Consider the following 72,089-nt stretch of genomic DNA (forward strand, 5'->3'; position numbering starts at 1 on the left):
TCACCATCATCAATATGTCCACTAATTAGCCACTGTTCTCTGCTTTTTCTTTGATAAATAAAGTAACCATAAAGTATGTAACACAAATTATAAATGCCAAATAGTCCACCAAGGTGAAGGCTGGAGTAGCAAGAACCTGATCAGTGCCACTCTGATTCCTTGATAAAATCAAGGTCCAGGACTATATATGCCATTGGGGCAGCTGATCCCTCTCCTAGCTTATTCTACCAACAGCTTCCATAGACAATTATGTATTCTTATTTGATATGTAGAACAAAACTAATAAGGATATTTTAGCTGCCTATCTAAAAAGAACATTTAAAGATGCTGTTTTAACACAGTAGGAAATAAAGTCACACATTTTTTGTTAGCATAACTTCTCACCCATTTTTTACAATCATGACATAGCTGTTTCCAGTGTCCTTACTAAATAAACAATGTTACCCCTTCCACTGCAGATACTGGAAAACTAGTGAATATGCTTTTCGGAACTAGTTTATAAAAAGTAGTAATATGTGAGCTATGGTACATGAAATATTTTATTTTTATGATCTAATACAATTGGGTTGGGCCTACCACAGGCATGAAAATTTAGGCCATTAGCTAAGAAGCTTTCAAACTTCCAACATAAGTTAGATTTTATAATAGTTATCTTATTTTATAATTTTAGCTTAAAGAATATTTTCAATGTACAAGTTTAAAGTTTTGAAAATTGATGTTCCTAAAAGTATTGGAAAAAAACTCACAATATTGGACCTAAAATTCTGTGCTTCTCAGTAATAGTGATACAAATATTTGTTAAAAAAAGGAAATACATTGTTTGAGAATAATTCTCATATTTCAAAACTCTTTGATATAGGATACACAGACTAGATTTGAAAAGACTAAATATAAACACAAATCAAAACACAAGCCATGTGACATTGGACAAATCATTTTATGTCTTTGAATCTTCCTTCCCTCATCACTAAGTTGGGGATGAGAAGACCTATGTTCTTGTGAATATTGTTACAGAGATCAAATGAAATAATTCATGTAAAAACATTTTTTTAATATTCAATTTCAGAAAGATGGGGAGGTGCAGACAGAAAAAGAGAGGAGAGAGAGAGAGAGAGAGAAATCAAAATCACAAAACAATTGATTCTTGATCACTTAATTTCTATGCAGTTGATATCTTCTGAGATCTGGGGTACTGATAATCCTGTCCTGAAAGGAGCCTGTCAGTGAACTTTCCTTTAACACCAGGCCATGAAGGACCTGTGATTGTGGAGAGTGTAGGTGATGGAGTGAGTTCTGTGAAACCAGGTAGGAAACTTAGAAGCAAAAATCTTCCCACAACAGCATACCAAAGAGTTTCTCTTGCAGAAATAAATTAATATATTTACCAGACAAAATAAAATGGTTTTCTCTGTATGATTCTAATCATATGTCATGGATTTGCCTCTAGATTCTTCTAACTACATCATTGTATCAAAGAGATCCTGTGACTCCAAGAGTCATATCTCACCTCTGTCTGGTAATCCAGTGGGACAGTATCTGGGCCAAATCTATATATCCACAGCCAAATGAATTTTGAGATAGAACCAGTGTACCTCTAAATTGATCAGAAGCTCTTTAAGCATATGTTTCTTACATATATTATGTTTCTCAGAATGCTTAGCACAGTGTCTGTTGCAATGCATTGAATGTTTGACATATGAATCAATATTCCAATCAAATAGAATGTAGACCTTGATTTTTATTGACAGGATGACAGTGACATTTCAAAAAATCAATAGAAACCAATTATACTCTCTTCTCCAAGCTTATCAAAAAGGACCTTGACATTGCTATTCTTGGCATGCTTAAAATGATCACAGTGAATGAGAGCAATCACTGAGACTAAAGTAATATGGGAAACCCCACAGCTTGAGACAACTATATAAAAATATTTAAGAAACTGTGTACTCAAGACATTCAGCAAGCCGCCATCAGTGTATTCATTTGCAAGCAATTATGGTATGCCTGCCAGGCATCTGACACTAGGCAGAGTAGGAGGGACAATAATAGAAGGCATGGTCTACACCTCCAATAATGTAACATAAACAGGACAGAAACATACTCTAAGTCCTCTTTTCCTAGAAAAATTCTAGTGGAAGTTTTTTGGGACTTCTCCATGTGGAACAAGCATTTGAAGGGAAATGACACACAAGGAGAACTTCTACTTCTTCAGAATCTAAGATCCAGTATCTTTGGAAATTTTTACGGCCAATGCCTTATCAAAACTTAAGAGAGATCTTTAATGCCATCAAAACTCTCAAAAGGAATTGCTTCTATGTGATAAACGTGTTAGGACCAACAAAGAGAGTGTTGTAGACCTCTGACCAGGTTGTCGTAAGTCCATAATAATTGTGTTAACTTTCTACCTGGGCCAGGGGAGCTAGCTAACAGTGGGATCCAAATATAATCAATATGCTTTCTTGAGCTCTGTGACCTAAAAACCACCCCAATGTAAAGTGTTCCAGAAACAGGTGAGACAGAGACAGAGCGAAAAAGCTTTTATTCTTCAAAGTCAGCACTTCTTTTAACTTAGCCCCACTAAAGGAACATGCCAACATGCCATAGTAGGGACAGGAAACTCAATGGGAAGAGTTTTGTTATTATCTAGCTGGGCCACTTTTAGCAGGTGACAACCACTGTGGGACTGACTCCTTCAAAAGGAAAACAAAAGGGTTAAACTAGATGACTTATTTCCAAGGTTTATTCCTGGTAGTATTCTATTTTCAGAGTAGGGAGAAGCAGGCCTAGAAGTATCCAGCAGGGAACAGCCCCAAATTCTCACCATTTGTCCAAAAGAATAATGAGATTTCTAAAACCAGATAAAACGGGTTCTCCTCTGAAATAACTGAGTGTTATAGTGGCTGCCATCATCTGTCCACACCAAGTTTTCAAAAGATTCAATGAGATTTTTAGAAAAATACAATTGTACTTTTATTCCATTAATATTTTAGGCTATTGATTATATCACTTTTCACATTGTCCCCGCCCCAACCCCCACAACTTTACATACTTGATTTGCTCACTGATTTTTTTAAAATATATAGATCTATAGATTTTACTATTATTCCTTAACGGGTTTGACTTAGCACAACAGCCCATTTAAGTTAGGAATGAAATGTCAAAAAACCTGATCTGGAATTTCAGGAAGATTATTGGGCATAGGATAGGGTAGGGCATCCAATGAGCAGTGGACACTCAGTAAAAAGAAAACAAATATATTTTTCTCCCCCATGCAGCAGCTGGGAAAGATTTTGGAACTGAAAGAAGATGATCAGAAGCTGCATCAGAGGGTTGACTGTCCCTGTGGTCATGCAGCCAGAGGAATGGTACTCAAAGATGAGGCCTTCCTTTTATGGCTGAGGCTGGCTTCTAAACTGGACATGAGTTAGATGATAATAGTTCACCAGGTAAATGAGGGTGAAAGTGGAGCCAGGGATGGGGACTGGTAGGTGACACAGTTTCTCAGGAAACAGTGCATGTTTTTTAACTGAAGTCACTATTTCCCAGGCAATTCTATCATTTCATTAGCATAATTTTATATTTCATTATCCAGTGTGTTGCGCTGTTCTGAGATCTCAGTTGATAAGAAGTGCAAGGGCATCCTGAAAAGCTTCCTTCCTTTTCTGCTTCACCTCCCTCATTTTTCCAGCACAGTGGAAACAAAAGCACCAGAGATGAATGGAGTATAACTGTTCAAAATGAAATAAGTGCCTCTTAAATGTACAGATAATAAAATAAGCACTAAGAACTGATGCTATGTAACTCATTCTGTGATGATAAAAATAGAAATTGTGGAATTTAATTCATTATAACACTGATATGTCCATAAGATTGACCTCTGTCATCTATGAAAATTGCCACCACGTGATCCCTTGTGCCCATCTTCAGGGTACTTCGTATTTACCAGATTTCTCTGCATCTTTCATACAACTCTAGATTTGATGTGATGATTTTTCTGCTTTTCCAACATGTGAGAGTGTCATTGTTGTGGTGTAAATAATCAATAAAATCAGTAAGAGCATAAGTTATAGTTTATAGAGTAGTAAAAAATATAGATTGTAGATATAAGATCTGATAAGTGAGATAAGAATTATAAAGCAAGAGCTGTCATAGACTCCATTTTGCTGCCTTCTATAAAAAAAAAACTGTTGCACAACCCATTTCTGAGAGACAGAAACAAAAGCTGTCTTCTTATTAAAATTTTTTTTTCTGTACTCTGTACCCTACAGAATGTACCCAACTTAGGATGGTGGTGGTCCTGGTGAGCTACATCCTGAGTTTGAGTACATTTATGAGTCTACGTGACTTTCAAATAGATTCTCACCCCTACTCAGCTGAAACTCAGGATACAGTAGTCTAACACTTGTTGGGACCGAGATGTGGTTAAGCTAACTGCTTTTTTTTAGCTTCTGTAACTTGCTTGCTTGCATGATGCTGACAAAAACCCCTGAGTTCTAGTTTTCATCCTTAAATTCCCAAGACACAGGCCAGGAAATTGCTGTTCTCCCACAGAGCTTCAGTCTCTATAGATGGGTGACAGTTCCCTGGCCAGGTAAATAAAGCTCTCTTTGATTTGAATTCGGACTTAGAGTGTTTTCTGAAGCGGCTTCTCAAAACATCATAAATCTTCACAAGTCTATCTAAAGACACAGTAAGTTATTTTCTGTCCCAGGGGGTTCATCCATCCTTTGGTGAGGCATTATCCTTGTCTGTTTTCAAAGCCACAAGCCTATTGGGGAAATTTTGCCAACTCCACTCTGAGAAAAAGTATAGGGTCCTCTAAGAGGGACTCATCCATATCTACTCCCTCATCACTTCCTTTCAAGCCCATTTTCTTTACCATATCCAATATAGTCAATTCCTCACTTGGGTTTGGGTGATTAGTAGAAGAGAGAAAATTTATTTTCTCTTATTTTGCTGTTATCCCTCTTATTTTCTATCTCTGCATCAAGTCATTTCCATTCTCCAAATCCTTTGGGTTTTGAAATACAAAAGCCACGAGAAACATACACTGTTTCAATTGCAATATCCCAACCTGAGATTTGAGCCCGAGATGACTTAGTTAAAATTTAATGGGAGATATTACAAGTATTAAAGGGAAACCATAAAAAACAAAACAAAATACTAAAGAAGTAATCAAAACCCTCCTCCCACAAACACACAAAAGTCTAGGACCAGGTAGCTTTCTAACTGAATTCTACTAAGCATTCAAAGAAGAATTAACACCCATATTTCTTAAGCTCTTCCAAAAATAGAGCTAAAGTGAGTAATTCTAAATACATCTTATGAGGCCAGCATCATCTTAAACCCTAAGCCAAATAAAGATGTCACATGAAAAGAGAACTACATATCAATCTTTCCAGTTAACAATGATGAAAAATCCTTAATAAAGCACTAGCAATCTGAGTCCAATAACATGTCAAAAGATTATAGATCATGATCAAATGGAACTTATTCATGACATGCAAGACTGTTTTACATTTTCAAATCAATTCATGTGACACATCACGTTAACAAACATAATGGGGAAAATACGCATTCAAAAAAATTATTTATTAAAAACTCTTCATAATTATGATATAAAAAGAAAATTCCTCAACATAATAAAAGCAATTTAGAAAAAAACATAGCTGACATTATAATCAATGGGAAAACAAAAACTAAAAGCTTTCCCAGTGAGATCTGTACAAGGCCCACTCTTGGCACCTCTCTCCAACATAGTACTGGAAGTACTAGAAAGAGCAACAAACAAAAAGAAAATAGAAAAGAAAGAAAGAAAAAGCTTTAATATTCAAAAGAAAAAAGTAATATTATCCTAATTTGCAAGTGACATGATCCTATAGATTAAAGGAACCCAAAGATTCCACCAAAAGAAAACTGTTAAAACTAATAAGTTAATTTGGTAAAATTGCAGGACACAAAATCAGCATACAAAAATCAGCATCATTTTTATATAATGATACAACTGAAAAAATCAAGAAAATTATCCCTTTTATAATAGCATCAGAAAACAATGGGGTATTTAGGAACAAATATCACCATAGAAGGTAAAAGATCAGTATATTTAAAGTTATAAAACATTAATTAAGGAAATTAAACAAGGCAAAAATAAATTAAATATCCTGTGTTTGTGAATTAGAAGAATTAGCATTGTTAAAATGTCCATTCTACTCAAAATATTATGCAGATTCAGAGCAATCCCAATGGCATTTGCACAGTGACAGAAAAAAAACATTTCTAAAATTCATATACAACCACAAAAGATCCCAAATAGCCAAAACAATTCTGAGAAAGAAAAAATAAAGTTGGAGCCTGTGGGGACAAGTGCATGGAGGACTCCATACATGGCAAAGGTTAAGGGCATCTGATTGGCAGGCCACTCCCCGTGTCCTAGGCACGTGAGCAGTAGGCCACTTACCCCAGAGGCACAGTCCTGGGTGTGAGGCCATGTGTTGCAGTCCCTGTGCTTGCTCCACAGCCCACGCCTCGATTGGTCGCTGTAAGGACAGTTAGCAGAAATTGATTTGGTGGCTGCCTGTAATCTGTTTAGCTACTACTACCTGAGTATATACACATGGTAACTGCACAATAAAATCAAAACTGCTTCCTGCTTGGTCCCCTGAGGTCTTGATTAGCGACTCTGCAGCCACACTCTCCTCTACCCTGGACCTCTGCACTGGATGAGAGCCCACACAGGAGCCATCATATTTTCTGATTTAAAATTATGTTATAGCCAGGCACGGTAGCATATACTTGTAATACCAGCAGCTTGTGAGGCTGAGGCAAGGGGATCTCAAGTTCAAAGCCAGCCTCAGCAAAAGTGAGGCATTAAGCAACTCACTGAGACCCTGTCTCTAAATAAAATACAAAATAGAGCTAGGGATGTGGCTCAGGGGTTGAGTGCCCCTGAGTTAAATCCCTGGTACCTCCCCCCAAAAATAATAAAAAATTAAAAAATAAAATCATATTATCAAAAACAAAACAACATAAGAATTGGCATAAAAACAGACACCTAGACAAGTGTAATAGAATGGAGAGACCAGAAGCCAATCCAAACTTAAACAGATAATTTTTTTTTTTTAAAGAGAGAGTGAGAGAGGAGAGAGAGAGAGAGAATTTTTTTTTTTAATATTTATTTTTTAGTTCTCGGTGGACACAACATCTTTGTTTGTACGTGGTGCTGAGGATCGAACCCGGGCCGCACGCATGCCAGGCGAGCGCGCTACCGCTTGAGCCACATCCCCAGCCCTAAACAGATAATTTTTGACAAGAGTAGCAAGAAGACACAATGGGAGAAGGATAGTCTCTTCAATAAATGGTGCTAAGAAAATAGGATTGCCATATTTATCACTTCTTTGCACCATACATAAAATCAACTCAAGATATATAAAGCCACAGAAAGTAAAAAACTCCTGAAAGAGAATAAAGGGGGAAAGCTCATGGCTATAGGCATTGGCAATGATTTTTTGGATATCTCACCAAGAGCTCAGGCCACAAAAGCAAAAATAATTGAGACTAAACCAAACTAAAGAGCTTTTGCATAGCAAAGAAAATAATCAACAAAATGAAATAGCAGCCTAAAGATTGAGAAAAATATATTTGCAAGACATATATTGGATAAAATGTTAATATTCGAAGAGAATGTGTAATCCAATTTAGAAAAACAAACCAGTAAAAAAAAAATGGACAAAGGACCTGAATAAGTCACTCTCAAAATAAATAAGTAAATAAAAATCACTGACAGGTATATGAAAATGTGCATCATTAATCATCAGAGGAATGCAAATCAAGACCACATGAAGTACCACCTCATACCCAACCATAGAATGTCTATTATGGAAAAAGTCGCAAGATAACAAATATTGGTGAGCATATGGAGAAAAGGGAACTCTTTTACCCTACTGGTGGAAATGTACAATGGTAAAACTAGCAGGAAAAACAGGATGGAGGTTTCAAAAGAAATGGAAAAGAGAATTACCAGAATGAATTACCAGATGACCCAGAAATTTCTCTTCTGGTTATATATCCAAAGAAAGAAAATCACCACCTTGTAAAGATATCTACACTATGGTGGGGAGCTGCCCTGGATGAACACGCCTTTAAGTCTTGATGCCCCAGGGCACTGAACAATTATTGCTTTCCAAGTAACTTGGGCATTACCCAAACTCAGATTACAAGGTGTGGCTCCAGGTGTAGGTGTCACCCACTGGGGTTGAGTTACACTCACCAGCTCCTTTGTAATCCTACCCCTTCTGCCCTCATTGCATAGAATGTTCTAGTAAACAGCATCCTCCCAAATAAAAGCCCACTTCTGAATATGCGCTCTCTCTCTCTCTCTCTCTCTTTTTCTCTCTCTCTCTCTCTCTTGCTCTCTCACTCTCTCCTGAGCCTCTGTGACCTTCTCTTGCCCCCCTTTGGGGAGCCTGAGGCTGGAAGCTGTCCTAAAGCTCATATAAAAGGTATTTTGTGTGTGTGTCGTATTTTGTGTGTGTGTCGTATTTTGCGTCACCCCAAATTCACATGAGTGATTTTAATTCAGCCACCCGAGTTGGATGGGGGCTACATACTACCATCTTCAATGCAGCATTATTTGCTATAGCCAACATATGAAAACAACCTGTTTCTGTCAATGGACCAGTGGATAAAGAAATTCAGGTGCACATACACATTGCAATACCATTCAGCCCTCAAAAGGAACAAGTTCTTGTCATTTGCGATAGAATGGATGAGCCTGGAGGACATGATGCAGAAAGAAAAATATGGTCTGACATATGGTCTGACTTCACTTATATGTAGAATATTTTTAAAAATTCAAATATATATATATAGAGAGAAAACAAAACAGTGGTCACTAGGGTTTGGGGCTGGTGAAAGGAAATGTAGAAATATAGGCAAGAGGACACAAAGTAGCAGATACATAGAATGAATGAGTCTAGAGAGCTAAGACACACATGAGGATTATAGGTAGTGAAATTGTTGAGATTCATGCTAAATGAAATTTTAACAGCTCTTCCCCCTACAAAAAAAAGAGGGGGGGCAACTGTGAAATGATGAATAATTTGCTTTGCTATAGTAACCTTTTTAGTGTATATGTGCATCCTATATCATTGTGTTGTATAACTTAAATATACACAATAAAATTCAGTTTTTAAAAAGCTTCCACAGGGAAAAAAAAATCAACATTTAAAAACAGGCTGGCCTCACATTTCTTATCAGCTATATTAGCATTACTAAAAAATTACTTCAAAGTTCTGACAATATTTTGAACCATTTTCTATACCAAAATGTATCTAGACTGAAAGGAAGACAGGAGTCTGGGAGATATTCAAGATCCAGAAAGTGGATCCTATACCAAGGAGCATATTACCAACAGCTCTGACATGTGAATGTCCCTAGTATATATCTGATATTATTTATTCCCTTTTTCCCCTGAATATTCTTCATCATTATCAGTCAAATCTTACTTTATGTTCAGCCATACCTGCGTATTTTAACTAGAATCCAAGATGTAGATGTTTGCAGTTTGAGGCTGCCCAGAAAATATTCATCAATCATATGTGATAATGCATCAGCCCCAATATTTCTTTACAGTAACACACCCTTCAACACCCTCTTAAGTCATAGGGAGTTCTAGTTTCGGACCTGAGCTAAGCTCATGAAATGTAATCAAAGAAGCTCTGCTGGAGTCTGGGGAGAGGTGAGCTAATTCTCTGAGAGGTGCCAAGTTGGTAGAACATCACTGTGCAGATTCTGGCAATAAAAATGACTGACCCAAGAGCAAAACCAACACACAGGAAAAGCAATTCAAGATGGAGACCACCTGCATCCAAATAACATGATGCATGACGTACATACTGGACCTAGCATGCACCTGATACATCGAGTTACTGAGGGGAAGTGTGACTTGATTGCTGACAAAACCTAAACTTACTGTAATTAATGATACACTTGATTTTATTACTTCATTAATTTTTTTATTCTAATTTTTATTTTTTAGTTGTTGATAGACCTTTTCATTTATTTGTATGTGGTACTGAGAATTGAAACCAGTGCCTCACACATGCTAGGCAAGCACTCTACTGCTGAGCCACAGCCACAACCCCTTCTTCATTAATTTTATGTTGCCTTTTCCTTATTAATTTATTTCCTTACATCTTTTTGATAAAGTACTTCACGACATGTATTTCCTAACTCCTAGGATATAAGTTATGTCAAAAATTTTAGAATGCACACTTATAAACTATATTTATCATTCTCAGATTAATAGAGGTAACCCATAAGTATAAGTGACCCAGCTTTCCCATCTCTGATCTATATGATTAAAAGACCTTTTTGCTACCAAGAAATATAATAAACTACTAAGTCCCTAAGGCCATGCACCATGGTTAAAAGACCTTCATTCAATATTTATAGTGGCTTCCACTAACTGAATGCCTTGAGGTATTACACACAATGCTAAATGTTTTAGACATTTTCACTTATCCTGATAAGTTATATCCATTCTGTACAAGAACAAATAGAACCACTGGAAGTTAAGTATTTACTAAAGATCAATCAACTAGCTAATAAGAGACACAGGTTTCAAACCCAAGCTTTTCTTTTTGCTAAATCTATGCTTCTGACACTGAACTAGATTGCTAAGAGAAAGCATTATTACAGAGCATATTCATTTATTCAGAATATTTAGCACCTTTCACATGCTAAATAGGTACATGTAATACAATAATGGACAAAGCCTACATAGGGCCTACTCATATGCCACAAAGATTTTTCCACAAACATTGATATTACCCTTGGATATAGTTTTCCAGGAGCTTCAGGAAAGATAATTTGAGTAAATACCACCTTTTTTCATAATTAGAAATTTTATTTAAATCTATTTTTATTTAAATGTATTGGTCTAGATTAATTTTAAATTAGCAATGATGATTAAATTATCATGTTATTATAATCTTAAAAACTAATAGATAAGGTACACTATATAGAATTTATTTATAACTTTTCTAAATTCATGTAGTTAGATAAGTTATTAATTTCATGAATCCCTTCAAACCGATAGTAAACTTCCATTTATCTATTTTTGTTTATCTGATAATATTCTCATGTTCTTTTTTTAATGATACAGATTATACTTTCTCTTTCAACTCCAAGAGTGACTTTTGCTAAAAGTTGTTTCTTGTTTTGACAATTTCTCACCAATTTGCTTACTTCAGCACAATCCTTTCCCTAAAGCTAAGTTGTCTTATTTATCTCTTATCACTGTGTTTCTATGCCATTACAGACAAATAAACACCCCTTCTTCTGGAGAAACTGAATGGAAATGTCAGCTTTTATCGTCAGAAGAAGATTTTTCATACTTTTTATGGCACAAGAATGTTTGCAGAATATATAATCTAATGTGTGATGGCAAGGGTAAAAATTTGTGCTATAGACTCCTTTGAATAAGGAGTCTATTCACACCTATGATGAGGTGTGAATTGACGATATGCTACCAGGTGATTCTTAACTCAGTAAGGAGAAAACATGCCTGACCATTTCAGACACTACCTACAAGATCAAAAAAAGGGATTATCAGGTAAGGTGGTGGTGGCTTAACTGATACCAAAGGTCCATCCAGCAACAGATGTTGAAAGCTCAGGTCACAGCATGTCTTACCTGTGTCACTAGTGCACATGGAGGATTTGGCTCAGCCTTCATCTTGAGGTGCAGGGCAGCTAGCATTTCCCCTGGGATAAGCAGTACTGACTCCAATGAAATTTTCCCAGGTGAAAGATGTAAGGAATTGTATCAATGAAATACTACCAAATTGAATTCAACTGTACATTAAGGATCATACACCATGCCTGAATGGGATTTAAGCCAGGGATACAAGTATGATTCAACACATGTAAATCAATAAATTTGACATACCACATTAACAGAAGGAAAGACAAAAATCACATGATCATCTTAGTTGATACAAAAAATCACTTGACGAAATTTATTGTTCTTTCATGATAAAAGTATTCAACAAACTAGAAACAGAAGATTATCTAAGCATTAAAAAGATTATATATGAAAAGTCCATGGCTATTACACTGAATGGTGAATCTCAAAAGTTTTCCTCTATATCAGTAATAAGACAAATTTTTCCATTCTTGTGATTTCTATTCAACAACACACTAGAAATCCTAGAGAGAGAAAATAGGCACAAAAATATTTATACATGGCTTCCAAATTGAAAAATAAGTTAAATTATTTGCTGGCCAATAACATATTCACATATATCCTAAAGAAAACCTTTTGGGATTAATAAATGAATTCAGTATGCTTTCAGGATACAAATCAGTAGATAAAAGTCAGTGGCATTTCTCTACACTAATAACAACCTAGGCAAAGAAAAAAAATCACTTCAAGTCAAGATGGAATAAAAGAGGCCATATTTATTTACTCTCACCATCTGAAATAACTGAGAGATGTAAAATTTACTACAAAGATACAATAAAGACAGTTTCAGACATAAAAACGGACAGGGAAATCAATAAAATAGCAAAGATTTCAGAAATAAACCCATATAATTATGGCTAATTGATTTTTGACAAGGATGCCAAGACCATTCAATATTTTTTCAAGAAATGAGACTGAAATAACTGGTTTTCCACATGCAAAATAAGTTTGATCCCTACCTCATACCATACACAAAGATTGAATCAAAATAAATCAAGGACCTAAATTTAAAATCTAATAGGATGAAAATATCTGAAGAAAACTAAATATAAATCTTCATGACATTGAATAAGTCAATGTGCATGACATTATTATTTGTAATAAGCCAAAACTAGAAACAACCCAGGTGTCCATCAATAAATTCAATAGAATACTACTTCACAATATAAATGAATGCACTAGCTCCATGTGATGGCACATGCTTGTAATCCCAGTAACTCAGAGTTGGAAGCTCAAAGCCAGCTTCAGCAATTTAGTAAGGCCCTAAGCAGCTTAGTGAGAGACTCTTGTCTCAAAATAAAAATTAAGCTCCTGGGGAGATTCAACATGGCAGCGGGTACGGAGAGATCAAATCTCTGACCTCTTCAGCTGCGCGGGCATAGGGAGTCGTCTAAATGCTGTTTGCTCAGGATCACTAGGCATTGCTGAGCTGACGTGGATCTGGGGCGAACAGTCTGGGTCTCTCAGAACACACACCGAGCCCAGATCAGCTGAATTCAAGCTCCCATTCGCCTGCTTCTCGAAGACAAACTGCTGTGACTCAGCACTAAACGATCCCACTGAAACATTTGGTCGGCCCTCTGAACCTATGGAGGTTAATGCCAACCAAGCGTTCATAGGCAATGGCCACAGGATTGAAACGGGGCTTGGGAGAGCCAGTCAGGACCCACCCATTGCATTGGTCACCCAGCAAACGGAACGAACTGTCGCCATTTGCATGGGATACCACCATGGCAGAGAACTGACGTCACCAGAATTCGGCAGAGGAGATAACTTCATTAAAACCAGTGGCGACAGGTGTGTAACCCCCTAGCCTTCCCTCTTCACACAGCGGGGAAAACTTAAGGGCCCCTCCCAGCTCTCCTGTGAGCGTGATAGCCAGACAGAGGGAATCAGGAGTGGCGTGGGACCCGCAGCGCGGAACTCCTGGCTACCGCTCCCACCAGTGCTGACAACTGAGGTCTCTTGCACCAGCTACCAGGGGCATGGTTACCGGAGGGCAAGCAAAATTCGCTGAGGGTTCTCAGCCCCAAGATCTACAAACTTAGGGTCTGAGGGAATGGCAAACAGGGAGAGTGTGCCCAGTCGTTCATGAAAACAGGGCTCCCGGGAGCAGCAGACCTGGCATGTAGCCAGTATTGTGGTGAGCGGCACCCGTGAGAGGGGCCTGGCTAGAGGAAAAGTGGGAAGTGACTAGACACAAGAGGAGGCCCTAGGCACTCAGGATTGGAGACTCGCCCAGTCTGGGAGGAGGAGCTGCTGCACAGTGATTGGATCCTGCGGATTGAGAGGAGAAGCTTGGCCTGGTGGGCACAGCTCCACCTACTGGAAGAGAAGTTAATCAAACTCTAAGACTGCATTTATTAATTTTTTTTATTTGGGTTTTTTTCCATTTTCATTTTTTGTTGTTTTTAAATATTTTTAATTTTTTAAATTATTTTTTAATTTTAATTTTTATTTTTTTATTATTTTTTTGATTTTTTTTCTTTTTTTCTTTTCTATTTTTTTCTTTTGTCTTTTCATTTCTTTTCAATTTCCTTATTCCCCCTTCCTTGAATTCTACCTGCCTACTCTCATTCTCTTCAGTGACTTCTTCCCTTCCCTTTTAATACCTTTCCTCCCAAGCATCAAATAAATTTATAGGAGTAAACAGTAACTCAGCAGTCAAACAGAACAAGAAGTAACATAAGCAGTATGAAAAAGCAAGGAAGAAAAAGAGTACAAACAATGCATGACAGCCTAAATATTCAGGAGGACCTAGAGGTATCAGAAATATGGTCAAATAAAGAACTCAAGGAATACCTAAGACAGATGGAAGGAACCTTAAAGAGGATATGAGACAGCAAATTCAAGCAGTGAAAGAACACATTGAGAATGAATTACATAAACAGATAAAAGAAGAAATTAAGCACCTTTATCAGGAGATAGAGATTATAAAAAAAATCAAACAATAATTCTAGAAATGAAGGAAACTATAAACCAAATTAAAAACTCAAATGAGAGTATCAATAACAGAGTGGAGCAAGTAGAAGCCAGAACGTCAGATAATGAAGACGAAATATCTCATCTTGAAAATAGTCTAGCCAACTCAGAAAGGCTGGTAAAAAATCACGAGAAAAACATCCAAGAGATATTGGATAACATAAAAAAACCAAACTTAAGAGTCATCGGGATAGAGGGAGACATAGAGATTCAAACCAAGGGAATGAGCAACCTGCTGAATAAAATAATTATAGAAAACTTTCCAGAAATATAAAAGGAAACGGATATACAAATTGTAGATGCATACAGGACACCGAGCATACAAAATCACAGTAGCCCAATGACAAGACACATTGTTATGAAGATATCCAATATACAGAACAAGAGAAAATATTAAAAGCTTCAAGAGAAAGGAGGCAGATTACATTCAGGGGTAAACCAATAAGGTTAACAACGGATTTTTAATCACAGACACTGAAAGCGAGAAGATCCTGGAACAATGTATTTCAAACACTGAAAGACAATGGATGCCAACCAAGAATTTTGTATCCAGCAAAATTAATCTTCAGGTACGAAAATGAAATAAAAATCTTTCATGATACACAAAAGTTAAAAGAATTTGGAGCCAAAAAACCAACATTGCAAACCATCTTGAGCAAAACACTACACAAGGAAGAAATGAAAAACAATAACCAAAACCATCAGTGAGAGGTGCCTCAGTAAAGACAGAGGGTGGGGGGAAAGCTAATCATGGAGAAACAAACTAAATTAAAAAAACAAATAAGTAAATAAATAATCAAACATGGCTAGAAGTACAAACCATATATCCATAGTAACTCTAAACCTTAATAGCTTAAATTCTCCAATAAAGTGACATAGGCTGGTAACATGGACCAAAATTAAAATTAAAATTGAGAGACACTGTCTCAAAATAAAAATTAAAATAAACTTAAAGAAAATTAAAAGAAAAGAACAAAGTTTTGAAGTAAGTCTACTGAGACAGAAGAGTAAAATTATAAATAGAAAAGCTATATTAAATAAATGAGTTTTACCATAAAACCAACATAAACAAGTTTCAGCTAGAGAAGGAGAGGAACTATGTCTTATTGACACCATTTTTATTCATCATTATCATCATTACCTGTCAGCAGACGACTGATAACCTGTAATTGTCCATAGAATGAGTGCCAAGGTGAAAAAGCTTGTGCTTGATCTTTCTGTCTCCAAAACCACATGACCAATAAAACTCCTGTTTTGCAGTTTGAATTAGGTTTCTGTCTGACAAGTTTAACTCCTTTCAAAATAAGTCTTTAATTTTTTGGGGTTTTTTTTTGTGATAATTCCTATTCTTATACCTTTCACAATCTTTACCATTCTTTCTAAATTTTTCTCACTTCTCAGCATTTTTTATACTTTCTTCATAATTCCTCCCACAAAATCATGGGATTTGAAATCAGAAACCTTATTTGAGCTCTAATTAAAATTAATCTGCAATCATTTCTGAACTTTAGTTTCCTCATAAGAAAATTAGTCTAGTTGTCTTGAGAAGGACCAAGTGACATTATGGGTGTAGAAGAATTTCCAAACCATAAAACACAATATATGCTTTGGGGGAGGTTGCTACTTTCCCTTCATCATTTTTTTTCATGTTCTTTTTAAAACCCTTATTTACTTTCCTCTTTTTCCTTCACTAGCTCTCCATTTTTCTCTCCTCAAGATTTGCTCTTCTTCATCCTTCTCCTATGTTTCATATTTTGCATTTTCTTTCATCCTTTCCTAAACCTTTTATTTCTGTCCTTTCCCCTTCCCTCCTCCCTTGGTTGCTATGTAGTAGATTAGTCACTCTCAGGTGGGGGGAAACTCTAAGGCTCCGTAAAAGCTGGTGAGAAGAGACAGAGTTCTCACTTCTTTTTTTTTTTAAAGAGAGAGTGAGAGAGGAGAGAGAGAGAGAGAGAGAGAGAATTTTTTTAATATTTATTGTTTAGTTTTCAGCAGACACAACATCTTTGTTGGTATGTGGTGCTGAGGATCGAACCCGGGCCGCACGCATGCCAGGCGAGCGCACTACCGCTTGAGCCACCTCCCCAGCCCAAGAGTTCTCACTTCTAAACCAGCCATAAGGAATGATGGAGCAAGCCAAACTCTTCACAGAAACATCCAACAAAGTAAGTGTTGGTTTGCTTTTCAAATGTAGCTTCATTAATTTTCTTGTCAGTAGATGTACTTTAAGGCTGTTAAAGATACCATGTGAATATATATACACCATGTTTTACACAAAGGAAGTATTCCTGGTCATTTGTAAATTGATTTTTAAAAAACAAATTCACAATTGTGATAAAGTAAGAACTCTTATCATTTAAAAAACAATTAATCCTTCTGTAAAGTAGAACAAAATCTTTCTAATGCTAAAAGAAATTGTCAAATACAGCCACCTACAAATGTAGAAAAATCAATAGATAACTATCAAAGCTTGACCTGTGTAGAGATTTTAAAATGAAAATGCAATAAATGAATAAAGGTTATAAGGCACAAGAACTATGAAGATAGAATACAGTATTCTGCATGATCTTTTATGGAAATGACCTGTGGCTAAAGAAACAAAATTAACACTATTTCTTTTCCTATTTCCAAAATAATAGTTCTCTTTTCTTATAATAATCTTTTTACAATAAATTCCAGTTTTCTCTATTTTTTTAATTAGTTGCTCAAAACATTACAATGATCCAGTTTTCTCTATTTTAAATAGATGATTAGTATTAGAAATTGCAATGTAGAAATCTAGATTTAGAAAATTGAACTGGGATTCATAAACCAGTTGGGCAATATTAATATCTCATGACATTTGGAATATACATGAGAAATCCCCTAAGTATCATTCAGATAACTGGGATAAAAGAATTTTGAGACAAAGACTGCATATCTATATATGTTTATAAAGATATAAATATATACAAATATAGATATATGTGTGCACATATATAATCATATAGATATACATATTGTCTATAGAGATATAGATATACATATATAAATATAGATATATATGTGTGTATATATATAAATCACTTGTTTCCCAATTTATATTATTCATGTATAAAAATATACATGTGATTATTTTCAATGAATGAAGTCTATTATCTATATTTCAAAGTGATAAAGCAGATGACAATTCAGTATTGTAAGTGGGAATGTAACTAAATGTCTCACTCGATTTTAAATTAATAGGATTAAGACCACTTTGTCATTTTATCTTTATATACATAGGTTATCACATGCCGGGCAGCCATTGCCTGGACAACAAATGCCCCTCTGTCTATTGAGAAAATTGAAGTTGATCCACCAAAAGCTGGTGAAGTTCGAATTAAGGTAAATATCAATGAGACTTTCAGTAAGCATGAATGCAGATGTGTGTTTATAATTATTTTGCATTTTAGAAGGAAAAAATGACATTTTATATTTAAAGAAAATCAAGAATTCCTATGATTTACACCAGCTCTATATTACTGTATTTAATAGTAAGATCATTGCATTGTGTGAAAATGTCAGAAACATAAGGTACATAAATATTGAAATGTCACTAAATATTTTAAATATACTATTGTTTTTAAATTTTGAAAATCTACATGAGCAATTGTTGAATCATAAATCTCTTTTATTCACAATTATAAAGGTATTCTGATTATAACTGCTATGGTTTGATTGTCCCTTCCAAAATTCATGTTGAAATTTAATTGCCAATTTAAGGATATTGGGAGGTGATACCTTTAAGAGAAAATTAGGTCACGGAGCTATCATCTCATGAATGGATCCAGACTATTGTTGTGGGAGTTGGTTAGTTATCATGGAAGTAGGCTCCTGATAAAAGGGTAAAATCAGCACCCACACCTCTCCCTCTGTTTCACACATGCTCACTTAGGCCGCTGCCACATTAAGACACAGAAGGGAGGCCCTTGTGGGGTACCAGATTCCATACTGTTAGATCCAGCCTCCACAACTGTGAGCCAAAAAGAATTCTGTGGTTTACAAGTTAAACAATCTGTGACATTCTGGTGTAGCAGCAGAAAAATGGAGTAAGATAACAACAAGCAGATTCTCTACTCCCAGTGGAATGGATGAGAAAACTGAGACCATTCCCCAACCCATCTCCTACCAATGGAGTCTTCACTCTAGATGCATCATTTCTAGGATACCTGGCCCAAATCACCCACCTTCCTCCACAGTGCTCACTAGTAAGGAAGAAGATCACACCAGGCAGGGCAAGATGAGAACTGTATGAACATACTCAAGCTATAAGGGAATAGTAGTTCAAACAAGCATTTTTCTCCCAGTTCTGGAGGCTGGAAGTCTACAAGATCAGGGTGTCAGCATGGTTGAGCTATGGTGATGACTCTGGCTCACAATGACTATCTCTTTGCCGTGTCCTCACAAGGTAGAGAAAACAAGCAAGCTGTCTGGTTTCTTTTTATAAGGATAGTAATATCACGATGGGTGTCCTACCCTCATGATTTCATCTAAACTTAATTACCTTCCACCAAAATATCCATCTCCAAATACTTCATCACATGGGGGTTAGGGCTTCAATATGAGTATGAATTAGACCCAACTCAGTCCCTTGCAAGAATTTACCACCTCATAGGGCAAAGGTGTCATTTTAGGAAATAAGTCATTGCCTTCACCCCCAACTTTGTTGCATTAATGAAGAAATTTTAACCACAGAAATATTCATGAAAGGACTCATAATTCTGCAGCCCTGCTAAGGGGGCTAACTTTATTTGGAAAAGAGTATGGAAAGACTCATGTCTGAAGGGATTGTCAAAAACATTAGAGATTGTCTTAGTGTGTTTTCTCTTGCTATAACAAAATACCTTTAACTGGATACTTTATTTTTAAGAAGAGGCTTATTTAACGCACATTTTCAGAGGTCAGAGAGCATGGTGCTAACATGATTAGTTTCTAGTGATTAGTTTCTGGTGAGGACAACATGCTGTGTTACAACATGGCAGAGAAATAGAAGGAGAAATTCTCAATAACTAATCCAGTCCAGCTAGACCTAACTGGTTCCTATGAGACTATAAGTTCTTAGTTATTGAGAAAGACATTAATCAATTCATGAGTTTAGTGTCAACATTACCTAATCACCTCACAATAGAACCCACCACTTAAAGTTATCACCACTGTTTTAGTCAGCTCTTTCCTGCTGTGACCAAAGGACCTGACAAGAACAACTTTAGAGGAGGAAAAATTTATTTGACTCATGGTTTCAGAGGTCTTAATCTTTAGACAGCCAACTCCACTACTCTGTACCCGACGGGAGGCAAAACATCATGGCGTAAGGGTGTGACAGGGGAAAGCATCTGGGAACAGAGCTACATAGCTACAGGAAGCAGAGAGAGAACTCTGCTCAAAAAGGACAAAAAATATATCCAAAAGTGCACCCACAGGGACCCACCTTCTCCAGCCACACCCTACCTGCCTACAGTTACCACCCATTTATCTCTATGAGAGAATTAATTCACTGATTAGGTTAGAATGCTCATAGCCCAATCAATTCACCTCCAGACTTTCTTGCATTGTCTCACATGAGCTTTTGAAGACATCTCCTATCTAAACTATAACAACCACCTCTCAATACAATTATATTGAGGACCAAGCTTCAAGCACATAAACCTCAAGCTACAAAACATATCCAAATAATAGCAGAGATCTTAGTGATGAGCAATTAAGAAGACTGAAAGCTCCATGAAACTGGTAGCAGCAAGTTCAATGCAGAGCACCAGCCAAGGATACTAATAAAAGGAGTCTACTAAGATCATGTTCATCCATGGAGGTCCAAAAGACTATGGATAAGCACTAGGCACCTTTCCCTCAGGAGCAACCAAAATGGGCACTTGAAAGCTGCTAATTATTACTAACCGTGGTGAAGAATGGGAAACATTCCTCAAGATGCTGACCCAGGGGAAAATTCTAGGAAGCCAGGTTTAAAAATAAAAATATAGGGGAAAACACTGAAAACCTAAGTCTGACCCTAGATAAAGCACAATGAAAGGATTGGAAGGGGATAGGAAGAAGAGACTAATCAGAATCCAGATGCTATTCTATTATCTAAATATTCAGTTTTTGACAAATCCTAAGACATACAAAGAAACAGTTGATCATTATACTGGAAAAAAGTAAGCAATTAAAATTGCTTTTCAGAGATCTCACCACTTGGACTTAGTAAAGATTTAAAATCAGCTATTATAAATGTTCAAAGAACTAAATAAAACAATATAGAAGTTATTTTTAAAGATGACAGTGATTCATCGTTAAAGCAACTAAATTGAGCTGAAAAGTATAATCACTGAAATAAAATTTCCATAGGAGGCATTCAGGAGCAGATTTGAGCAAGCAAAAGAAATAATCAGCAAACTTTAATATAGATCCTTTGAGAACATTAAAATTCACCAAACAAAAATCATAGAGATGAAGAATACCTTTACTAACTTAAAATTTTACTAAAGGGGTTCAACAGCAGAATAGATCAACCAGAAGAAATTATCTGTGAACTCAGGTTAGAAAAAAATTCAGTCAAGGAAAAAAGGAAGTAAATGATTAAAGGAATATTAAAGAAACTATGGGATATCAATAAGCAGACCAATTTATAGAGTTTGGAAATCCTAAACAAAAGAAAGAAAAGATTACAAAGCTTACTCAAAGAAATAATGAGTGAAAACTTCTCAAATCCAGGGAAGAAAATGGGCCAAGAAACCCAAATAAGATGAACTCAAAGATCTATACTGAGATAGGTTTTAATCAAATTCTCAAAGTTAAAGAGAACATTACCAATAACAAAGTGATTAGTTACATACAAGCAAATCTCAATAAAACTATCCATGGTTACATAAAAAGACCCCAAAAGGTCCTGAAAGAACAAAAAGTCCAACCAAAAAAAAATGCTATTTCCCACAAAACTGTCCTCCAAAAGACAAAGAAGAGTAAAGACTTTCACAAACACAACAAAAGCCAAGGAAGTTCATCACCACTAGATGGATCTTATAAATACATAAATGAGTTCTTTAAGTAAAAACAAAAGGATGCTAAACAGGGATTTCAAGGTGGTTTTCAAGAGATAACTAGCCCTAGTTTGCTTCTCCAGGGGATGGAAACAAAGTAACAATAAGTGTGTAACTATTTGAGGAGGAGAGGGACTATAGATGAGCCCTGGAAGTTGATGGCACAGTCTAAAAAACCTCTGGAGAGAATATGAGCATTGCAAACGTTCCTTAATCTGTTTTGTGAGAAAAGTGGAGCACAGCCTGCTTTCATCCCAACTCATTTGGTGACAACTGAGAGGCATGACAACAAGCAGCAGCTGCAATCAATAACCCTACCCACCATACCTGGCAGATTCTGATCTTAAAGAACAGGTGAGAGATATTTCCAAGAACCTTGGCTAAGAGGAATTTTTGACCCATTTTCTTTCCTACATCTGTTCTTTTATTATTACTTTTTATATCTCACCATTTTCTCTTACCTTTGTCTTATTCTGTGTTTATTCTTTAATTGGATTTTTCTTTTTTCTATTTTTTCCCTCTTGATTTGTATTTATATAATTTTTCCTTTTTGTTCTGCTTTCTATTTTATCTATATTTTCTCCTACTCCTCCTCCTCTTCCTCCTCTTCCTCCTCTTCCTCCTCTTCCTCTTCCTCCTCCTCCTCCTCCTCCTCTTCCTCTTCCTCCTTCTTCTTCTTTTTCTCTCACAACAATATGGTATTGCCATAAAGTAGATAGATGAGCCAATGAAATAGACTATAAATAAACTTACACAAAAACAATAAACTTTTATGAGTATGCCAAGAATACACAATGGGGAAAAGATAGTCTCTTCAACAAATAATGTTTGGAAAATTGAATATCCACATTCAAAAGGTTGAAAATGGAAATTTTCTCATGCTGTATACAAAAATCAATTCAAAATTGATTAAAGACTTAAACATGAAGTCTGAAAGTACTATAATAAAACATAGGGGAAATATTTATGACATTGTTCTTGGTAATGACTTCATGGACATGAAGAAATGAAAGGAAATCAGTACCAGAATGAAAAGGCAACCAATAGAATTAGAGGAAAATATTTTCAGACCTTATAAATAATAAGGGGTAAATATCTAAACTACATAAGGAACTTCTATTAACTCAATAGCAAGAAAAGAATGTAATGGGCAAAAGACCTAAATATGCATTTTTTTCAAAGCAAACATACAATTGGTCAATGTGTTTATCAAAAAATGCTCAATGTTTATAAAAAATGCTAATTATTAGGGAAATGCATATCAAAACTGCAATGTGATATTACCTCATACCTGTTAGGTTGTCTATTATCAAAAAACAAAAGATATAAACTCCTAGCAAGGATGTAGAGAAGTTATAACTCTTGCTAGCCGTTGATGGTAATTCAAATTGTAGCACCCATAATAAAAATAATATGGAGATTTCTTCAAGAAATTAAATAATAGAACAACTATATAAGGCAGCCCCTGGATATTTATCCAAAAGATTGTAATCAGTATGCAAATACTGCTGATACAACTCTCTCACGCTTATGTCAGCACTACTCATAATAGCCTAGATGTGGAAACAACCTAAATATCCATAAACAGATGAATAAAGAAAATGTGCTTTATGCATGTATTTGAATACTACTTGGCTTTTATAAAGAAGGAAACTCTGCAATCTGTGATAATACATATGAACCTTGAGAACATTATGCTGTAAAATAAGCACATCTCAGGATGACAAATAATATATAACTCTACTGATATCAAATATCTAAAATAGATTCATAGAACCAAAGACCAGTGTGGTGGTTTCTAGAGCTGGGAGAAAGAGGGAAACGGAGAGTTACTAATCAGTAAGAATAAAGTTTCAGTTAAACAAGTCAACATCATTTATTAGAGAGACTGACTTTTCTCCTCTGTGTATTCTTCCTTCAGTTGAGTTTAAAAAAAAAAAAAAACTCCTGTACCACATTGTACCTGTAGTCAACAATACAGGTTGTACCACATTGTACCTGTAGTCAACAATACAGGTTGTATTTTAAGTGTACAACAATGTATTGTACACTTAAAATTTAATTAAGCAAATAGAAATCATATTAAGTGTTTTTAACACAATAAAATAAAAAGGAAAAGAGAAAATCTTAAAAGCACAAGAGAAAAGAACATATCACATAGAAGGTAACCTCAATAAGACTAACAATTGATTTAACATCAGAAACAATAGAGTTCAGAGGGCAATGTGATAACATACTCAAAGTGTTTGAGGAAAAAAAAAACATTGACCAAGAGGAATCTAGCAAAACTATCTTTCAAAAATGAAGGCAAAATAAAGACACTCACATATATATTTTAAAAGAGTAAGATAACTTCTTGTTGATGTACCTAATTTAAAAAAGATACTCAAGGTAAATTCTTTAGTCTGAATAATACAAATTAATAATTTCCTAAGTGCAAATTTTACTTTATACACAAAATATTCAGCTATCTCCAAATTATGTCTTTAAAACTATTAAGTGCCTTTAAATGGGCATTTACTCTTTTTTAATAGATTTTTTTGTTTTAAAACTTGTCAGTTTTTTGTTTTAAAACTAAATACAAATTGAGAAAATAAAATATCCATCAGTGGGAAATTTTAATAATTGCCTAGATTCAACCATTTGATGCTTCACTTATATTAAAATTCACCTATAATACATAATTTACTTCAAGCATCAAATACACTAGGTAGCTCCTATTTATTAGTAATGACTGAACCTACATTCTGTAAAATTTTTAAATGTGTTTATATGATTAACAAACATAAGAACAATATGAGATTCTACTTTTAGTTTCCAGTTCCTGCATCTTTAAACATTCTGGCAGTAAGAGAGTTTTGCCCCATCTAGGATTCTTCTGCTAGGTTTCAGAAAATAGCACTGTCTTGTCCTACTATGGCCAAGACTATCAGCACTGGATTGCCAGATCCTGCTTCCAAATTTTTATTATTAATCATAGTAAGTTTTTAGACTTTCAATTTGCACTTGTTCAAAGTAGAGCATTTTGTAGAATAATCAATTTCCAATTGTTACGTGCAGAAAAATTTACATGTACCTGACCACATAATATGGAAATTTGGTTCCGGTTTTACCTGTTAACTAGGGGTAAATCATTTCTTAATATTTCTCCTCTGAACACTCTTTTTTTTCTCTTTGGCATCTTTTTCTCTATTATGGTCATTGGCAATGGATAAACCATCTTAAACACATTTTGATGTAAAGTAACACTTTCTGACGGAGTCAGATTTGACCCTGATAGGGTTAGACACTACTATCTGGTAAAATAGTTTTACTACTGATAGTAGAACGCTTTCTATGTAATTCATTAGAAGTTCTCAATAGCAACATTTAAGGGATTTTTATGCCTTTTTATTTTATTCCTGTTAGCTATGGAGAGTCAATATCTTCTTTCCTTCATTAAATAAAGTGGCAAAATTCATAACATTTTTTAAAGAGATAAGGTATGTCCCAAACTAACTAGGAAAGTGGCAATATTGCTCTTCACCCATTAAAATGTTTAGGAGAGAAATAGTTTCTTTATTACCACTGTCTTCTTGTGACTACTTGAGAATCACAATAGCATGTTTCTTCTCCCCCTTGTCACCCTTATCACAGCACAGAGCAGCCTATCTGCTACCAAGATCTAGTGTCCAACAAACTTAGGAGAACTGACACATAATTGATAAATAAAGAATAAAATAATATTTCCACTAGAAACACAAGATAATTCTAGTTTCTCCACATTCAGTGTTTTGCATAATCAATTATTTTATTTTAATTCTTACACAGACTGCATCATCATATTATTTTAAATTACATTTTCTTAATGACTAAGAAGTTTGAGTATGTTTCATATGCTTTTGGCCATTCAGATATAATTTGTTGTGAAGTAGATTATAGTGTCTTGCTCTTTTTTTCTATTGGGTTATCTATCTTTTTCTTATTTATTTGTAGACATTATATATATATATTGTCTAGATATGACTCCTCAGTTGATTATAACTGGGGCAAATTTCTTCTTCCACTCTAGTTTCTTTTCACTCTCTTGTTTATACACTTGAAGAGAATTTCATAATTTACTGAAGTCCAATTTATAAATGTTTTCCGTAATGATTAGAGCCTTTTACGGCCCAATTAAGAAATCATTCCCTGGCCCAAGATCAGGAAGATAATTTCCTTGTTTTTGTCTAGAATCTTAACTGGTTTACACTTTGCCTTTAGATCTACAAGTAAAAAATGCCTGGCAATAATTCTTTTGTGTTTGCTGTGAAGTAGAAGTCCAAGATTAACTTTCTTCCTACTTATATAACAAATTGACCTAGTGACTTGAAAATTCTGCCTTTACCCCTACACTTTAGTGCCACTTTTTCTCTAAATCAAATAGCTAGTATGTCTGGGTCTATTTCTTAATTTTAATTCTGCTCCATTAACCTATTGGTACATTTATCATTGTACCAAAACCAAATGCTTGCATTATCATAGATTTATATTATCATTCAGAATAAGTCCTATAATTTTTTCTTCAAAATTTCTTGACTATCCTTGGCCTTGTTCACTATTTCATTGAAATGACTCAAAATGTTATAATTCTTCATCATAAATTTTTATCAGAATTACCAGTAGACTTAAGCATTGAATCCTCCTCTTCCGTTTCACATCTCATCTTCAAAGAATTTTCACCTTGTACCATCAGACATATTTGAATAAAATCTTAAAAAGAAGGGCAAAATATATTTTTTAAAAAAAGAAATTTTGCATTTATTTTGTAAGAAACTGTTAGTCAGCTTTTAATCATTATGACCAGAATACCTAAAAGACCAACTTAAGAGGAGGAAGAGTTTATGTTGGATCATGGTTGCAGAGGACTCAATCCATGGTGGGTTAAAACAATTGATCTGGTCCTGGGGTGACACAGAACATCATGGTGGAAGGGCATGGTAGAGGACAGGTGCTCAGCTCAGGGTAGCCAGGAAATCGGGAAAGAGTTAGTGGCAGTGACAGATATAGTCCTGAAGCCATGCCTCAGTGAACTACTTCTTCCAGCCATGACCCACCTGCCTATAGTTTTTCATAACTTCCCAGTAAATTCATTGAAATTATTAATCCATCAAGCAAATTAATCTACTGATGAGATCACATGCTTCATAATCCAATCATTTCATCTTAGAATATTGCTCCATTGACTAACACATGAGCTTCTAGGGGAAATATTCCAGATCCAAATCATAACATTCCACCCCTGGGCCCCCAAAATCTCATGGCTACTTCTCAATGAAAAATTCCTTTTAGTACATCTGCAAGAGTACCCATAATCTCCATAGTTACAGCATTGCTCAAAAATCTAAGTCCATAGACTCAAGGCAAACCCTTAGCTGTCAGCTCCTATAAAAATTATAAAGCAATTTACATGCTTCCAATATACAAGGCACAGAGGAAACACACTTACATTATCTCACACATGAGCTTTTGGGGGACACCTCACATCTAAACTATAACACTATGTCATTCTGCAAGACAATTAACTTCTTTTTAGTGGTGGTAGTCTCTTCAACAAACCTACTTCCTTGACCCCAGTTTTAGTGCTTTGTCTGGCTAGACTGCAAGAAAACCACCACATATTTCCGTTTCTGGACGTCGAGTTCTGGGACTTAACATATGCCCCACTGGGTTTCGATTTTGCTTTGGTCCAATTCCTTCTTGCCCCTATTCCTCCCTTTTGGATGGGTGTTTTCTCTGTGCTATTGTATATTGGAAGCATGTAAATTGCTTTATAATTTTTACAGCTCACAGCTGAGAGGTTGCCTTGAATCTTGGAGGTGGCTTTGGGCCCAGAACAGAAAGAAGAAGCAAGGGAGGGGCCACAGGGGCAATGGATCCTTTCAGGGCACACCCCAGTGATCCATCTCTTCCAATCATGCCTCATCTGCTTACAATTACCACGCAGTTTGTAGGTTCAAACTAGGATGAACTGATTGGGTTATAGCTTTCATAAGCCAATTTTTTACCTCTGGATATTGTTGCATTTACACAGGAGCTCTTGGGGATACTTTATACCCAAACCATAACAGAGGGTTGATCTTTACCACAGCCCCTCTCTCTCTTACCTTCCCAGCTGCCATGAGTTGAACAGTCTTCCTCTGCCTCATCCTTCCATTATGGTGTTTCTGCCTTGAACGCATCTAACCAATGGCTGAATCCTCTGAGACCATGAATCAAAACAAATCCTTCCTACTCTAAGTTGATCTTGTCAGACATTTTGTTTACAGTGACACAAAGGTGACTAACAAATTCTATTCAGTTTATTTCATGGGAGATCTCCCAGTTAGATTCAGGTTATACATTTCTGTAGGATGTCACTGAATTAACATTACATTCAATCAGTTGAAACTCAATTTGAATTTATTTCATGGCTTGTCATCTGTTGCATATATGGTGCCCAGCTTTTTTACTTATCCTTGGAAAGTTGAATCTGGAAAAGCCTTGCTTGCCACAACTGAAAGCTGAACTACTCTATGTAGAATTTCTCAATTATACTTGAAAATAATCTTGCTAGTTAAGTTCTAATTTCATAAATAAGGTGCTTGGTTTCAAATTTTATTTTGAACTAGTTGATGCAGTGTGCCAAAGCCTAGCTACTAGAAAACCAGGGACATTTCAAATAGCTCACTGAAATTGGGGGAGAGGGATAGACCATAAAGTTCATTCAAAGTACAAAAGATAGAGAATAGCCTAAAGTAATTTGAAAAACAAACAAAAGAGTGAAAAGGAAGATTATTTTTATTTGTAGAGAAACCTAACAGATTGTTTTTCTGATAGAATCGGGACTGAATATCAAGATGCATGATTAATCAGAGATTTCCTGCAGACAAAATTCAAGGCAGAGAGACATGAGCTTGCAGGACAGTTATGCAAGCAAAAAGCCTGAGCAAACACTTGCAGAACCCATAGAAATAAATATTTGCAACCTCCAAAGATCAAAAAGGAATAAGAAAATAAGTCATTATGGAACTGAGCAATCAGATTTGCAAAAAGTACCAAAGCTCCAGGGTCAATGACTGTTGAGTAGAGAAAAAATAGTGAAGAGAATATCTAAATGGAAATAGTGCCTTATGAGTGTACCAAGTGAAATGTGCAATGAGAGGCTAACCTCTGATTTGCCACCAACTCATTTCAGCTGTTGCCGCAGATTTGGCTGGGCACAGAATCACGAGCCACTTAAGCAGGAACAAAACTTTATTTTGAAAAAGCCGCTGATACTCTCTAGGCGCCGGCAAGCCAAACCCGGTCCTCCCACGCGGGCGTCTACTGGAACCGCGCGCCTCCCGGAACCGGGGGTCCCCCGGACCTCCCCCGGAATTCCCTCCTACTATCCTTCTCCAACCAATGGGAACTCTCCATGAGTCCCGTAACATGAGTCCTGTAGCAGGCCAAGGTGAACAGCGGGAGTCCAATTTCCATTTGAATGTAAATCTTAACATAATCATATCTCAGTGGCTAGCTGGCGTCACTTTACAACCAAAGGTGCCATACATCGTATATTTGCTTGTGGCTCCTAGCATCTTCCCCCTTCTGTTTAATTAAGCAACAAGCAATGTGGCTAGGGACCGTGCCTGGTAGGTTGTCCAATTTAACATATGGTTCTTACCCGTCGTGGGAGAAATGACATTTAGGCGTCAGCTTCCTGTCTTAGGTTGAATCCACTGTAATCAGATCAACCCGTCACTGACTACCGGTCCAGCATTCAGCCATGCTTGTGGATAGGCCTATGTACCAGTGGGGGGGTGAGGTTCTTGCCTCACCTCTGTTGGCCCCCAAATTTAGACCATCACTAGTAGAAGGGAGGAGGATACAGAAATGCCACGACACCAAGCCAATTGATGGCTCCTTTGGAAAAATTGCATCACTGGTGACACCATCAGCAAAGATATGCCAGTATTACCACAATAAACATGGGGTGAGCTGGCAAGGAAATTGCATCACTGGTGACACCATCAGCAAAGACATGCCAGCAGTACCACAATTCGGTGCACCAGATGATATTTCACAATGTATGTAACTGATATATAGTCCAGGCAAGTTCTGCAAGCAGTTCAAATTGGAGGAGTCTATCAATATGTCCATTTATTCCCAAAGTAAATCGAGTCCTTGATTGAGCATTACTTGTTGAGTTATATTCATTGATGCATCAGTTTATACAGTTTACTGTGATAGCTATCATAGAAGCTGTAGTTTGGTTTTATCTCAGTCTTCACCGGAATTGGGATGGAGATGGAAATTCTGGCAATGATGCTAAAGAGACATTATCCTGAACAGAATTATTAAATATAATGAAAAGGAAAGGTGAAAGTAAACAAACAGATCTGTTAAACTTCTTTAAAAACAATCCTTAACAGCTGTTTACCTAATTTAAATTAGTAAACAAACAGATCTGTTAACCATCTTTAAAAACAATCATTAACAGCTGTTCACCTAATTTAAATTAAACCATATAAATCACGTGAATAAAGAAAAAATTCGGATCCATTTTTTCATGAGCGCTCCTCATATAAGAAATATGGACATACACACATACAGACATACAACACAAAACAGAAGTGTGCACACAACATACAACACATAAGACAATAGTAAATAAAGGCCTTGTAACTATACCTAGGTGAAATCTCCATTGCAACGTTTAAAAACTCCACAGTCAAAAAAATAAAACACAGTCAAAAAATAAAACTGATCAGAAAAACATTAACCTAGGTTTGTATGAGCTCAAAATTAAAATAGAACTTTATGATGTGGGAAAAATGCAATAATAAAATAGATATTGAGAAAAAAAAAACACCTTGGTTAATCACTGTCACAGATGTAAGAATAGCCAAGCTGGAGCTCTGGATGTCAGCTGTTATGGATTTGAGTCAAATCATCTTCTTTTTCTGTAGAAATTGTTTTAGTTAATCTCTCTGGAATCCAAATCGGTTGCTGTTCATCCTGTGGGAAAACACAGATAGCGCCCCGATTCCAGACTATCACTGGATCCGGGCCTTTCCATTGTCCTGTTAGAATATCTTTCCAAAGTACCTTAGGCTTATGTACATTTTTTGGGTACAAATGTCTTTCCGCAGCACTAAGTCCCGATGAATCCAAATTTAAAAAGTTTAGAGTAAAAAGGATTATTTTAAGTTTATCTTTGGGGGATATATACCCCTTTCCAATTCCCTCCTTTTGTTTTAATAAGTACATTTTAATAGTTTGATGAGCTCTTTCAACCATGCCTTGTCCCTGTGGATTGTATGGGATTCCTGTTATGTGAGTAATGCCAAATGATGAGCAAAATTGTTTAAAAGAGGTGGAAGTATAACCAGGAAAATTGTCCGTTTTTAACTGTTTTGGAACGCCCACAGTGGCAAAATTTTGTAAACAATAAGCTATAACATCTTTAGTTTTTTCTCCGGCATGAAGGGAGCCCATCAAAAATCCGGAAGAAGTATCAACTGTAACATGTAAATATTTTAATTTTCCAAATTCTGGCAAGTGTGTGACGTCCATCTGCCAAATATGGTTAGGTATCAGTCCTCTAGGATTGACTCCAAGATTAGCTTGTGGTAAAAATGTCACACAATTTTGACATTGTTTTATTATATGTCTGGCTTGTTCTTTAGTTATTTTAAAACGCTTTTGTAAAGTATTAGCATTGACATGGAATCTTTTATGAAAATTTATAGCTTCTTCTACTGTGGAGAAAATATGTATGTCATGTGTAGATTTATCTGCTAGTTCATTGCCCATACTAAGGGCTCCAGGCAATCCTGTATGTGCCTGATATGACCTATAAAGAATGGATCTTTTTGGTCCCAGATTAGACTTTGTATAGCAGAAAACAAAGAGAAAACAGTAGAAGAAGGTGAAATCCTACCAGCATCTTCAAGGGATACTATAGCATTAACTACATACTGACTATCAGAAAATAAATTAAATACAGAATCTTTAAACATCATAAAAGCTTGTAATACTGCATTAAGCTCTACCTTTTGAGCTGATTGTTTGGGTACTAAAAATGTAAAAGTTTTATCAGGAGTAACTACTGCTGCTGTACCATTGTTTGACCCATCAGTGAATATATTTGGAGCATTTATGATAGGGGTTTTTCTTGTCATTTTTGGAAAAGCTACAGGATGCAATGACCCAAAAGACAATAAAGGATTAGATGGTAAGTGGTTATCAAATGAAACATTAGATTTGCACATGATTATTGCCCAAGTATTTAACTCATTAGCTAACTCATCAATTTGATCCATAGTAGATGGAGTAATAATTTTATTGGGAGAAATTCCAAACACTCCCTTTGCTGCTTTTATTCCTTTGAGTATTAATTGTCCTACAGCCTTGGGATACCTAGTAAGAGTAGTGTTAGGAGAATAAGATAAATGTATCCATAATAATGGACCTTCTTGCCAAAATACTCCTGTAGGAATATTTTTTGTTGGTAGTACAATAAATAATAAAGGCAAACTTATATCAATTCTATCCAAATGCATATTTTCCATATATGTTTCAATGATTTTTAATGTTTTTCTTGCTTCAGGTGTTAACATGCGGGGTGAATTTGGATCTGATGGACCTTTTAGAATATCAAATAAAGGTCCTAACTCTCCTGTTGGTATGCCTAATTAAGGCCTTATCCAATTTATGTCTCCCAATAACTTTTGAAAGTCATTAAGTGATTTGAGTTGATCTACTCGTATTTGAATTTTTGGTGGACGGACCATGGTTGAGGATAATAGAACTCCTAAATAATTAATTGGAAGATTTAATTGTACTTTATCTATTGCTATCTCTAGATTATAATTTTTCAATAAGTTTGTAAGTGTGGCATAACATTCTAGTAATGTGTTTTTATCTTTATGTGCCAATAACACATCATCCATATAGTGAAATATTTGTAGTTCAGGATTTTGATTTCTAAGTGGCTGGATTGCTTTATTAACATAAATTTGACACATAGTTGGGCTGTTAGCCATCCCTTGAGGGAGTACTTTCCATTCATATCTCTGATCAGGACCTTCATGATTCAGTGCAGGGATAGTAAATGCAAAATGTGGACTATCCTCGGGATGAATTGGAATTGAAAAGAAACAATCTTTAATATCTATAGCTAAAACATGCCAGGTTTTTGTTAAAGCAGACAATTGAGGAATCCCTGATTGAGCAGGTCCCATAATAACCATCTCATTATTAATGGCTCTTAAATCTTGTAATAATCTCCATTTACCAGATTTCTTTTTAATGACAAAAATGGGAGTATTATGGGGGGATACGGAAGGTTGTATATGTCCTTCCGCTAATTGTTGTCTGACCAAGTCATAGGCTACTTGTATCTTTTCTTTAGTCAGGGGCCACTGAGGAACCCACACTGGTCTTTCTGATTTCCAAGTAATTTTGATTGTCTCAGTGGCCCTTTCTGAAAACCCAATTCATGTCTATTTATTTCTTGATCTATTTGAATAGGTGCTGTCATACCTTGTTCTTGTTCTCTTAATCTTTTTTCTTTCCTAAAGCCTTGTTTAGCCCTAGTAGTGGGTGCGTTAGGATTGATGTTATTTGTTAATGTCAATCCTAATTGATCTAGAACATCTCGTCCCCATAAATTTACAGGAAGATGATCCAATACATAGGGCTGTATAGTTCCTTCACATCCTTCAGGATCCCTCCAATCTAATACCATTGCGCTTCTATGGGGATTAGTCACCACTCCTAGGCCTCGAAGCGTTTGAGTGGCTTGTTGTAATGGCCAATGTTTTGGCCATTCTTGACGAGAGATGACACTAAGGTCAGCTCCTGTGTCCAGCAGCCCATTAAAGTCATGTCCTTGAATATTTAATTTTAGCATTGGGCAAGAATCTAAATTTAAAGACAGCATAGCCCAATCTACACCTGTGGAGCCTAATCCCTTGGAACCTCTTTCTACATTACAACTGGAAAATTTATCATGCAGGCTGGATATTATTAATAACTGTGCTATTCTATCTCCTGGTGAAATTACTGATATACCTCTTGGAGAACTAGCTATAATTTTTATTTCACCCTCATAATCGGGATCAATTACCCCAGGACTTATCGTAAGTCCTTTTAGTGTAGAAGAACTGCGTCCCAATAATAAGCCTACTGTTCCCTGGGGAAGAGGTCCTTTTACTCCTGTGGGAATGATTTGAACTCCCATCTCTGGAGTTAGTACTGCTCTGGCAGAGGAGCAAATGTCCAGCCCTGCGCTCCCTCTAGTTTGTCTGATGAGGGATTTAATGGATAATGCGTCCTGGGCACTACCTTGATGGTGCTGTTGGGTTCCTCCATTGCCCCATATATTTGTGGTTTTGGGCCCCGGGGCATTGGGCCCTCTAGTCCGTTTTTTGGCAATGGAGCCTGATACCTTTCTCCATGATATCGTGGGTAAACACTTGTTCCTTGTCCGTTTTTTGATAATGGAATACCCTCTATGGTGGTTTGAGACCAGCATTCATTAGCCCAATGTTTCCCTCTATGGCATCGTGGGCAAATACCCGGTATTCTATTCCTTTGATACCCAGCTTTGTTAAACCCTCCTCTTATGGGGCAACTCCTTTTAAAATGTCCTGTTTGATTACAATTATAGCATGTTTTTGGCCTGGCATCTAAAGCCTGTTGTACTGCTGCTAAGACTTGCCCTTGTTCATTAATGTCTCTACATAATTTAATATATGTGTTTAAATCTTCATGTCTCCATGGTCTAATGACCTCTCTGCAGCAACGATTTGCTTGGTCATAAGCCAGTTGTTTTATAAATGGCATTACCTGTTCTGTATTACCAAATATCCTAGAGGCTGACTGAATAAGTCTATCTACAAATTCAGCGTAAGGTTCATTAGTTCCTTGTATTACCTTAGATAATTGACCTTGTAAGTCTCCATGCCCCTGTAAAGTTTTCCATGCCCTAACTGCATCTACAGCAATTTGTGCGTATACGCCAGGGTCATACTCAATTTGCTGTCTTTGACCCTCATAAGGTCCCTTTCCCAATAGCATATCTATATTTCTTTGAGGGTGACCGGCTTCTGCATTTCGCCTAGCTGTCTCCATGCAAAATTCCTCATTGGCAACCTTCCACAACAAATATTGTCCTCCGTTTAGCACAGATCGACACATGTTAGTCCAATCTGCTGGTGTCATGTACAAGTTGGTAACAGATTCGACCATGCTTATCGTGAAGGGAGCTTGTGGCCCATAGGTTGTTACAGCCTCCTTTAATTGCTTTATTGTTTTGAAATCTAAAGCACGGTGAATTCGTTGCCCTCCTGCCTGCTCAAGTACAGGGCATGCTAATCTTTGGGGTCCTGCCTCAGAATTCCGTCCATCAACTACAGGAGTTGAGGGCCGCTCAGTTGTAGATGGAGCTGTTGGTTGAATTATGCCCTCTGGTGATAGAATGGAGTTAGTAGCAACCTCCTGTTGTAATTCTCCACCTGATGGCTGCTTTTCCTCTAAGCTTTCTTTCTTTAAATTTTCCTCTGTCTGACTAGCTTGAGAGACCTTCTCTTTTGGTTGACCTAGCGTTTTTTCTACCATAGTTTGGACCTCTAAGAATTTACTTAACAGTTTTTCGGTTTGTTTTTTACTAGATTCTAATCTACTATAAAGGTAACGTAACCCAATAAGATAGGATAAAACAAAGCCGAAGCAGAATGAAACAAAAATGGAACAGAGAATGTTTATATCAATTTTCTCTTTCTCAGGGCCGAATAACTTCAAACCTTGAGCCAACCATTTTTCCCAGTTCGCCTGAGAAAATTCTAGGGCTAGGGAGCTTGAAATAAAAACAAAATAAATCAAAACAAGAACACATTGTTTTTTGAGATGGTCACCCATCCTGTCCCCTTCCCTCAGGGGCGAGCAATTTTACTCACCTCTAAGTTTTAGGCGTTCCCCGTACGGGCCGCCAAATGCCGCAGTTTTGGCTGGGCACAGAATCACGAGCCACTCAAGCAGGAACAAAACTTTATTTTGAAAAAGCCACCGATACTCTCTAGGCGCCGGCAAGCCAAACCCGGTCCTCCCACGCGGGCGTCTACCGGAACCGCGCGCCTCCCGGAACCGGGGGTCCCCCAGAACTCCCCCGGAATTCCCTCCTACTATCCTTCTCCAACCAATGGGAACTCTCCATGAGTCCCGTAACATGAGTCCTGTAGCAGGCCAAGGTGAACAGCGGGAGTCCAATTTCCATATGAATGTAAATCTTAACATAATCATATCTCAGTGGCTAGCTGGCGTCACTTTACAACCAAAGGTGCCATACATCGTATATTTGCTTGTGGCTCCTAGCAAGCTGTGAAATCTCATTACCCTGGGGGAAAACCAACTTACCTTTGTTACTAGAATAGCTGGATAAAGAGACTGATTACAAAGAGAAAAAGGAAAGAAAACTGTGCACCAAAGCAGAATATTGGGGAAAAGGGGGGCGCTTTTCGCCTATTCTTTGGGATATTAACTGCTTGTCATGAACTAGCATGCCAAGATCTGGGTGGGGACTTGACATGAAAAGCCTTGTGTTTTAGCTTCTTCTACTGGCAGGTAGAGGGCAAGGCAGGGAGAACAGCATAAATATTATCACCCAGGGTTTCTTCCATTAGAGTGTATGTATCAAAACAGATGCTCAAGTTTCGGTTGGGTTGTGTGCTTCATCAAATCTCACAGAATGCATAGCTCCTCTTGACAAAGAGCCAGAAAATAATTCAGTGGTGTTTATGATGTTAAAGAGGTCTAGGGGAAATTATATAGACTGATAAACCAAATGCTTTGGTCCTTTTTCCTGAAACAGCTCTATTATAGGGACACAATCAATAATGCCTCAAATGTATAGCCCAAGTTTTAAAGAATATATTCTGCCTCAAAAGTTGGAAATATTGCATTTTTATGAAAGATTCAATAATTTCATGACAAGGCATTTTATCTCCAATCACGTAATCACTTTCAGATTATGTCCTCTGGGATCTGTGGTACAGATAATCACATCCTGGAAGGAAAAGACAAAGTACCATTTCCTGCAATTTGTGGTCATGAGGGAGCTGGGACCGTAGAGAGTATTGGAGAAGGTGGTACCAGTGTGAAACCAGGTAAGTAAGGGCCAGATATGGTGTCAACTCCTGTTCAAATTAGCTTTTTAATTATTCCCCAACAGCACTGTAAAATACAGAATCCATCATACGTTGACAAAAACATTAAAATGCATTCACACACCAGATACAGTGCACAATATGAGCGACCTAAGATTCAGAATCTTCCAGTTTGGCTTTGGGTAGCTAAGACAGGAGGATCCAAAGTTCAAAGCCAACCTCAGTAACTTAGCAGATGCTAAGCAATTCAGTGAGACCCTGTCTCTAAATAAAATGCAAAATAGGGCTGGGGATGTGGCTCAATGGTAGGTCGAGTGCCCCTGAGTCCATCCCTGGTACCCTCCCTCCCCTCCCCACAAAAAATACAATCTACTCATTTCCTTACAGATTATGGCAAACCTATATTCCCAAAATTAAACTAAGTATTGAAAATATATACAATGTATTGTAATACCAGTAAATTTAAAATATGTATGATTGACAATTTTTTTCTACACACACACACACACAATGATCCTCTAAATTGTCTGGAATAGGTATCATTTATAAAAGTTTCTTTCAGGCTTTGTATTTGCATTTTTATACTGTTCATGTTTCAAAACTTTTACTATGTTATATATGTTATTCTAACAATAAACGCATATGTCATAGATATTTTAAAACCACTTTGTGAGGAAATAGAAGCCTTGGCAAAATAATCATTTTAATAATTTAGCTACTTAGGGGCAGAGCAAGGATTAAGGACACAGGAAGCCTTCCCTCAAATTCTAGACTCTTATTCAATAATAAAATATTTCATAATAAATATTAATTCTGGCATTAGCATTGGAGTACTAACTCAATATTTCAACAAATATCAAGTATATATTAAATGCAAACGTGATCTTTCTCCTGGGATAGAACACTACCAAAATAAGTCAGGCACTTTGGCACGTACCTGTAATCGCAGCTACTTGGGAGGCTGAGGCAAAAGGATGGCAAGTTCAAGGTAAGCCTAAGTAACTTAGCAAGATCCGGTCTCAAAATAAAACATAAAAAGCATGAGGGATGTATCTCAGTGGTAGAGTATCCCTGAGTAGTTCAATCTCCAGTACAAAAAAAAATGCTGTCAAAATAGAGGAGCCTTAGACCACATATATTGCTGCCACTGTATTACCTTTGATTCCAATTGTATGAAACATAAATTCCCCTAAATTTTTTCTACTTTGAAGGTCCATTTGCATTAAAATGGACTTGTTTCTATTCCAAAATGAAATTATGAATAACTTCAAAGATAATGATAACTTTCATTACAACCAATCACGAATATTTACTATGAATAATATCTTATACATAAAGGTGGGGTTTATTACATTCCATGTCTCCACTCAGTTAGTAATCATTTTCTTTGTTTTTTCCTTAGGAGATAAAGTCTTAATGTTCCCTCTTCCAGAGTGCAGAGAATATAGTTCTTGCTTGCACCCCACGGGCAACATCTGCTTGAAGGAAAGGTTAGTTTCAATTTCTTTGACTTTCTTTCACCCCATTTGCTTTCATTGGTACAGTTATCGACTTAGAGCTAAATCCTTTATTTCTCTTTTTGTCACTATGTATCTGTGGAACAGTATTCTTCCTCCAACTGGATTAATGTTAGATGGAACCAGCAGATTTACCTGTAGAGGAAGGAAGATTTATCATCTTTATGGCACAAGCACATTCGCTGAATATACTGTGGTACATGAAATTGATGATGATGCTCCCATGGATACAGTCTGTATCCTAAGCTGTGAGGTCCCTACAGGCTTTGGAGCTGTATTTAACATTGCAAAGGTAAGAATGTACTTCTGTGTTGTTTTCAGTGACACTGTCTATGTAACATCAAATTGAACTCCGTTCTCTAAACTTCTCTGAACTTCTTCCATCACAGACAAAGCCAAAGAGGCCTTTTCTTTCCTCAGGAGAGGAAACTTCTTTCAACACAAGAGCATCGGCTTTGGATGCCTAATTATATTCTATCCTCTGAATTTGCAGGTCACCCCAGGATCCACCTGTGTGGTTTTTGGACTTGGAGGAATTGGCTCAGCTGTCGTCATGGCCTGCAAAGCCTCTGGTGCTTCTAGGATCATTGGGGTGGACATCAAGGAGGAGAAGTTTCCTCGGGCAAGAGCATTAGGAGTCACTGATTGCCTTAATCCTCAAAAACTCAAGAAACCTGTCCAGGAGTTGGTGGTAGAAATGACTGGCAAAGGTGCTGACTTTGCCTTCGAGGCCATTGGACTTATTGATACCATGGTAAGTGATCTTGAAGCACTGCCTGTCAATATGAGTGTACACATTAACTTCATGAAGACATTACTAAAATTTTGGTTTTGCTTTGCCTTTTTTTTTTTTTTTTGGAGCAGGGAATGATGAAATTGTTTGGGTGCTAGGGATTGAAGTTGGGAACATGCTAACCATGCACTCTACCTCAGCCCTGATAAAATTATTATTCTTATCTCTGTTTTTATTTTGGAACTGGGGATTGAACTCAAGGCACTTTACCACTGAGTTACATCCCCAGCACTTTTTTAAAAAATTATTTTATCTTGAGACAGGGTCTCACTAAGTTACTGGGACTGACCTTGAAATTGCAAATTCTCTTGACCAAGTCACTGAAATTGCAGGCATGTAGAACACTACCTCCCCCACCAAAATAAAAAAAAATACTAAAACTAAAAAAAGATGAACACATCTTTCATACTTTATACTCTGCCAAGTAATTTATATATTTTATCCTATTTAATCTGTATATCATTTTTACTAGCTAAGTAGTAACATTATCCTCATTTTAAAGATTGAAAAACTTAATCATAATGAATTTAAGCAATTTGTTCAAATCATAGTGAGTGTCCTGCATACTGTCCTATTCTATATGATTTCTCCCATACATCCTCCCTGAGAACACGTTCTTCAATTGTGAGTTGAAGATTTAGGGCTGCTGGGAAGCTAATCCATCCATCTCTAAAATTAGGTCACAACTTTGGAATCGTGCCACCCAAGCTATGGAGTGGGTGTGATTATTGGATTAGCACCCACAAATTCACAACTCATTTTTGACCCAACGCTGCTTCTCTCTGGGAGAACCCTGAAAGGTGGTGCTATGGGAAGTGAGTATTTTACTTTCCTTTTTGCCTTTTCCAGAAACCTATACATCCTGTGTGCTCTTTGGCAAGCAGTGGAGGGGAAGGAACATAGGAAAAATAATCCTCTTTGAAAGGAAATAGAAGACAATGTACCAAAAATAGGAAAGTACACCTTCACCTCCCCACAATCATATTTATTACTTAGAGGAGCAAAAGGAGATGAGCTTAACATCATTGATAAGATACAGAAGAGTCACATCTTAGGGTGCTCATTGGCACCCTCACATTCTGTAATTGGGGAAGAGCTACAATATTTTTCTGAACCACTCCCCAGTACAGAATAAGACTAGAAGAAAATCTTGCTCTGTTGACCCTTAGTTCTCACCTCAACAATCACCCTAAGTGTCTTCTTCAGAACAAAACAGGCAACTCCAATGTGGAGTCATACTTCAATATCTCTTCTCCCAATGTCTCCAATTTCCCCTTGTATAACACCATACTTGGATTGTTTCTACTCCCTTGAAATCTCACACTATGGAGTAAATTTCAATATGTGAACCCTTGAGGGGCATACTAAAATCATATCTAAATCATATTATTATCCTTGATATCATGGAGGAATTTATTCACTTTTTTCTGACATTTATACCTTCCATATCTCCTTCCCTCACACAATATATAAACACACTAAGGAAAATCACAACAAAATTCTCATTCTGGATGCAAAAATGTGTAATGGTCTTTTCCTTTTACTCACTTTCATTTGATAGATTTCTTACTTACTAAAAATCTTGCATACCAATAATGTTATAACCCAACATTTTAGTCCAATTGACTTCTTGCTATGGTTTAGAGGTTGAATGTCCCTCAAAGATCAATGTGTAGAAGGCAGGTGCTGTGGAGCTTTAAAGAGGTGGGGCCTTCTGGGAGGTCTTTAGCTCTTTGGGGGCATATCCTCAAAAGAGACTCTGGTGGGACTCCATTCTCCTTCTCCCCTGCTTCCTGACTCATGATGTAAGCAGTTTTTTTCCTAACTCATGTTCCCCATCTAGTGCAGTCTTAGAGGCCCAAAATAATGTCCTACCCCTCTCCAATCTTGAACTGAAACCTCCAGAAATATGATAACTTTTATGTTAATTATCTCAGGCATAGCATTGGGAATCTGGTTAATACACTTATTAAGAAACAGAAAATTTTTGTAGCTTGGGGTCTGATAAAGAATATGATGGCTATCTCTTTTTTTAAAAGAGTTCAAGTTTTCCTTTTAATCCCATCTTCCCCCAACCCCACATTTTTATTGGTGCATTATAATTGTACATATTAATGAGATATTTTATTACATATTCCTACATACACACAATACAAAATATAACAATATAATTTGGCCAATATCACTCTCCAGCACTCTCCCTCTCCCTCCTTGCCTCCCACCCCTTGGTCTCTTTTCTCTACTGATCTCCCTTTGATTTGCATGAGCTCCAACCCCATCTTTATTTTCCTTTCTCCTCTCTAGCTTTCATATAAGAGAGGAAAGAGGACCCTTAACCTTCCGAATTTGAATTATTTAACCCTTTTGTGGGGGGGATGGGGTACTGGATTGAACTCAGGGGTGCTTAACCACTGAGCCATATTCCTGCCTCTACTTCATGTAGAGAGTCTACTTAGGGCCTTGCTAAATTGCTGAGGCTGGCTTTGAACTCCTGATCCTCCTGCCTCAGCCTCCTTAGGGGCCGTGTGCCACTGCACCCTGCTAACCTCATTGTTGAGAGCCACAGCCAAAGGGGCCCCAGCAAACTGCCAGCTGTGAACTAATAATCAGCTGGCAGTCCGAAGGGCGGGGAAACAGCCCAATGAACATCACCGCAGAGGAGCCAATCAGCTAGATGTTGCTGGGGCTGCTGTGAGCCAATCGTCAGCTGGCAGTCTGAAGTTTGCTGGCAATATGCTTGTTGTTTAAACAGAGAGGGGGAGATGTTGAGAGCCACAGCCAAAGGGGCCCCAGCAAACTTCCAGCTGCCAGCAAACTTCAGACTGCCAGCTGATGATTGGCTCACACCAGCCCCAGCAACATCTAGCTGATTGGCTCCTCTGCGGTGATGTTCATTGGGCTGTTTCCCCACCCTTCAGACTGCCAGCTGATGATTGGTTCACAGCGGCCCCAGCAACATCTAGCTGATTGGCTCCTCTGCAGTGATGTTTATTGGGCTGTTTCCCTGCCCTTCAGACTGCCAGATGATGATTGGCTCACAGAGGCCCCAGCAACATCTAGCTGATTGGCTCCTCCACGGAGCTGCTGATTGGGGGACTTCTTTGGCTCCGCCCACGCAACCCAGCCAATTGGCCTCAAGAACAGGAGGATTGTGGGAGGTGGTGAGGGTGTGTGGGGGTGAGAGGCTTGGGGGAAGCCGGTGGTGGCAGTTGGGCTCTGAGGGTTTTTTTCCTGAGGACCTGTTTTGTTTGGCGTTTGTAGTTCTAAAAATAAAGTTAGTTTCTTTTGACAAGTGGCTCCTGAATTGTGCCCAGCCAGACTGCGGCACCTCATCTTAATTAACATTTCATAATAGTCCTAAATAAATTCTAAATGGCTATAAAGAACTGTGCTAGGAATGTAAAGACCTGGATTCTAGGTTTAACTTTATGCTTTCTAGATGTACATTAGTGTTGTAAAATATACCTCCATCCCCAGGATTTGTTTTAATCAACTATCATAAGAAGACATACACATAGATAACTGCCTTGAAAGAAGAGTATATTACCTCAGTTCTTAAGAGAAGGGGGCACTTCACTCCATGCAGGGCCATACAAGGAAGCACTAGGCTCAATCAGGAAACAGAAGAAATTGAAAATCAGGATCAGGTCCTCGTTTCTCTATTATTGAAGATTAAACACCCAAGAAATGCCAACGCAAGAAAACAAGTTTTATTTAAGGGATAGAACAGACACAGACTTCTCTAAAAGGGAGAAGGAGACCCAGAGCTGGTATCCATGGAAGTGGGGGGTATCCTGCCTCTTTATAGGTTTTAGGTTTCCTTTCTTCTCGTGCCTTCTCCTCTTCTCATCTTGACTATATGAGCAACAGGCAGGAAAAGAGTAGCACAGGGGCTGATTGCTTAAGTTAGAAAATGCCTCCTTCCCCTGTCTGGGGGAGGTGTAAGTGAACAGTTAATGGGAAAGTGCTATCTACCCACTTCCTTTTCTTTGATAATCAGCTACCTATCCTTTGCTCTGGTCTCAAAATGACATGGAAATCATGGGTCACTGTCTTTATTGTGATATTTACTGAAAGGAACAGAAGACAGAGTAAGAAAACTCAGAAATTTTAGAATTAACTTGAAATCATTTCAATGGTTTCTGAGCTACAGGGTGTTCTCTAGTTATCTGGTAACTAGCCCTGGGGTAATTTAGGACAGGGGTATACTGTCCCACTGTGAAGCCTGATAAAAGGGGAGGGGAGGGACAGGGTATAAAGGCTTGGACTTAGTTGATGTGCATATCAGGCAAGTTGTTTACTATCCCTTGGAACTAATTAACCTTGGAAGGAATGGTTCTTTCCCAGGTCTCCAAGCCACCAATATGTCAAAGCATTTTAAAATATGGAAATTTTTAAAAATATGTATTAATATATTGAGTGAAACATATTTAAACTCTCTAAACTTTAGTCCTCACAGTTATAAAAATGGAGAAAACAATCCCTGAATCTGCCTTGCTCCTGGTGATTATACTAAATTGGATCTAGGCAGGGTTCCAACAGCACCTAACACAGCTACTCTATTTCCCTGTCCTCAATACCATTCAACAATTAGGTTTATTTCAAAGATTGAAATGTTAGGTTTGTGAAGTTTGTTTTATATATATATATATATATATATATATATATATATATATCTCCTTAAGTGGTGGGGAACTGTGGTAACTCAAATTGATCCAGCCAGAAGGTAAATTGGTATAGAAAAAATGAGTGTCCTGATGACAGGGCAGAGCTCAGAGCCATGAGCTGTGACATGACAGCATTGTGTCTGCTCTGCCAGTCCACAAGACTTACCTATACAGGGCTCCCCGATGACTCTGAATGATCTTAACACTCCTGAACAGCGCCCAGATGTGGAGGATCTGGAATAAATTGCCTTAGCTTTTGATGCCAAGATAAAGGATCAAAAGTTGAATGGCTAGACTAAAAAGATGGCGGTGGGAAGTGAGTAAGCCGCTCCGTGCTCCACGCTGCCGCGTCTGAAAAGATGAGGTAAAGATCATTAAAGGAGATCTGTCGACAAAAACCCAGCACCGTGTCAAGAAAGGGGCCTAGGTGGAGTGAATCCGCCACGAATCCAGCCAAGGTGGAGGGAGTCCATCACGACTTCAGCGTGAGCAGTAAGGCTGCAGCCCCAGCTGCATGGCTCTATTGGCCCCATCTCCTTCTCCTCTCCGCCTCTCCGCTTTGCTTCTCCCCAGCTGCCTCTCCTCCAAAGCTCAGTCTCTAAATCTAGATCTCAATTTCTTTCCCCCACCCCGCCCGCTCTCCTGCGTGTCCGCTACCCGGCCCACGCGGCCCCGAGGTGCCGCCTCCCCTCCCCCAACCCACACCCCCTCCCTGGAGGTCCTGAAGGCCGCCGCCGCCGCCTCCGGCGGAGCACCATAGAGCAGACTCTTCACTGCGCGAGTGAGCTGCCGAGTTAAATGAAACAGCGGATAAAATGAGTGACAATTTAAAATCCAAGTAATCCGAGAACACGCACTGAGCCCTGATTGGCTGAATTCAAACTCCCGGTCACCTGCTTCCCGAAGACAAACAGCTATGACTCAGCATTAATCCATCCGGCTGAAACAACTGGTCAGCCCTTCTCATTCTACGAAGGTAAATTCCTACCGAGCCTTCATAAGTAGTGGCCACAGGTTTGAAACGGGGCTTGGGAGAGACAGTAAGGACCCACCCGTTGCATTGGTCGCCCGGCAAAGGGAAACGAAATGTCGCCATTTGCAAGAGACACCACTATGGCAGAGAACTGACGTCATCAGACTGCTGCGGAGGAGATAACTTCATTGAAACCTGCCGCTACAGGTGTGTGATCCCCTAGCCTTCCCTCTCCACACATCGGGGAAACCTTAAGGGCCCCTCCCAGCTCTCCCATGAGGGCCCCTCCCAGCTCTCCCGTGAGTGCTACAGCCAGCCCGAGGGAACAGAGGTGGTGCGGGACCCGCGGTGCGAAACTACCGCTCCCACCAGGGCTGACTGCTGAGGTCTCTTGCACCAGCTACGGGGAAGTGGATACCGGAGGGCAAGTAAAATCCGCTGAGTATTCTCAGCCCCAAGCTCTACAAACTTAGGGTTTGAGGGAATGGCAAACGGGAAGACTGTGCCCAGTCGTTCATGAAAACAGGGCTCCCAGGAGCAACAGACCTGGCGTGTAGCCAGTATTGTGGTGAGAGGGGCCTGGCTAGAGGAAAAGTGGGAAGTGACTAGACACAAGAGGAGGCCCTAGGCACTCAGGATTGGAGACTCGCCCAGTCTGGGAGGAGCTGCTGCACAGTGATTGGTTCCCGCGTATTGACAGGAGAAACTTGGCCTGGTGGGCACAGCGCCACCTACTGGAAGAGAAGTTAATCAAACTCTAAGACAGCATTTCTTAGGTTTTTTTTTCTTTTCTTTTTCTTTTCTCTTTGTTTGATTTGGGTTTTTCTTTCATTTTCATTTTTATTTCTTGTTTTATTAATTTTTTTTACAAAATATTTTTTTTAATTTTTTTTTCTACTAATTTTAATTTTATTTATTTTTAATTATTATTATTATGTTTTAATTTTTTTCTTTTTTTAGTTCCTATTTTTTTCTTCTTTAGTCTTTTCATTTTTCTTATCCCCCTTTCCTTGAATTCTACCTGCCTACTCTCATTCTCTTTAGTGACTTCTTCCAGTCCCTTCAAATACCTTTCCTCCCAAGCATCAAATCAATTTATACAAGTAAACAGTAACGCAGCAGTCAAACAGAACAAGAAGTAACATGAGCAGCTTCAAAAAACAAGGAAGAAAATGAGTACAAACAATGCAGGACAGTCTAAATATTCAGGAGGACCTAGAGTCATCAGAAAAATGGTCATATAAAGAACTCAAGGAACACCTTAGACAGATGGAATGGAACCTTAAAGAGGATACAAGACAGCAAATTCAAGCAGTGAAAGAACACATTGAGAATGAATTTCATAAACAGATAAAAGAAGAAGTTAAGCATCTTTATCAGGAGATAGAGATTATAAAAAATAATCAAACAATAATTCTAGAAACGAAGGAAACGATAAACCAAATTAAACTCAATTGAGAGTATCACTAACAGAGTGGAGCAAGTAGAAGCCAGAAAGTCAGATAATGAAGACAAAATATATCATCTTGAAAAGAGTCTAGCCAACACAGAAAGGCTGGTAAAAAATCACGAGAAAAACATCCAAGAGTTATGGGATAACATAAAAAAAACAAACTTACAAGTCATCGGGATAGAAGAAGGTACAGAGATTCAAACCAAGGGAATGAAATAATTACAGAAAACTTTCCAGAAATAAAAAAGGAAACAGATATACAAATTGAAGATGCATACAGGACACCGAGCACACAAAAGCACAGTAGACCAATGCCAAGACACTTTGTTATGAAGATATCCAATATACAGAACAAAGAGAAAATATTAAAAGCTACAAGAGAAAGGAGACAGATTACATTCACGGGTAAACCAATAAGATTAACAACGGATTTTTTATCACAGACACTGAAAGCAAGAAGGTCATGGAACAATGTATTTCAAACACTGAAAGACAATGGATGCCAACCAAGAATTCTGTATCCAGCTAAATTAAGCTTCAGGTATAACAACAAAATAAAAATCTTTCATGATAAACAAAAGTTAAAAGAATTTGCAGCCAGAAAACCAGCATTGCAAAGCATTTTGAGCAAAACACTACACAAGGAAGAAATGAAAAACAATAACCAAAACCATCAATGGGAAGTGCCTCAGTAAAGACAGAGGGCGAGGGGAAAGACAATCATGGAGAAACAAACGAAATTTTTTTTAAAAAAAGGATAAATAAACAAACATGGATGGAAGTTCAAACCATATATCAATAGTAACTCTGAATGTTAATGGCTTAAACTCTCCAATAAAGCGACATAGGCTGGTATCATGGATTGAAAAAACAAATCCAACAATATGCTGCTTCCAGGAGACACATCTGATTGAAAAAGACATACACAGGCTGAAGGTGAAAGGATGGGAAAAAATATACCACGCACACGGTCCTCGTAAGCAAGCAGGGGTGGCCATCCTCATATCGAATAAAATCGACTTCAAGACTAAGTTAATCAAAAGGGATAAAGAAGGTCATTATATACTGTTAAAAGGAACCATTCACCAACAAGACATAACAATTATCAATATTTATGCACCAAATAATGGTGCTGCGACATTCATAAAACAAATTCTCCTCAAGTTCAAGAATCAAATAGACCACAACACAATAATTATGGGAGACTTCAACACACCTCTCTCACCATTGGACAGATCCTCCAAACAAAAGTTGAATAAAGAAACTATAGAACTCAATATCACAATCAATAACCTAGACTTAACTGACTTATATAGAATATATCAACCATCATCAAATGGCTATACTTTTTTCTCAGCAGCACATGGATCCTTCTCAAAAATAGACCATATGTTATGCCATAGGGCAACCCTCAGTAAATATAAAGGGGTGGAGATAATACCATGCATTTTATCTGATCATAATGGAATGAAACTGGAAATCAATGATAAAAGAAGGAAGGAAAAATCGTACATCACATGGAAAATGAACAATATGTTACTGAATGATTAATGGGTTACAGAAGACATAAAGGAGGAAATCAAAAAATTCTTAGAGATAAACGAAAATACAGACACAACATATCGGAATCTATGGGACACAATGAAAGCAGTTTTAAGAGGAAAATTCATCGCCTGGTGGTCATTCCTCAAAAAAAGAAAAAACCAACAAATAAATGAGCTCACACTCCAACTCAAAGCCCTAGAAAAGAAAGAGCAAAACAACGGCAAATGTAGCAGAAGGCAAGAAATAATTAAAATCAGAGAGCGGAAATCAATGAAATTGAAACAAAAGAAACTATTGAAAAAATTAACAAAACTAAAAGTTGGTTCTTTGAAAAAATAAATAAGATCGACAGACCTTTAGCCATGCTAACGAAGAGAAGAAGAGAGAGAACTCAAATTACTAACATATGGGATGAAAAAGGCAATATCACAACAGATGCTACAGAAATACAGAAGACAATTAGGAATTATTTTGAAAACCTATATTCCAATAAAATAGAGGATAGTGAAGACATTGATAAATTTCTTAAGTCATATGATCTGCCCAGACTGAGTCAGGAGGATACACACAATTTAAACAGACCAATTTCAATGGATGAAATTGAAGAAGCCATCAAAAGACTACCAACCAAGAAAAGCCCAGGACCGGATGGGTATACAGTGGAGTTTTACAAAACCTTTAAAGAAGAATTAATACCAATACTTTTCAAGTTATTTCAGGAAATAGAAAAAGAGGGAGCTCTTCCAAATTCATTCTATGAGGCCAACATGACCCTGATTCCGAAACCAGACAAAGACACCTCAAAGAAAGAAAACTACAGACCAATATCTCTAATGAACCTAGATGCAAAAATCCTCAATAAAATTCTGGCAAATTGAATACAAAAACACATCAAAAAAATTGTGCACCATGATCAAGTAGGATTCATTCCTGGGATGCAAGGATGGTTCAACATACAGAAATCAATAAATGTTATTCACCACATCAATAGACTTAAAGATAAGAACCATATGATCATCTCGATAGATGCAGAGAAAGCATTCGACAAAGTACAGCATCCCTTTATGTTCAAAACATTAGAAAAACTAGGGACAACAGGAACTTACCTTGACATTGTAAAAACTATCTATGCTAAGCCTCAGGCTAGCATCATTCTGAATGGACAAAAGTTGAAGGCATTCCCTCTAAAATCCGGAACAAGACAGGGATGCCCTCTATCTCCACATCTATTCAATATATTTCTCGAAACACTGGCCAGAGCAATTAGACAGACGAAAGAAATTAAAGGCATAAAAATAGGAAAAGAAGAACTTAAATTATCACTATTTGCAGATGACATGATTCTATACCTAGAAGACCCAAAAGGGTCTACAAAGAAACTACTAGAACTAATAAATGAATTCAGCAAAGTGGCAGGATATAAAATCAACACGCATAAATCAAAGGCATTTCTGTATATCAGTGACAAAACTTCTGAAATGAAAATGACGAAAAACACTCCATTCACAATATCCTCAAAAAAAAAAAAAAAATACTTGGGAATCAACCTAACAAAAGAGGTGAAAGATTTATACAATGAAAACTACAGAACCCTAAAGAAAGAAGTAGAAGAAGATCTTAGAAGATGGAAAAATATACCCTGTTCATGGATAGGCAGAACTAACATCATCAAGATGGCGATATTACCAAAAGTTCTCTATAGGTTTAATGCAATGCCAATCAAAATCCCAATGGCATTTCTTGTAGAAATAGATAAAGCAATCATGAAATTCATATGGAAAAATAAAAGACCCAGAATAGCAAAAGCAATTCTAAACAGGAAGTGTGAATCAGGCGGTATAGCGATACCAGATTTCAAACTATATTACAGAGCAATAGTGACAAAAACAGCATGGTACTGGTACCAAAACAGGCGGGTGGACCAATGGTATAGAATAGAGGACACAGAGACTAATCCACAAAGTTACAACTATCTTATATTTGATAAAGGGGCTAAAAGCATGCAGTGGAGGAAGGATAGCATCTTCAACAAATGGTGTTGGGATCCTGGAAATCCATATGCAACAAAATGAAACTGAATCCCTTTCTCTCGCCATGCACAAAAGTTAACTCAAAATGGATCAAGGAGCTTGATATCAAATCAGAAACTCTGCGTCTGATAGAAGAAAAAGTTGGCTCCGATCTACAGATTGTGGGGTCGGGCTCCAAATTCCTTAATAGGACACCCAAAGCACAAGAGTTAACAACTAGAATCAACAAATGGGACTTAATTAAACTTAAAAGTTTTTTCTCAGCAAAAGAAACAATAAGAGAGGTAAATAGGGAGCCTACATCCTGGGAACAAATTTTTACTCCTCACACTTTAGATAGAGCCCTAATATCCAGAGTATACAAAGAACTCAAAAAATTAGACAATAAGATAACAAATAACCCAATCAACAAATGGGCCAAGGACCTGAACAGACACTTCTCAGAGGAGGATATACAATCAATCAACAAGTACATGAAAAAATGCTCTCCATCTCTAGCAGTCAGAGAAATGCAAATCAAAACCACCCTAAGATACCATCTCACTCCAGTAAGATTGGCAGCCACTATGAAGTCAAACAACAACAAGTGCTGGCGAGGATGTGGAGAAAAGGGTACACTTGTACATTGCTGGTGGGACTGCAAATTGGTGCAGCCAATTTTGAAAGCAGTTTGGAGATTCCTGGGAAAGCTGGGAATGGAACCACCATTTGACCCTGCTATTGCCCTTCTCGGACTATTCCCTGAAGACCTTAAAAGAGCATGCTACAGGGATACTGCCACATCGGTGTTCATAGCAGCACAATTCACAATAGCTAGACTGTGGAACCAACCCAGATGCCCTTCAATAGATGAATGGATAAAAAAAAATGTGGCATCTATACACAATGGAGTACTATGCAGCAATAAAAAATGACAAAATCATAGAATTTGTAGGGAAATGGATGGCACTAGAGCAGATTATGCTTAGTGAAGCTAGCCAATCCCTAAAAAACAAATACCAAATGTCTTCTTTGATATAATGAGAGCAACTATGAACAGAGCAGGGAGGAAGAGTAGGAAGAAAAGATTAACATTAAACAGAGACATGAGATGGGAGGGAAAGGGAGAGAAAAGGGAAATTGCATGGAAATGAAGGGAGACCCTCATTGCTATACAAAATTACATATAAGAGGTTGTGAGGGGAATGGGAAAATAAACAAGGAGAGAAATGAATTACAGTAGATGGGGTAGAGAGAGAAGTTGGGACGGGAGGGGAGGGGGGATAGTAGGGGATAGGAAAGGTAGCAGAATACAACAATTACTAAAAGGCATTATGTAAAATTGTGGATGTGTAACCGACGTGATTCTGCAATCTGCATTTGGGGTAAAATTGGGGGTTCATAACCCACTTCAATCTAATGTATGAAATATGATATGTCAAGAGCTTTGTAATGTTGTGAACAACCAATAAAAAAAAAGTTGAATGGCTGACTACCTCCCATGAATGCTTTTGCCAATTGTATACATAAATAGTTCATTGGATTCTTTGATTAGTTTTGTTATTTTCAGGTCTTGCTATTTTTGTCCTTTCCTTCTACAGACTATAAAACCAGAAGCTGTATTCCTAAGATGGTAACTGACTACCTTCAAAAGAAAATCAACATAAACCCACTTATAACCCATAAATTGCCTTTTGAAAGTATCAATAAGGCATTTGAATTGCTCCAAGGTGGATATTGGTGAGTATTTGTGTGTGTGCATGCACGTGCACACATACATATATCTGTGTGTCTGTGTCTGTGTATCTTACACATGCAACTTTTACCCAAAATTTTATAAAACATGAGAGGGCATAGATCAAGTGTGAAGGTGGGAAATTGTGAGAAATGGTTTAGGGGTCAGCAATAAAAGAGCTGTGAGTCTGTTTTGATTTTATTTTTTTATTATATTTTTGTTTTATTGTTGGTCGTTCAAAACATTACATAGTTCTTAATATATCATATTTCACAGTTTGATTCAAGTGGGTTATGAACTCCCATTTTTACCCCATATACAGATTGCTGTATCACATCAGTTACACTTCCATTGATTTACATATTGCCATTCTAGTGACTGATGTATTCTGCTGTCTATCCTATTCTCTACTATCCCCCCTCCCCTCCCCTTCCCTCCCCTCCCCTTTTCTCTCTCTACCCCCTCTATTGTAAATCATTTCTTCCACTTGTATTATTTTTCTCTTACCCCTCCTTGTGAGTCTGTTTTGAAGTGTGCCCAGGCCTCCATTCAGTCACTATGTAGCCCAAATGGCTGCCTTGGCCTGTGCCACTGCTCCTGTTTACAAAATGGGGATTAGGGTTCCTGCTCTCTTGAGAGACCACATGAAGAATAAATGTAAAAATAAAAATGATCAGTGAAAGAAAAAGCACTGTGAAAATAAGCTTTCATTGTTTTCAGTTTAAGTGCTAGCATATATGTGACAAAGAGATTAAAATGTAACTTGATTACCAAACTGAAAAGCCCAAAGTTTTAAAATGACCTTTCAGCATAAAATTAAGTAGCTACAAAAAAAAAACCCCTGCTTTAATGGGTTTATTTATAATCACAGTTTACTATTTGACATTTCAGATATTTCCAATCTGCATACATTCATGAAGCACCTAAGAGTTTGTGCTAGACACACTGGCAAATCTAATCACTGCCTTTAGGTCATTGCCCATTTGGCCCTTGAATGCAGCATGCTGAATACATGAATAACTGCAGCGTGGAGCTAGATGTGATGTCTGGCCAAAAATTCAAACCTCAAGATTCAGGGGAAAGAGATCTCATTTCTTATAAATAGAATAGGATGATCCCTCAGGAAGAAGGTATCCATTGGCCTTGGGAACTTGTAGGTTTATAACAAGAAGAATCATCAGAGTACAAGGCATCATAGAAATTGGGACTGTATACAAGAACCCAAATAGTGAAAAAGCCAACACGCAAGGAAGAGTTTGTTCTTGTATAGAGTACTAAATATAAAGATTTTGACTACAAAAATATATTCCTTATAAAAAATTAAAATGCAAGAACTTTTACACCTGAAGAGAACCAGATTTCCTTAGCATATTACCTTGTCTTTCCTGAGCCTAACTATGTGATATTGCTGTGAAATCCCACCTTACAGTTTTTTTTAAATAAACCAATAATAAAGTTTGGTTGAAATTATTAAAAGTGCATTGACTGGATTGACTAGAATTAACTCAGATCAAAAAATCTGAAAAACACAGATGATGGGTTGTGTCACCTTGAAGACAATTTTCAGCTCTATGATGCCACCTGTGACTTTATGTATATTGAGATCAAAGCAACTGAGACAAGAGCTATGTTTCTTATAACAATGTGACCCAAACAGATTCACAGAATTTTTAAATTGACCCTTAGTTAGCAAAACATTGTTTGTGGAATGTTTTAGCTAAATATTCCACTTCTATACTTAGATACTATTCAAATAAATGCATTTCATTGGTCACCAATAGTGAAAGAGTATACAGGGTAAAACTGGGAGTTCATAACCCACTTGAGTCAAATGTATGAAATATGGTATGTCAAGAGCTTTGTAATGTTTTGAACAACTCATAAAAAAGTGAAAGAGTATTAAAATCCATTTATCATTTATCCTAGAGAAATAGAAGATTGTTACATAATACACAGACGTTCAGGCATATTTAATTTGTGTTCTCAAAAATATTAAAGACCCAAATCACTCAACTTGTAGCAGGTGGAATTGCATAATGCCATCTGATTTTTTAAAGAAATGTGATAGTCATTTTGCTAATATACAGAGCATGTTTTTATTTATAGGATGACCACTTTTTCATAGTTTGCAAGCATAAAAAGAACAGAAAAGTTGCCACTTCTGCCCTTCCCATTGATTCTGAAGGTGGTTACTACAAATAAGCCCCATATATTAATTTTAAAGAGTTTTCCTCCCCAATTTGAAGCTTACTTCCAGAACTTCATCCTGGAAGAAGGCATTTCATTACCATCTTAATAAAGACCTCAAGCAATTTACATTGCTCAAGTGGCCTATCAGGAAATGTTACCTCTCTTTACATTTAACTTTTTTAGAATTGACTTGATAAGTATTTACAAAACAGAAACATTAGACTTTGTCATAAATCATTAAAAAAACATTCTTCTTCTTAACATATGCAGTGTGTGCATGGTAGCAGAATAAAATGTGGTATGAGGCTCTGAATGAACTTTCCAGAGGAAAGAAGATATAGATCAAGCCTCTGTTGCTCATACAGACTTCTAGGCTAGAGCACTGCTGACAAACCTCAATCCCACGAACAAGCCATTTGTAGAAACTTTTGTGCAAAGGGACCTCTTGAGCTTTGACTTTATAAGTTCATGGAACCTCTGAGGACACTTCACTGTCACCCTCATTTATGGAGAATAAAACTAAGAACCAAAGAGTATAATGTCTTTCCAGGATCATGTAGTCAGTTAGAAATGAGCAGATTCTCCTGGATTTTCACTACTCCTTCCTCTAAATGAATCTTCCATGTTATGCTCACATTTCAACATTTTACCCACACATTTGATGCTTCAGTCAACTTAAGGTTTTTGATCCTTCTCCCAAACCCTGGCCCTCAAAGAATGATGTCAGAGTTGCCTGTCTCTGAAATTTCATACATGAAGTTCTTCATACTAGCACCCATCCGTGCCCATACCCATCCCAACCAAAATCCAACTCCTGGACATTGTCCAAATCACAGTGCAGCAAGGCCTCCAAGCTCCCAGAATTCTAAGCTACCTATACTTTCTCTGCTCCCATTCTTCCTTTTATTTCCCCCATGATAACATGTAAAATACTACATTATAATTATATAAATAGTTATTCATCTAATGAATACTTTTAAAATTTTTTTTGTAGTTGTAGATGGACAGAATGCCTTTATTTTATTTTATTTTATTTTTCATTTTCTTATGCGGTGCTAAGGACTGAACCCATTGTCTCATATGGGCTAGGCAAGCACTCTGCCACTGAGCTATAGCCCCAGCCCCTCTGATGAATTCTTGAATATCACATTTGTAATTATAACCCCCACATCAGATACAATGCTTTAAACATTAAAGTTTCTCAGTTTTTTTAAAAAAATGTTTAAATGATTTAATAAATAAAACATGGAATAATAAACAAAAATCCCTAATACATATGCAATAGAATAGTGGATTAAGAATACTGTACACATCTAGGGAATTTACCAATATACAATGCATAATGTATTTTGTTTTCCCTGATAGAGAGTAGTTTGACAGCTAATAAAGTAAGGACATAATACCACAAGAGATGAGAACCAAAAGAAAGACGTTGACATATGAATTGGAATATAGTGATTATCCTCATGTAGCCATTCACAATTAGAAAATGGCCAGGAGCCATGGGAAGCCTCCATTTCCCACCAAACCAACAAGTGGCCTGCTAAAGATTTCATAGCAATATCATATAGTTAGACTCAAAGTCACAGAGTGAAATGAACTCTGCAACTGTGGGTCCAAAGGAGATAACTACGCAAAGTCATCTCTTGCCTTATTGTCTCTACTTCTCATTACTACAATCAGATCACATGGTTACTAGTCACCCACTGGACTTAATTCCAGAGATGTTTTCTGATGTCTTTAAGAGGAGGGGAGAGAATAATATAGAGATAAGAAATGGGGATGAGTGGAAAACTCTCTTTAAATGCACAACTTACAACTAGTTTTTACTACCTGTATTTGCATGGGCAAGTTGGTCAATTCAATATTTTAATGCTTTGTGTTTCAGCATCCTCTGTGTCCTCTTGTTTTGAGATCCCAGATAACGAAGATGGAGTATGAGCACCCTCAACAATGTTCCTTTGTGCTTCTTCACCTCTTTGATTATTTACTTGCAATATATAAAGAGAAAAATTGAAAGAGGGTACTTCTAGAATTTTAATGAAACTATTATAAAATTAATGATTTTGAAATTGATGTCTATATTTCTATCTAAATCTTGAAGAAAAGACATGAACTGATTATTAATAATAAAAAAGATCTTCTCTCCATGCTAACAATCTCACTTTAAATTTGTCTTATTTTTCATGGGCCTCAAGTCACCTTATATTTTTTAAAATCCCACTTATATTATGGAATGCTTTCCACCATTACATTTGTTGCTCAGTTGACTTGATTCAGAAAGAACTAAACTGATGGTCTGCCTTCTTGGACAAGTACTGGGAAGAGAGATGGCTAATTGTTTTGAGTTTGAGCTTAACATACATTGGGACAGATTTTTCCAGTTAGGGTGGTGGGGAGGGTGATTGCTTTAACAGTGGTAAAACTTCCAGACACTCAGTCTTTTACAAACAGAAATGAATCTTTTTCATTTTTCTTTAATATGCTGTTCTTCCATGAGCAGTGAATCCAAACCATCTCTTTTCTCTGTTTCATTTCCTCTGCTTGAATAGATAAATGCCACTATGATCACTAATGTCATTTTGTCACAAACTGGGTACAGTTGGGGTGTGCTAATACTGTAAACTGAAAACTATGAAATTAAAGAAGGATAATCGGCAGAATTAAGGAAAAAAAATCACCACTCAATATTTAACAATACTACAAACACAAGGATAAAAAAAGAAATGGATCTTTGCATCTACTTTTAGCTAAAAACTACATTATATGAAAAGCATTTCTGATAGGAAACTCCTAGAAATATAAAATAATATACAACAAAAAATCCTTTTAAATGAATGTTTGAACTAGAAGAAAAGTCTGTTTATTCTAGTCCAAGTAGTCAAAGAACTAGAAGAAAGGAAGTCTGGCAAGACAGAAATAAATCTTTTAAACAATAATTGTTTTGTTCTCACCAAACACGTGAGTGTGTATGTGCGCTCGCGGGCGCACGCACACACACACACACACACACACACACACTCCATTCCTCTCCATGGTAGCAAAGTCTGACAGGGAGCTTAGACATCCACTTATGCCAGACTGTAAAAAGGCACCAATTGTCACCCCCACACTAGGCTGCTGTCAGAGAAAGACAAGGAGTGATGTGAAAATTCCAACCCCACCAGGTGGCAATGAGCCCTATCATTGGGAAGTTTGGACTTCCTTGTCCAGGTACCCAGCCCTTCCATGTCCAACACAAGATATCAACAAAATTAACAAATTTTAAGCTAGATTGACCAAGAAAGGAGAATCATGTTACAAGTTTCAGAAACAAAAGAGAGAATATTATCAACAACCTCATAGAAGCTAAAATAATTATGAAGGAACAATATAGGCTATAGTATGTCAATGAGTGTAGATGGTGTTTTAGATGGTGTTTTCATCACTATAACCAAAAGGCCTGATAAGAACAATTAGTGGAGGAAAAGTTTATTTGGGGCTCATGGTTTTACTCAGTCCATAGACAGCCAACTTCATTGCTCTGGGCCTGAAGTGAGGCAGAACATCATGACAGAAGAGTGTGGTAGAAGACAGCATGTCAGGACATGGCAACCAAGAAGCAGAGGGAAACTCCACAGGCCAGGGACAAATATATACCCCAAGGACATTCCCCCAATGACTTATCTCCTTCAGCCATACCCTACTTGCCTTCAGTTACCAGCCAGTTAATCTCTAATGGGGGTTAATTCACTGATTGGGTTATGGCTCTCGTAACCCAATCATTTGACCTCTAAACATTCTTGCATTTTCTCACACAAAAATTTTGGGGAGATTCCTCATATCTAAACCATTAGAGATGAAATGAGGAAATTCCTAGAAAGACAAAAGCTACCAAAACAAATGTAAAAAGAAATATAAAATAGACCTGTAACAAGCAAAGAGACTGAATTAGTAATCAAGAACATGACATAAAGAAACCCATGTCCAATGGCTTCATTGGTGAGTTCAAACATTTAAAGAAAGTTTAATACATATCCCTCACAAACACTTCCAAAACATAGAACTGAAAATATTTATCAACCCATTCCATGAGGCCACTATGAACCTAATGCAAAATGAAATAAAGACTTTATGAGAAAGAAATATAACAGGTTTATATTTCTTATGAATACAGACTTCAAAATCTTACACAAAACATTAGTAAATTAAATCCACAAAGATATTTTAAAAAGTATACACCATGATCAAATATGATTTTACCCCAAGTACTCAAGACTGCTTTAATGTCCACTAATTCAATGTCATCCCATATCTACAGAAGAATCTCATCATCTTAGTGGAAACAGAAAAAAATAACAAAATACAACACTCTTTCATGTTAAAAACTCTTAACAGATTCAAGATAATGCAATAGAGGAGGTCATGTTCCTTGCTGCTCCGTGGCATGGAACCAATAAGGCAGACAGGCAGTTTCTCTGCAAGGTGGATGAATAAAACAAAATGCTGGAGGGACATTACTGGAACTTATAACTGGACACTCAAAGCAGACTAGGGACTGAGGAGGTTGGATAAAATAAAATAAGGAAAAAAATCCCCAGTTGCACAGCAGCTGCTGGAGCTGGGCAGAAAGCACCAGCCAGAGGTTCCTCCATGGGCATAATAGAGGGATAAGGGAAGTAATGGAACCCACATTTTTGGCAGGACTGAGGAATGTCTGAGTATGGAGCATTTAGAGACCAAGTACGTTGCCCAACAAACCTGAAAGATGTGCTACATGATATCTGTGTGTGGAGAAAGAAGCCACCATAGAAAGGAACAATTTTGCAGCCACAGTGCAGGGCACTGCCGCTGAGGAAGCCAATTCCAAGCAAACCCAAGTATGGCCTGAAATGCAGTCCCACTAATCACACACTGCATGACATAGAGTGTGCTTAAATGAACAGCAGAAAATCAAACGTGGAGACAGGTTTCCACAGGAGATAATTGTCCTAGAAACCCACCTGGCTCTATTCCTACCCCTCCAACACAACTGCTTACAGGACCTGCTGGTAAAGACTCATCTAGATGGGAACTCAGAAGCATGAAGAGATTCTTTGGAGACTGAACCCAAGAACAGGAAATGTGGGGTCCACACATAATGTAGGGTACTAAGAATCAGGTCCCCCACTACACAAGTATCACCCAGGGGAGATCCCTGGGATAAATTCTTCCAGCGTGGACCAGCAAGTACTGGTTACTGCAAGTGCACTGATTTAAAATCTCCAGGCCAACTGGCATTCAGCAAAGAGCCTGAAGCCCACCTAAACTTAAACCCTACCTCCAGGATTTCGACTACAGCATTACAACTCTTACTCTGGCAATCCAGAGAGTGGAGCATCACGTTCCAATTGACCCCACATAAAACTGCTGAGATGAGAACCTGAGAATCTTTTGAACTCCAATAGAAAGGACTCTTTAACGTCTCATCAAGATTTACTTTTTCTTTTCTTTTTTTCTTTCTTTTTTTTAAAATTATTTTTCTCTGTTGAATTTTGACCTTCATGGTACATGAACATTTATACAGTTCCTTTTTTTTATAATTTCTAGCAATTTTGAAGCCAGTTATTTTACCAGGATTAGTTTTTGTGAACTAGGATGTCTTATTAGTATATTTTAGTTTTGTATTCTTTTATTTATATTTTTAATTTTTTAAAACTTTTACTTTACACATTTTCCTGTTTCCTTTGATTCTCTCTTTTCTTCTGCTAAGAGCCAATCTCTATTGTTCTCTTTTTCACTCTTCCTTTAAACTTTTATTTATTTTTTCTTTCCTTCTCCCTCAAAATCATCACATCCTATATTACTTCTATTCTCTCCCTGTCTACCATTTGAAATTGTAAACACTTTTGCAAACTTGTTGTTTTATTATAGGCAATAACTAATCATTTCATTTCTGTTTATTGTGATAATTAACACTTTAGACATCATAATAAGAATTATTTGATTTACTGCTATATATTACTTGCATTGATGGTGGTTATTATTTGTCTCCCCCTAAACAGTGAGGTACTAGAAACCATTAGGTACAATATAAGTCCACAGGGTAGAAACTCTACTGCCTCAGATCTATTCCGTTAGATGGATAGACACACAAACAAGAAAAGTGAAGGGAAAAAAATCTCTCAAACAAACCAAAATACACCAATTACAGAATCCATTGACACAACCATGGGAGAAATGTCCGATGTGTTTAGAATGTACATAGTTAATCTGATCTGTGAAGTAGAGGATGGTATAAGGTAGAGGAAGGTATGAGGAGTGAAATCAAAGAGAAAATACAGGAAGTGAAAGATCAATAAAGAGGCAGAGATTCTGAAAAATAAATAAGCAGAAATCCTCCAAATGAAGGAATCAATAAGCCAAATTAAAAATTCAATAGAAAACATCAACAAATGATGAGATTCTTTGGAGGACAGAAGTCACGCAATGAAGACAAAATGTATAATCTTGAAAATAGAGTTGACCATGGAGAGAAGATATTAAGAAACCATGAGCAGAAATCACAAGAATTATGGGATACAATGAAAAGACCAAATTTAATATTTATCAGGATATATGAAGGCATGGAGTTACAAGCCAAAGGAATGCACAATATAGTCAATGAAATAATATCAGAAAATTTCCCAAATATACAGAATGAAATGGAAAATCAAATACAAGAGGATTACAGGACCCCAAACATACAAAATAATGAAAAACATCGAGTCACATTATAACAAAAATGGTTAGCATACAGAATAAGGATAGAATGTTAAAGGCTGTGAGAAAAAAGTATCAGTTTACATACAGGGGGAAGCCAATTTGGATCTCAGCTGATTTCTCAACCCAGATCTTCAAAGCTAGGAGGTTCTGGAATAACATATACCAAGCTCTGAAAGACAATGGATGCCAACCAAGAATTATAGCTCCAAAAAATTAAGCTTCAGATTTGAAGAAGAAATAAAAACCTTTCATGAAAAACAATAATTATGAGAATTCACAAATAGAAAGCCTTCTATACAGAATATTCTCAACAAAATATTCCATGAAGATGAAATGAAAAAAAAGAAAAAAGAAAACCAATGAAGAGAGGAACTACACTAAAGGAAAAGTCAATGAAAGAAGAAATTAGTTCAAATTAAAAACTGGAAGTAAGCTCAAATGAGAACATAAATCATACCTCAATAATAACCTTGAATATTCATGGCCTAAAATCATCAATCACAAAATATAGAGTGGCAGATTGGATTAAAAAAACAAGACCCAATAATATGCTGTCTCCAAGAGACTCACCTCATAGGCAATGACATCCACAGACTGAAGGTGAAAGGTTGGGAAAAAATATATCACTCACATAGATGGTGTAAACAAACAGGGTTTTGTATAGATAGAGTGAACTTCAAGCCAAAGTTAATAAGAGAGGACAAATAAGGCTATTTTATACTGCTTAAGAGAATTATACATTAACAAGACATAACAATCATAAATTTATATGCCCCAATTAATGAAGCATCTACATATATCAAACAAATCCTTCTCAATTTTAAGAATCAAATAGACCATAACAAAATAATACTGGGTGATTTTAACACACCTCTCTTGCCACTGGATATAACTTCCAAACAAAAACTAAACAAAGAAACTATAGAAGGAAATAATACAATCAATAATTTAGACTTAATGGACAAATATAGAGTATTTCACCCAATCAATGAACAAATACACATTCTTCCCAGCAGCACATGGATCCTTCTCTAAAATAGATCATATGTTATTCTACAAAGCAAATCTTAGCAAATACAAAAAAAATAGATACAATACTCTGCATTCTTACCATATCATAATGAAATAAAACTAAAATCAACAATAGAATAAAAAGTACAATGTACTCTAACACCTGGATATTAAATAATATGCTATTGAAGCCAGATTTAAAGTTAGGTAGTCAGTGTAGTTAGGTAAATCGGGTCTAATACCGAGTGAAATCTAAAATGGAGGCCATGCTGGGAATGACTCAGGGAAAACACAGGACAACTCATGGAATGTTAATGAAGTCCCATAAAGGCCCTAGGCCAAAGTCCACCTCAAAGAAGTGTTAATGAACAGCCCCCAGCAAACTTAAAGATAGCCCATCACAAAGAAGTGTCCCACCCCTCGGGCCTTTCAACCTACATTCCATCACCAAAACTATAAAAAGGGGAGACAACAGCCCTTCCTCGGATTCCACCTTTTGGGTCCCCTTCTTCCTCCGGGAGAAGTCTTTTCTGCTGTCCTTTAATAAACTTCTAATTTCTACTCTGACCTTGCCTCGGCGTGCTTCTTTGGTGTTATTCTTCAACATCGGGGAAGCAAGGACTCGTCACCGGTCAACAGTGGTATCATATATTGGAGGTCCCATACCGAGATCTACACCGGGGTAAGTGCATGCACCCCATGTCTGTTTGAGGTGCATCTTTTTCTCTCTTTCTTTCTGGAGGATAAGGTGGGCACCCGACGGCTACTTAAACGCAATTAGTGCAGCCGCCACTCTACAAGACTCGGGTGAGAGGTTTCCCGGCCTAAGCAGCTCTCAATCACCTGTTCAATACAGAGCAGGCATATTGGGTTCTGCCAAAGCCGATTCCAACTTTTCTGTCTGGGCCCGGAGAGCAATTGGTGTGAGTACACAGTGTCCCTAATCCCGATCTGCCTCGGATGCGTGGAGGTGGAGGAAGGAGTTTGGAACAACTGCGGAATTCCGGTCTGGGCTACTCTCAGAGGATTCTTAAGGTTCCTTTCTCTTGAGCCCCCTTCCGACAGCCCTCAGGGGTATCTAGGGTGATCGGTAGATGAATGGCACTGAGGGAAAGCCCCAATCACATTTGCCTCCGTATGGGCTACGCGCAACACTCCCAACTCCGCATCCATTCCTCCTGGATGCTTCCCTTCCTTCGCAAGTCAGAAATGTTAGCAATTCAGGTTGCAGGACTGAGAAAGGCATGAGATAATTAGTAAAATCTGCCCAGGTTCCCTAAGATGCATAGGTAACTTTCAATAGTCTGTTTTACCGCCCCAATGTTTAAAATGTTCTGTGTTCCTTAAGCTACTAGAGAGGCATTTTTTGAATCAACTCCTTAATTTTATCAACTCCTCCGGTAATCTGCTACCTTACAACCAGTAGATATCCCTTAACACTTAGGCGGCTCCTTTAGTCTACAGAGCAAAGACAACAACAAAAGAGCACACGATTCTCTTTTGCAATGTGTTTTTAGTGGTCGGGAGGAAAGCAGTAAGGCCCTTAAGTCTGAATCCTCCCAGGGTCTCTGGCACAGGGCAAACTGAGACCCTAGCACTTTGCTAAAGGGGACCAGAAACCCCTTGGCAAAGCAAGGTGAGAGACGGGTTTTCTGGACCGTTTAGGAAGCTCAAGGTTAGGGAGACGTCCCTAATGAGAACAGTTTTCTCCGGTGCAGCGTGGACACCTGAGTCCTGTTTTCTTCTCACTCAGACGGGAGCTTCTCTCTCTCCAATACGCCAGGTGGACCACTAGCCTGCGTATTGAAAAATTGGGATAAATTTGAACCTCAGACACTCAAGAAAAGCGCCTCATTTTCTTGGCCTGGCCTCAAATACGAGAAACCTGGCCACCAGAGGGAAATATCAATTTTAATACAATTTTACAGTTTGATAAAATTTACAAAAAAAAGGAAATGGTGTGAGGTGCCGTATGTTCTTTGCTCTAACGGAAAATCCTAAATTATGTCAACAATGTGAAGTAGACTTAACTATGATATCTGCCATGTGAAGGAAAAAATCCTGGACTCACTGAGGAAAAGAATCAAGAGAAAAATTTGGGCCGATCAAAGTACATACCCCCTTCCCCCTTCAAGACCTAAGGCAGATAAAAACTGACTCTACTGGAAAGTTAGGAGATATGCCAGATTGCCTAGGATTGGATCTATCCAAAGGAGCTAATCTTGCAAGTGAAAGGGAAACTGAGGAATTTCCAGCAGCTGCCAGAGCCATTTTCGCTTTGGGGAAAATTTCCTCATAATTTCCCTGCACTTAAGGATTACTCCACCTAAATGCAGTAAAGTCAGTCACGCTGAGACCCTTGATTTTACACCTATAGTTGCCCCTATGTGAGAACATCTGGTCCACTCATGGGGAAATCTAAGGTGCCACTGATAAGAGTCATAATTAAATGAAAGTTCAAAACCTGGAGAGATTTTTTTCTTATCTGGTCTGTTTTAAAGGTTATTATAGATTGTTTCTTGGGGATAATCTAGGCTAAATGTGTGTCTAAAAGATGTTTCATTGTAACATCTGGTATCTAAATGAGTTTGAAGCATTGCGTAATCTTACAGTTAAAAGTTGGGGTTAGTTAATTGTTTAGTTTGTGATTTCAGATAATTCATGCCAGAGAAATTAAATACTTAGGATAGAAAATTAAAAGAACTCTACTTCCAAGTTGGCAAGTAACTCCCAATCATTCAGTTTTATTTTTTCATCAATTTTTGAACTGGGTAGCCTAAGGAGATTTCACTAGGTATACAGTGCATTGATTTGGGCAAGGATAGTAAATTATGATTTGGTATGTTTCTCTCAGTGTGTAAGATTTAGGAAAAAGTGTTGAATTAAAACGTTGGTCTGGTTTATTGAAATGACATTAATTAGCAACAGTCTTGGAAATTTTCAAAGTTTAATTTTAGATATACATGGTAGTGTGTGGATTTTTTCCAGGTGATTTAATGTAACTTAATACTACTTTAGGAACTTCAGAACAAAGAAAGTAGCTTAATGATCCTGAAGGAATTTCTTCTGTGGTAGCTTTTATATTATCAAGAAAGATCCTATTTTCAGTTTTGTGTGAGCAAGTTTTTCTAGTGTAGGAAGATATAAAGATGAAATTTTGTAAATTGTACCATATTTTCAACTTCCAAACCTGAAAATTGTGACTTCTGGTTAAAATGCCTTAGACATGAAGTTTCTGCTCAAAATTCCAGTTTTCCCAGTTCCTTCCAGACCTCAGCCAGGACTTAAATTGATATGCAAATAGAAGAAGCCTGGAGCACTCAGTAGGAGACAGATCTAAGGCCCAAGGAAAAAAAAAGTAAAGGTGTCTTTTACCTGAACTCAAACTAGATTAAACCAAAGAGTAAATTGTATGGCATTTACTAATTACTGGCCGGTCAATTTTTTCTAGGACTTTTGCCTTTTCTTAGATTCTATGTTTTTATTTTTGAGCTCATGATTTTTATTCTACAGACAAGCTAATGTTTTTCTGATAAGTTCTATTTTTGATCAACTGGAGTTTTTTAAACATTGCAATGAGATTTCACCTGAGAAAGCTGCAAAGGCCTTTTGTGTTATGTGTTACACTTGTGTTACGTGTTGTATGTACGTATGTCTGTGTGTATGTCCATATGTCATGCAGTGATATGACAATTGACAGATGAGGAGCGCTCATGAAAAATTAAAAATGGATCCAAATATCTTTGATTCACGTGATTCAAATGGCTCAATTTAAGTTGGGTAAACAGATGAAAGTAAAGATGTCTTTAAAATTAAGCTTATAAGTTTTTCTAGGTGTTCAAAAAGGCCCTAATAAAATGTTAATGTCTATGAAATAATCTGCTTAAATTCAAAAGTTTACAAGTATTGTTTCAAAATGTGAACAGAAAGAGGTTAACAGATAAAAAAGGAAACTAGAAGGTTCTAGGTATACATTTAATAGAGGGAAAGTGTGTTTCTGGTTAAGAGTTTAAGTAATTAAGAGGTTTAAGTAAATGATAAAGAAGGTCTGTGTAAGTTTTTGAGCAAGTAATCTTAAAGACATTAAGCAGCTGGTTAAACAAGTGCTGTCGTTTTAAAGAATTGTGCTATGTTATTTCTTTAAAAGCTAAACTTGGTTAATATAAAAACATCAATGTAATTGGTGCCATTAATGTGTTCATATCTTCCAGGTATACAAGTCTGTAAGGTAGAAGCTTTAGAAAGAACATTATATCAAGCTGGTATTCTAAAAGTGTATGGTAATTTTAGGCTTAAAAGAAAAACATGTTGGAAATTTATTTATCATTTGTGTTCTATAACTGTACTTATTATCAATAAGTTAAAGTTCCATGTTACTTTTTACACTGAGATACAATTTAAATGTATTTTTAAGTCAATGAGAGCCTAATCTGGGTGAAGGTTTTATTGTGAGACACAGAAATACTTTGCTAATTTCCAACAAGAGGTTAGAAGCTTCCAGCCTTCCTTTAATTCATGTTTTAGATGTGATATTATGTTGTGTTAGCTAATATTCATGTGAACTTAAGCAACAATTTATGTAGGCTTTGTAAAATGATGTTTAAAAAAAAACAAAGATCAGCTTCAGAACTATAGTATTTAAGATTTATGAAGAGCCCCACCTTACTTGAGATAAGGCTCTATGTCCCATCTCATGTGAAAGTGACTATGAAAGAAGTAGGCTAGATTTCAGTACATTTAAGGTTGTGCCCAAAAGTTGGTTTTTGTCACGATTGCCAGGATCTCAAACAGGGGATATACTCCACCAAAATTCAAGGTAGCTATTATATGAACTAAATGTTTTTACTCTTGATAATTTTATCTTGTAGTTTTCTTATAAATGATTTAAGATTGCCTGTTAATGTTTTGCAGAGGTACTAATTTAAGAGCTCACTACCTGGGTTAATTTAAGACAAGAAGTTATCACCTACAGGATAGAGAGATAGACATTAAAGTCCAGTACTCTTAGTATAAGGCTGTTAACTTATTTTGCTGGATGTTTAAGATTAAGTTTTAAAATTAAAAATTTGGCTCTTGCCCTCTGAGTCAGTCTGAATCAGGGAATAGGGACTTCTTCAAAGGGCTCTGCAACTCTAGGCCACATAACCTCCTGATCAGGGAGATTAATGAGACCAGTGGAGGACAGGAAGCCAGTCAGTGCATTTGCTGTGAAGAGGAGGGTCATCAACAAGGGAGACATCCCTGATGCTTCTGAGGGAAGCCACATGGTCAAGCAAGGCCTGGACCCATCCTAGCGCAAATGGCACTAGCAGAACTGAGAAGCTGCTGTGAAGTTCCCGAGGACTCCCACCCAGAGTAACTCAGCTGACTGTTAATAATAGATTGAAACAAAAGTCAGTTTGACTTGCTTCATCTTAAACACTTAGCAAAGACAGTCAAAGCCAAACACAGCTATTCCTGGACATTTTAATAATAATGATAGTTAAATGTAACTTCCATAAATAAGTAAACTAGAGGCTACAAAGGAGATTCTCAGACAGGAATGCCTGATAACTATCAAAAGGAACTACCAGAGTAGTTTTTAGTTTAAGGCCCACAGATATTCCTAACCTACACAGGTAGGCTTGGTGTTTGCTAGTATGAGTATCCAGCCCTAGGTAACAGAATTAAAGATTTCTATTAGACACAGGTCATACTAGTAAAAGGATTTTGCAAGATCAGATGATATTAAATTATTAAACTATATCTTAAGGGAAGGACAACTGTAACCCTAAAAGTTAAATGTTGTGTTTACATCCCTGACATTTCTGGCAATGTGACAAATATCCTTAAAGATTTACATGCTCAGATAGAAGCCATGTCCTCAGCAACTTTGTCATGGAGACAATATCTTAGCTCCTGGTTCTTGGTACTTCCTGGTGGAAAACATTGTTAGTCTTTGTCTTTGCCATCATACTCGTTGGCATATTCCTGTGCTATGGGATTTATTGCTACATCAATATGGTTCCAGTACTAATGAATTCTTGTTTCTCTTATAGACCACCCATCACTCAGATGGCCTTCCAGTCTATTACTTCTCAATCGGACTTCTATCATGGACCACTCGATAGACCCGATTTTTAAAAGGGGACTCCAAAACTGCTTGCCCCAACATCGCCCCTTTTGTCAGCCTGAAGAAGCCAGAAAGATCTTCTTCACCCCCTTTCCTTACAGCAGTAAGGAGTTCCCAAATTAGAGGGGGGAATGAAGCCAGATTTAAAGTTAGGTAGTCAGTGTAGTTAGGTAAATCGGGTCTAATACCGAGTGAAATCTAAAATGGAGGCCATGCTGGGAATGACTCAGGGAAAACACAGGACAACTCATGGAATGTTAATGAAGTCCCATAAAGGCCCTAGGCCAAAGTCCACCTCAAAGAAGTGTTAATGAACAGCCCCCAGCAAACTTAAAGATAGCCCATCACAAAGAAGTGTCCCACCCCTCGGGCCTTTCAACCTACATTCCATCACCAAAACTATAAAAAGGGGAGACAACAGCCCTTCCTCGGATTCCACCTTTTGGGTCCCCTTCTTCCTCCGGGAGAAGTCTTTTCTGCTGTCCTTTAATAAACTTCTAATTTCTACTCTGACCTTGCCTCGGCGTGCTTCTTTGGTGTTATTCTTCAACATCGGGGAAGCAAGGACTCGTCACCGGTCAAATCTTAGCAAATACAAAAAAAATAGATACAATACTCTGCATTCTTACCATATCATAATGAAATAAAACTAAAATCAACAATAGAATAAAAAGTACAATGTACTCTAACACCTGGATATTAAATAATATGCTATTGAATGACAAATGAATAGAAGAGGAAATCAGGGATGAAATTAAAAATATACTTAGAGATAAATGAGAGTAGTGATTCAACATATCAAAATCTGGGACACTATGAAGGAAGTGCTAAGAAGAAAGTTTAGTTTATTGCATTGAGCTCATTCATTAAAAGAATAAAAAGTCAACAAATAAATGACCTAACATTACATCTCAAACCCCTAGATAAAGATCAACGAATCAACACCAAAAACAGTAGAAGACAGAAAATAATTAAAATCAGAGCTGAAATCAATGAAATTGAAACAAAATAAACAATTGAAAAAAATTGACAAAACAAAAAGTTGGTTCTTTAAAAAAATAAATGAAATTGATAAACCCTTAGCCATGCTAACAAACAAAAAGAAAGAAAGCCCAAATTACTAAAATTCATGATTAAAAAGGAACTATCACAACAGAAACTTCTGAAATATAGAATAAAATCAGAAAATACTTTGAAAATTTATACTCCAATAAAGTGGAAAATCTTCATGGCATTGACAAATTTCTAGAGATATATGACCTACCCAAACTGAATCACAAGGATACCCACAATTTAAAAAGATCAATCTCAAGCAATGAAATAGAAGACACCATCAAAAGCCTATCAATTAAGAAAAGCCCAAGACCAGAAAGTTTCTCAGCTGAGTTCTATAAGACAAATGAAATAGAAAGGAGGGGGGACACTCCAAACTCATTCTATGAAGTTAGCATCACCCTGATATCGAAACAAAACAAAGACACATTAAAGAAAGACATTCAGACCAATATTGCTAATAAACATAGGTGAAAAAATCTCAATAAAATCCTGACAAATAACATACAAAAACATATTAAAAGATAATGCACCATGATCAAGTGGGGTTCATCCCAAGGATGCAAGTTTGGTTCAACATATGGAAATCAATAAATGCAATTCATCACATTAATAGACTTGACAGCAAAAATCATATGATCATCTCAATAGATGCAGAGAAAGCATTTGACAAAATACAGCACCCATTCATGTTCAAAACAGTAGAAAAACTAGGGATAGTAGGAACATTCCTCAACATTGTAAAAGGTATAAATGCTAAACCCAAGGACAACATCATACTAAATAGAGAAAAATTGAAAACATTCCCTCTAAGAACTGGAACAAGACAAGAATGCCCTCTTTCACCACTCCTATTCAATATATTTCTTGAGACTTTAGCCAGAACAGTTATGTAGAAGAAATAAATTAAAGGGATACAAATAGGGAAAGAAGAACTATCACTAATTGCTGATGATTTAAACGATCCAAAAAATTCCACCAGAAAATTTCTAGAACTAATAAATGAACTCAGCAAAGTAGCAGGATATAAAATTAACACCATAAACCTCATGCATTTCCATACATCAGTGATGAATCCACTGAAAAAGAAACTAGGAAAACTACCCCCATTCACAATACTCTAAAAAAAATATTTAGGAATCAATCTAACAAAAGCGGTGAAAGAACTCTACAATGGAAACTACAGAACAATGGAAACTAAAGAAAGAAATTGAAGAAGACCTTAGAAGATGGAAAGATCTCCATGTTCTTGAATGGGCAGAATTAACATTGTCAAAATGGCCATACTACCAAAAGCATTATAAAGATTTAATGAAATTCCTATTAAAATTCTAATGAGATTTTTCATAGAAATGGAAATAGCAATCATGAAATTTATTTGAAAAATAGGAGACCCAGAATAGCCAAAGAGATTCTTAGCAAGAAAAGTGAAGAAGGAGGCATCACAATACCAGACCTTAAATTATAATACAGAGTAATAGTAACAAAAACAGCATGGTATTGGCACGAAAACTGATACATAGATCAGTGGTACAGAAAGAAGAAACAGAGACAAACCCACATAGAATTATTTCATACTACACAAAGGCACCAAAAATATTCATGGGACAAAAGACAGCCTCTTCAACAAACGGTGCTGGGAAAACTGGAAATCCATGTGTAACAAAATTAAATTAAAACCCTGTCTGTCACCCTGTACAAAACTCACTCAAAGTGAATCAAATACTTAGGCACTAGAACAGAGACCTTGTGTCTACTAGAAGAAAAAGTAGGCTCAAATCTCCACCATGTAAGCTTAGGAACTGATTTCCTTAACAAGACTCCTAAAGCCCAAGAAGTGAAATCAAGAATCAATAAATGAGGGGCTGAGGCTGTAGCTCAGTGGCAGACTACTTTTAGCATGTGTGAGGCCCTAGATTTGATCATTGGCACCACATAAAAATAAACAAATAAAACAGGGGCATTCTGTTCATCAAAAACTACAAAAAAATTAAAGAATCAATAAATAGGATAAAATTAAACTAAAAAGCTTCTTCACAGCAAAGGAAACAATCAAGAATGTAAAGAAAGAGCATACAGAATGGGAGAAAATCTTTACCACACACACCTCAGGATAAAGCATTAATCTCCAGGATATACAAAGGGAACCAAAAAACTTAACACCCCCCCAAAAAACCCAAATAATCCAATCAATAAATGAATAAATGGGCTAAGGAACTGAACAGACATTTCACAAAAGAAAAAATACGAATGGTCAAATAAATATATTAAGGAAATGTTCAACATCTCTAGCAATTAGAGAAATGTAAAAACTACACTGAGATTCCATCTCACTCCTTTGGGAATGGCAGTTATCAAGAATACAAGCAACAATAAATGTTGTCAAAATACAGGGGTTGAGGTACACTCATAGATTGCTGGTGGGACTGCAAATTGGTGCAACCACTATGAAAACCAGTGTAGATTTCTCAGGAAACTTGGAATGGAACCACCTTTTCACCCACTCATCCCACTCCAAGTTTTATATACAAAGGACTTAAAATAAACTCACTAAAGTGAAGGCAGCCAAATCAATGTTTACAGTAGCTCAATTCACAATAGCTAAACTATGAAATCAACTTAGGTGCCCTTCAACAGATGAATGGATAAATAAAATGTGCTATATATACACAATGAAATATTTCTCAGCCTTAAAGAAGAATGAAATTATGACATTTTCCAGTAAATGGATGATGGAGCTGGAGAATGTAATGCTAAGTGAAATACGACAATTCCAAAGAACCAAAGGCCAAATGTTTTTGGTGATATGCAGATGCTAATTTACAAAACATAGGGGAGGGATAAAGGTACTTTGGACTAGACAGTGGGGAGTGAAACAGGAGGAGGGGGTATAGGATTAGGAATAATAGTAGAATGAATGGAACATTATTACCCTATGTGTATATATGATTACACAACTGTGTACTCTACATGATGTACAACCAGAGAATGAAAAGTTATACTCCATTTATGTACAATGTGTCAAAATGCATTCTACTGTCATGTATGACTAACTACAACAAATTTTTAAAATTTTAAAAAAGAAACTCTCAACAAATGAAAAATGTAAGGGAATTTCCTCAAACTGAAAATTTATCTATGAAAAACCTAGAGTTAACACTACACTTAATAGTAAAAGACTATGCTTTTTCCATCAGATGAGGAGCAAGACAAAGTTGTATAATTTGCTCCTTTTATTCAATATTTCCTGGAGGTTCTATCCAGTGCAATCAGTTAGGAAAATGAAATAAAAGACTTTGGACTGGAAAGGAAGAAGTAAAATTATTTATATTTAACATGAAATGATTGTGCATACAGATAATCCAAATGAATTCACT

The 72,089-nt window shown here is 37.0% G+C and overlaps 1 protein-coding gene across 1 annotated transcript; it reads left to right on the forward strand.

Annotated features, from left to right (window-relative positions):
* Nucleotides 1-16,850: 16,850 nt before the first annotated feature.
* LOC308654266 (alcohol dehydrogenase 1-like) lies at nt 16,851-51,632 on the forward strand (the record flags this gene model as incomplete). The annotated part of the gene is made up of 8 exons (XM_081303471.1): nt 16,851-16,892; nt 17,992-18,093; nt 36,793-36,931; nt 38,334-38,421; nt 38,536-38,740; nt 38,942-39,202; nt 39,921-40,056; nt 51,490-51,632. 8 exons carry the CDS (start codon nt 16,851-16,853, stop codon nt 51,630-51,632), a joined length of 1,116 nt encoding a protein of 371 aa, XP_081159597.1.
* Between the last annotated feature and the right edge of the window lie 20,457 nt (nt 51,633-72,089).

Source organism: Spermophilus citellus (genome assembly GCF_964194105.1).
Source record: "Spermophilus citellus genome assembly, chromosome: 8".
Classification (NCBI taxonomy): Eukaryota; Metazoa; Chordata; class Mammalia; order Rodentia; family Sciuridae; genus Spermophilus; species Spermophilus citellus.